Raw genomic sequence first — 72,089 nt, forward strand, 5'->3', positions numbered from 1 at the left:
CTATACCATACCATACACGTGTGGTTTGAAAAACGAAAACTCGACGACGAAATAAGACCATCTTGCAGGCTAGCTGGCTCATATCGAACGGGTGGCGTACTGCGTGAACACGAAGGAAGGAAGCAGAAAACGTTCTGCGCTCTTTTTTAAGTACGGGACACTTTAGGGTCCTGGCTTGTCGTCCATGCATACATCTCACGTGGCGTGATCACGCCCGCAGTAAAGCACTCAATACAGGCCATAACAAAGACAGCAATGCTCAAACTGCGTTAAAATGAACGCAGTGACTATTCTGTGGTCCAGACCACAGAATAGAGTGCAGCTTTATTCTGTGGACCAGGCCACAAAAAAGAGTGCAGCTTTATTCTGTGGACCACACAATAAAATTGCGCGCCGTGAGCTGTGCATACATGTTCTGTAACCCAAGCAGCCCACCTCTCTCGACGACGGTTTTCTGTCACAAATTGCGAGGGTTCATTCTGTGGTCTGGTCCACAGAACAGTCACTGTTAATGCCCTCAGAAGGAACTGAACCCACCCCATGAAGACTTCGATTTGCCAACGCTCGAGCTCCCTTGACGACAGCTTCTCTCGCGAATATCAATATGTGCTCGCCGTTTTGTGAATTGCTATTGAAGACGCGTATACATGAAAGATTCCAATGTTTTGACATATGCCAGTATTGATATCAGCCGCAGATAAACTTGTTATTGTAAACGGAAGCAGCAAAATGAAGGCGTATAATGATAACAAATGACGGCGGTTCTAAAATTTCGTGAACCTGATCTATCGCGTGCGGAACACTAAAGTCACTTTCACCACAGTACGATTGTGTAATGTCAAAAAGTGCACTTATATTTGCACGAGAGACTCGAATTTTGAGCAATACTTCTGAATGGGTGCGGCCATAAATCACCCGTAAAAGAACGCTAACGCCACCGCGAAAAGAAAACAATAATAACAAATGACAGCGTTTATAAAATTTTCTGGCCTTGATCCATCGAGTACGCAACGCTTAAGCTACTTTCGCCGCAGTACACCTGTGTCAAGCAAAAAAAAAGCGCTATAAGTTTGGCGAGAACCTATTAGTTGTCACTGGACACATCATACTTTGTCACTTAATTAGATACACATGCACGCGCCATATAATTACGAGTACTTGTATGACCGTCAACGTCTGAAAACTTTACAGAAACAGCTAAAGTAGCCCCTTGCCAATCTCAGTGCACTTTGTTTGCACGACATTAATGCACTGCGGCGAAAGTGACTGAAGTGTGTCCTGACGCGAGAGATCAGGACCAGAGTATTTTAGTAGTGTCGCCTTTTGTCTTTATGATTCCCTTCTTGCGGTGGCGTTCACGCTGTTCTTAAGGAGATCTGTGGCTGTGTTCACACAATCGGTGGGACCACTCAAAACTTGAGTCTCCCGTGCAGACCTTAGTGCACATTTTCTTTTTGCATGACGCAAATGTACTTTGGTGAAAGTGACTTAAGCGTTCCGCACTCGATAGATCAGGTCCAGAAATTTTTAGAACCGCTGTCATTTGTTATTATACGCCTTCTTTTTGCTGCTTCAATTCACGAGAAGTTTACCTGCTTTGGCATGTCAGACCAGCAAGCATGCCAAAGGTGGGCTTCGCCTTCGTATTTCGAACCTTTCACGCATAGGCGTCTTCCATGTCGCGTACTATGCCCGGAAATGGCCTCCTTGGTCCAGACTTATTCACAAAGCTGCGAGCGAATATTGCGATTCGCGAGAGAAGCTGTCGTCAAGAGAGGGGGGCGCAGTGCTTTTTCTGTGAATTAGACCACAGAATAAACCCTACCGATTGGGACTCTATTCTGTGGTCTGGTGCGCAGAAACCGTCGTCAAGAGAGGCGGACTGCTTGCGCTACAGTACATTTCTGCACAGCCCACAGCACGCACGTTTATTGTGTGGTCCATTATTGCGTGGTCCATTATTGTGTGGTCCAAACCACGATTGCAGCGATTTTTTTCGCTGCAATCGTGGCATGTTAGACAACCTTAGGGCAGTTTTAGACGCCAAGCGTTGCGTTGGCATTTGTCACCACTGCATAGCGTATTTTACCCAATGAACGCCATCCCTGCGTACCTTATTCTAAAAAATGCCTAAAATTTTGAGGACGCTTGAGCTTCGCCTGCAAGAGTAGAACGCGATAGCGTACTCATGCCCCTTACGCGTCGCCTTTTCAACTGCTAGCCTGACTTCGGTTCTCGGTGCATGCCTCAACCGTGCCGTAATGAAACGAACGAATGTGCGCGTAACATCGGCCGTTTCAAACTATCCTAGAATGCCTACTGCAAGTACCGTTGTTAAGTGCCCACTACGCCATAAATCTTCCTTTTGTGAACCAACGAAGACCCACTACGTGTGCGTAAGGCAATACGGCTTTGTAATGGGTGGCCATTTAAAACACCCTCTCGTTGAGCAAATTAATATGTTTTGCCGCCTGGCGGGATTCTACGCTTCTGCCACCCAATAATAAATGCATTAATTCTCTATACCATTACATGACATTCATATAGTGTTTTTTTTTTTCCAAAGCAGTTTCAAGCAATATCCTAGGTCTGTGGTATACCACCTGCTTGCCACGCAGACGGCCTGCGTTCGATGCTCACTCGAACCGAAGTTTTTTTTATTATTTTATTTGCATCTTGCTAAGTTTTTCGGTCACGTACAAGATTTTTCGCTCATAACCAACGACGCCGACACCGGAATTTCAGCAAAACGAGCTCATTAACGCTATCGCAATAATAGTGTATCGGACCCAACGAACACCATCTCTGCACACTCTATTCTAAAACTGCCTATACTGGCGGACAACTTTTCTTGACAATGAAGCGAAGGCTACGGAGCCAAATCACGCGAACCCTACCACTAATGAATGTAGTCCCACAATTGTGTCCGTATATTCTGTGTGAGATCTAAAAAGTACTCCTTTAAAGTCTACGTCTAGCTGTTTGAGAAAGGACGCAGCTCACACTGTAGCGAGATATTTGTGCTTGTTTTACTTGATACGTTGGCACTTAGCGATTTTGCACGCTTGAGAAAGTCGCTCCTTTCAAGTGTACCTCGAACGCTAAGCGACGTCTGCGTCGATGTGAAACGCTGATTGCGCGTAGCTGTCACTTTCCGCAGCGGTGCGTAACGCGTGCCAAACCGGACTACTTGGAGTAGGAGTACATGTGCAGAAGCTCCGCTCCCTTCATTACCAAACAAAATTATCCGCGAGTACAATAACGTATTGTACCCGACGATACGAACCCTACCTCTGCGTATCCTATCTTAGAACTGGCTAAGGCAGTTTTGAAATAGGGCACGTAAAGCGATGCCTTAGCGTTTGTCGCCACTAGATAGCGTATCGTACCCAACAAACACCACCTATGCGTACCGTATTCTAAAACAGCTCAATAGCGTATTGTACCCAACGAACGCTATCTCTGTGTAGAATGTATCTGAACTAAGGCAGTTTCATAATAGCGCGCGCAAAGCTTTGCGTTAGCGTTTGTTGCCACTGCATAGCGTATCGTACGCAACGAAAGCTATTTGTATACCCTATTTTAAAGCTGCCTAATAAGGAGGTTTAGAATAGGGTGCGCAACGCTCTGCGTCAGCGTTTCTCGCCACTACGCATGCGTCATGTCCACTTGCAGTCCCCCGTTAAGTGACAGAAGTAGCGTGTGTGCGCAAAGCTTTGCGTTAACAGGGAGTCTTAGAATAGCGCACGCAAAGCTTTCTTTAACGTTTATCACCACTGAGCAAGCGTCGTACGCTATCCTCTCGCGGACCTCGGAATATAGCGGGCAACCGCACCGAAAGTTACCTTTGCGTACGCTATTCTAAAAAGCCTAACGACGCGCCGGTGTCATTCGCCAGGTCACTTGGGCTAAGGCACAGGCATGGCGTGAGTGAGAATTACGTTGGAGTGGGAATTACCAATGGATCGCCATTGGTCAACGATCGTTCAGCAAATTCGTCAGTAACGCGTCGATATTTCCAGCAGACGGCCATAACAGCGGTCGTCTCTAAGTTTCCGGCAAGTTATCTTTGGCGTCAAGGTGACGGAACGGGACACAAGCGGCCGTACATCTTGGGCCTATCACCGACCAAGTCAGCGGCCACAACGCATGTAGCTTAAGGCGGTACAAAATTAACGAAGGAAATTCCAGAAACGCGCACGCCTTCCCCACGCAACTTACCTAACCTGCCAGCGCGATGCCGCAAGGCTGCGGGGAGCTAGGCCCACCTTCGAATCGTTCAGCACCGGGCCTAACTCACGCAAGAGCATAAAATAGCCTTGAGTTATACTAATAACCACAGATATCCATCGGAACAATAGCGCGGCGCCTGTTTTCTGACATGGGATGCCATGGCTCGCAGCTAATTGCCCGTCAAAGAAGCGTAAATTGCTAGGAGGGAAGCGGAGAACAGAAAAAGACGTCTATCGCTCACCCAGACCGGCCAGGAAGAAAGCTCACGCGCAGCGCCTGCTAGCGTGCGGGGTGCCGCCATGGGTGCCGCTGCTGATGCTGCTTGCGATCATGTCTTACTATCACGGAGGAAAGAGTCCAAAACTCACCGCTTGCCTATCACGTGGGGGGGGGGGGGGGCTAATTTCCTAGCATGACCCTGTTTTATTTTTATATGCGAAGCATTTCTTAGCGAACCTCAGGCATTTTGGCCGTTCCTATCTACGTATCTATCTATCTACCTATCTATCTAGCCGCCTACGTCTGGGCGCTCTCCTGGTCGTCTCCATAACTTGTAACGTCCAAAATTGGCATAGCAGGGGATCAGTGTATGACGAACACGATTCACTGGTCATGAAATGAGTAACGCCAAACACCTGTCGCGTACGTCAGGAAACCCTTTCTCTCAGTCACGTGTGGCACATACCCGCATACCAGAGATCACGATATACGGGTATGTGCCACAGAGTATAAACCAACACAGTAACAACGAGCATACATATTGACACGCAAGGAAAGTAATAATAATAATAATTGTTGGGGTTTATGTCCCGAAATTGCAATATGATTATGAGAGACGCCATAGCGAAGGGCTCTGGAAGTTTTGACCATCTGGTATTTTTTAACATGCACCGAGATCGCACAGTACACGGGCATCTGGCATTTTGCCTCCATCGAAACGCGACCGCCGTGGCCGGGATCGAACCCGCGACCTTCGGGTCAGCAGCCGAGCGCCGTAACCGCTGCACCACCGCGGCGGACGCAAGGGAAGTGTGAGAGCTGAAGACAGAACACTCCTGGAAGACGTTCAACTACCATCCCCTCGTCCACGTTGTCCGCAGCGTGGACCACGTGGATTACAAAAAAACAGGGTCAGTGCTTCGCTACAATAAATCTGCCGAGAGAACCAGGCCTCATCATTACCGGTAACTTCAACATTGGACAGATTTAGTTGAGCGCACGCAACATCCTTACGGACGCAGCCTGCCATAGGAAATGGCTGGCAGGCTGCGTCTGTAGAGCTGCTGCGGACGCCCAACTAAATCTGTCTATTGACTTATCAAGACCCAAAACGCCTGGTCCTTATACTGGGTGAAAGACGACTTGGATGTGGAGAGGGCATCAAAAGACCTCGCTGCCACGTCCAGGACAGGAGGCATCATAGATCATTTCATCGTAAGAAGTATCCAGAATTTCCACCATCTGCACATACCATCTGCACAAAACCAGAAAAGGTCCTTGTAATTCTTAATGTCCACTCTGTGTAACACAACCTACGGAAACTTGGCCGAAAGGTTGGTTTGGACGTGGTATTCTCTGCGCCTGTGCGACTGTCAGCCCTTTGCAAAAAAGCCAATTCGCAGAGCAAACAGAGCGAAGGATGCTCGATAAAGCATAGGAACCCTTACGTTACCTGCACCAAATGTGTCGCATATTCTGTACCGCTGACGTGTAATAAGGTGTACGTTGGGCAAACGGTAGATGCCTCAACACGAGGCTCACAGAGCACAATTATCACTGCTCCAAGAAATATGCAGGCCACCTTGCCATATGCTGCAGAGACTGCGGCTGCGCACCCATGTTGGGCAACACGAGGGTGGTGTGTAAGGAAAAAGGCAAAATTGCTCGTGAAATTTTAGAAGCGACAGGAATTTTGGAAAGGAGGGAAGACTGCATTAGCTGCCCATCGGCTGCTCTATCTTCAAAAGAGAGGAAGTTTTTAGGTATTAACACGTGATGTGGTTTGGTTTTTTGCTGTTGGTTTTTCGGTTTTCCTACCTTGTATCCTTTCGCTCTTGCTTTGTGATTTGATTGCGGCTTCTGGGTTTTGTTGCTCTTGGGATTGTCTATTGAACTTGCTCTGCCATAAGCTACATGCATGCACAAAAAGATGCTATTTAAAGGGCCCCTCACCAGGTTTGACAATTTTGAGCTAACGAGCGCAATGCATACACTGGGCGTCCACGATCACGTCTGTCAAAATTTGCGACGCTACGCGCCGCGGAAATGGGTCAAATTTCAAGGTGAACGCTGCTTGCCCTTCCTCTCGCGGGCGCGCGCTTTAGAGAATGAGGGGATGACGTGCATGAGAAAATGGCCCTACGTAGATGGTAGTGCTGTGACGTCGCTCCTCTACGTAGACGACTGTGCTCTGACGTCGCCAACAGTAGCACGTGACGCTGCGATAATTATTTGACACGACATGTGTAGTTTGTATAATTTGTTGCTTGAATAGATTAATAAAACTTGAGAGAAATACCGAGACACACAAAGGGAATGCGTGCGTCTTTTTTCATTTTTTTTCGTGAATTGCAGCGACATGCGGGGCAAATGTGCCTCCCTTTCCCGTGCGTTCGTGTCCCCGCGGTTAGCGCATCGAGCAGACGCCAGCCCTGGAAACGAAAGTAATGTTCTAGCGCGTTCGAGCACTCATTATGCTCGTTTATTCTACGGCGTCCAAGGAAACGTTAATGCGGCACTGGCTCATGATACCGCCACTCTCGTGCCCGTACAAATGTCTCAACTTTCATGCCCGTCCCGCAGAGACAGGCAGTACACCACAGAGAACGCCGACATAACGCCCATGCCCCGCCACGGTGGTCTAGTGGTTATGGCGCTCGACTGCTAACCCGCAGGTCGCGGGATCGAATCCCGGCCGCGGCGGCTGCATTTTCGATGGAGGCGAAAATGTTTGAGGCCCGTGTACTTAGCTTTAGGTGCACGTTAAAGAACCCCAGGTGGTCGAAATTTCCGGAGCCCTCCACTACGGCGTCTCTCATAATCATATCGTGGTTTTGGGACGTTAAACCCCATATATTATTATTATTACATAACGCCCATGGCCGCTACATAAAAAAAAGGTAGCGGCCGTGCAACGCCGCTCGCGTTCTCCGGCTGGCTCGGGCACGTCATGCGCACGTGACCATGCATGCGCATGACGTGTTCATGCGTATGTGTCAAGTGAAGAGGGCAGGGAAGGGATTTGGCTTGCGAAGGCTACACGGGGCGAGTGGCAAGGGTTCGAAACCCGCCTCCTCGCATCATGGTTTCGCGCCGCTACAAATTATTGTTTTTCTCAGCTCGTAATGAACCGATTTGAAAAATTCTTGCGGCATACTGCTCTTCATTCGGCACACAACAACTTCCAGCGTCTGACTAAAATTTGCTTTGTGGCCTGGTGAGGGGCCCTTTAAGCAAACGTGGTGGTCAATAATGATCAGTTGAAGTTCAGCGCTAGTGTCGTCCTTTTTTCGTGTTTCGTGTATGTGTCTTAACCCGGTGTGCGCTTCCGTTTATCGTGAATATTACCAACCAACTAGCCCACAAGTACATTTTAAGCAAGTTTATTTCTAGTTACTCGGGCCTCCTTCCACCGCATACCTTGGACAATCCCATCCGCATCGTGACCCTCATAGCAGCTGCTTCCTGCAAGGAAAGAGCCCTAGGTTTTTCCTTAAGAAATAGAATTCTACCGCCGGAGGCTTCAGCATTGTTTGGCGGGTTCCCTTTTTCCTTCAGCCATGGGAAACGAATGTGCAAGATTCTTCGTGCTGAATGGCAGCACCAAGCGCGAACTTTAAGACAACACCTGTTCCTTCTCACCCTTGTCAAGCCGGGACTTCTAGAGTGGCGTGAGTGTACCAGACTTATTGACCGGAGCACTGATGTGTTGGGGAACTGCGTGTTACCTCAGCTGCGTACACAAGTTCCCAAGAGGTGAACGGCGGCAAGAAACCCCGTTCACTGCGTGGGAAACGCCGAGCTGTCCGAGGCCGCGCAACAAGTCGAGTTGTGGTCCAAAGTTCGCCATGGCACCGCGGCAAACCAGGCACGAGCAACTTGCGATGGTCAGGCAAGTTGCCGGAAAAGCTCCTGAGTCCTAGTTTGACCGTTGCATTTCTGAGGGGTTTACTTATCGGTAATGGTTAGCCGCCCAAGTGTTGATCTACGGGTTGAGAAGGCATTGTCATTTCTAAAAAGCAGATATTTTTTTCTGTTGACTGCACACAAAAGAGGAGGCTTCGCGGTACTTCCTAAGCAACTATTCGACACAAAGGCATCAGCAGCGGTTTCCACGGTTTTTTCCAAATTCCCTGAGGTTGATCTGAAGACGGTAAAATCAAGGGCGATTAAGTTATGCAGCCAGTTCAAACTGGAAGCCCTTAAAAAAGTGTTAGCGAAGGCTCAAAGTTAAGCTTAGACCTATTCTTCTCTGCAAAAACTCACAAACCTGATTGTTCGTTGAGGGTCATTGTTTCTGTGAGCAATGCCTGGCACAAGCAGTTAGCCAGCTTCTTACAAGAAAAACTAAGGATTTTACCAATTAATGATTCCTTCAGAGTTAAGGACTCCGGAGAAGTGATTCATTTTTCAACTGAGCACTCACATCAAGGTCACCTAGCATTCTCTGTTGACATAAAAGACGTATATTACAGCATCCCGCATGATGATCTAAGGACAAGTGTCAGAGAATGCTTAGACAGGCACGGTGCTACAAAGTTTCAGAACGAATTCGGGATCCATTGCAGTCAATTTTTAGAATTATTTCTATGTACTTCAAATCCACTTTTGCAGAATTCAATGGTGACATATACCTACAGAAAAACGGAATTTGTATAGGATCATGCATAGCCCCAATCCTGAGTGACCTGTACCTTGCTGTACGCGACAAGAAACTTAAAGAGCGCCTTGACAATCAAAATGTTGTCCGTGTTTTTAGGTATGTCGACGATTTTTTAGTTCTGTTATGTTATGACGAAGAAGGTTTTTACAATGCCATGTGCAGCACTATTGAAGTGTTTACAGAATGACTTAAGCCCTTGGTGATCACTCACGAGGTCCCTAGGAATAATTTTATAAGGATTTTAAATCTTGGTCTGTACTGCTATGCCGATCATGTGTGTTGGAGCTATGAACTGAGAGGCAGCAAAGCAGTTCCATATCATTCGGCCCATTCGAAGCTAGTAAAAAGAGCAATTGCGCGGTCATGTTTTCATCACGCCCTAGTAAAATCGTGCATCCACAGATGTGAGACGAGTTTTCTTATCCAGATTCACCGCCTTCGTGAGTCAGGGTACCCGATTTCCCTTCTGGCGTTGGTCCCTAGTCGCCCTATGTGTGGACATAGGGCGATGGCCCCTATGTCCACACTGTGTCACACAACCTACGGAAACTTCGCCGAAAGGTTGGTTTGGACGTGGTGTTCTCTGCGCCTGTGCGGCTGTCAGCCCTTAGCAAAAGAAGCCAATTCGCAGAGCAAACAGTGGGAAGCATGCTCGATAAAGCATAGGAACCCTTACGTCACCTGCACCAAATGTGTCGTATGTTCTATACCGCTAACGTGTAATGAGGTGTACGTCGGGCAAACGGGTAGATGCATCAACACGAGGCTCACAGACCACAATTATCACTGCTCCAAGAAAGATGCAGGCCACCTTGCCATATGCTGCAGAGACTGCGGCTGCCCACCCATGTTAAGCAACACGAGGGTGGTGTGTAGGGAAAAAGGCAAAATTACACGTGAAATTTTAGAAGCGGCATCAATTTTGGAAAGGAGGGAAGACTGCATCAGCTGCCCATCGGTTGCTCTATCTTCAAGAGAGAGGAAGTTTTTAGGTATTAACAAGTGTTGTGGTTTGGTTTTTTGGTGTTCGTTTTTCGGTTTTCCTATATTGTATCCTTTCGCTCTTGTATTGTGATTTGATTGCGGCTTCTGAGTTTTGTTGTTTTGAGATTGTCTATTGAACCTATTCTGCCATAAGCTACACGCATGCGTTCATAGTTGTGAACATTGTCGATCGAAAAGCAAATAATACGCATATCGGAGGCGCAACATCAATACGTAAGTACTAGGTGGTGTGTTCCTTTACTAGAAAATACATAGCTACGTAATTCTAAAAACCCTCGTGTGCCTTAGACTGCGCTGAAAATGCGACGCTATGCAGGAAAAAGCCCTCTGCCGACGAACGCCCCCTGCCCAAGCTCATGTTTCCCGACGTATTGCCAGATAGCGTCCATATCTCACGCAGCGCCTCCTCTATCAACTTTCGACGACATTTCCAGCGAAGCACGCAGGTACGCGACAAGTTTTTTCCTCTTAAATAAAAAGAAAGCCATAAAAACGGTTTTCGTTTCAGCTTCCTCTTTGTGCAGTGACATCTCTTGGGGGCCGTGGATAGCAGGGGCGTAGCCAAGGGGGGGGGGGGGTTGGGGGGGTTCAAACCCCCCGAAATTTTTCAGTTTTGCTTGCGCATATATACACGCACACATACAAACGCACGCACGAACATACATAAAGTATGGTTGAACCCCCCCCCCCCCCCGAAAAATATTTCTGGCTCACTGTTATATCACCGAATATACCCCGAGATCTATAACACCAGCATATGTAAGGTCTGCCAGACAGACACAGCTACGCTTAAGCATATGCTCTGGGAATGCGAGGCTAAAGCCAAACGTATTAATCCCGATGCTCTCTCGGCGAGGTGGGAAGCCGCTCTGCGCAGCTCCAAGCTCGCCGACCAACTCTGGGCAGTCCAGCAGGCCCGTGAAGCGGCGGAGAGGCAAGGCCTTCACGTCCCGACATGGGAGACCTGAGCCCGGGTCGTTAATCTGCCGGACAAACAATAAAGTTCTTTCATCCATACGCCCCTGTTGGATAGTTCCTTGCGCTACCGCTGCGCATCTTTCAAACGGTTGTCAAAGCCACCGTTTTCCTTCCCTAAACATGTTCTTTATTCTATGGTCAAATTTTACGTTGTTTCCATAGACTACTACTGTACAATATTTACCTGCTCTGGGAACAAAATTGAAACTTACTACAACATGGTTCCCGACGTCACCTAGTGCGTTGCGGTTCCTAGAAGCGCTCTGTGGTCTGCGTTTTCCACGATGAGCTCAGTACGCCTAATTATTCGTGAAAATTGGCTTGTTTAATTCAGCGTCGCGCCGCCGCCGCAAGGGGCACTGGTTGTTGTGTGTCCAGAAAAGTTGCATATGTGTGCAGGTATAAGCCCGTCAAAAGCAAGCTTGTAGTGGTGCCGAGGTGTAATTAGTGTAATTGTTATGGTCTTGGCTTTCGGTGCGTGTGGTCAGGAGTTCGATTTCTCTGTCGTGCGTACCTGAATGATAATTTCACGTTTGCGTATAAATACTTTGATGTCTATTTTCTTATATCTCCCAGTGATGACTAGCACAAGCAATTCTCCGTGAAACGTAATATAGCGCCAGAAATGCATAAAACTTTTATTTCGCAGCCGCTCGAGGGCCCTGCATAAAAGCGGCTTAAAAAAGCTCTCATAAGAAGGTGCAAGATTCCCAATGTACTCCGTTTAGGCTCTGAAATGTGTTAAATAAAAATTAACCGATGTTTACGATACTGCTAATGCGAATTCTGAGAGCAGCTGTTTGGGTGTTTTCATTTTGCGATAAGTTGAGGTGCGACTGCCTCGCTTGCCGGGAGACCGCGGAAGGCAGCGCGTGGGTGCGTTTCACAACAGCCGTCGCAGACAGGCCTCTCCGTTCATCATTGTGATGAACAGGCGCTGTGCCAGACACGACACGGACACAGACACGATACTGTCACGTGGTCGTGACGTCGACGAACACAGCAGTCGGCGTTTGTAGGATGAAACTGTTTATGTGGCCAAACTTGTGGCCGGAAAATGAGAACTAGAACTACAGCAATGCACGCTGTACAATGATAGCGGCGAACAGGGCGTCGTCCGTCGATCAACTGACAAGCGATCAAGCGCGTCGGCTTTTATACAGGCGCTATCGAACTTTCCAGCAATATCGCTGGTGGCGGCGTTATCTCTAGACAAAACTGGAACATTCGCGTGTGGGGCGCAATCTTAACAAACCGATCTACTACAATCGCGACGCATCTAGAACACTACTTCGCGGACAGCGTCGAGCGTTGATAACCGTCCCTGCCGGTCAAACCCGAATACATCAAAACAAGACAAGAAGTGGGCGTGGCACTGCCCCCCTCTGAAAAAGCATCGTCCCGATGCTTATGAAAGAACATAGAAGAGAAAAAAAACAAAACAAAACAAGTGCATACACAAATAAATTACAATAACGAAGGAAAAGATAGAGTCCCCAGGCTCGCTAACGCGCAAAAAACGGCTTAAGGCGCACGACATGGACGACTTCAGGTCGCGCACGGCGCCGCTGAGAGTTCGTAATGCCGTCAGGGGCAACCTCATAGTCGTGTGCGCCGAGGCGTCGAAGTACCCTGTACGGTCCGAAGTATCGTCGAAGAAGCTTCTCACTAAGTCCTCGTCGGCGTATTGGCGTCCATACCCATACACGGTCACCGGGTTGGTATTCCATGTGGCGTCGTCGAAGGTTGTAGTGGCGGCTGTCAGTCGTCTGCTGGTTCTTTATCCGTAGGCGGGTGAGCTGTCGTGCTTCTTCGGCGCGCTATAGGTAGGTGGTCACGTCGATGTTTTCCTCGTCGGTCACGTTTGGTAGCATGGCGTCGAGCGTCGTTGCCGGGCTCCGTCCGTAGACCAACTTGTATGGCGTCATCTCCGTCGTTTCCTGTACGGCCGTGTTGTACGCGAAAGTCACGTACGGAAGGATGGCGTCCCACGTCTTGTGTTCGACGTCGACGTACATGGCCAGCATGTCGGCGATGGTCTTATTTAGACGCTCGGTGAGGCCGTTGGTCTGTGGGTGGTACGCGGTGGTGCGGCGATGGCTTGTGTGGCTGTATTCCAAGATCGCCTGAGTTAGGTCAGCCGTGAACGCCGTACCTCTGTCGGTGATGAGAACCTCTGGGGCGCCGTGTCGAAGGACGATGCTCTCAATGAAGAACTTGGCTACCTCAGCGGCACTGCCTTTGGGCAGGGCTTTTGTTTCGGCGTAGCGGGTGAGGTAGTCGGTAGCCACGACGATCCATTTATTTCCGCAAGTCGACGTTGGGAACGGCCCCAGGAGGTCCATCCCGATCTGCTGGAATGGTCGCCGAGGAGGCTCGATCGGCTGAAGGAAGCCTGCTGGTCTTGTGGGCGGTGTCTTCCGTCGCTGACAGTCTCGGCACGTCCTTACGTAGCGAGTGACGTCGGCGGCAAGGCGCGGCCAGTAGTACTATTCGTGTACTCGTGCGAGCGTTCGGGAAAGTCCGAGGTGTCCAGCCGTCGGGTCGTCGTGCAGGGCATGCAAAATTTCTGGTCGCAGTCCCGAAGGTACAACGATAAGGTAGCTGGCTCGGGCCCGAGAGAAGTTCTTCTTTACGAGGACGTTGTTTTTCAAAGAAAATGATGCCAATCCTCGCCTTAATACTTTTGGGACAACGATGGTCCTGCCCTCCAGGTATTCCACTAGACCCTTCAGTTCAGGGTCGGCTCGCTGTCGTTCGGCGAAGTCTTCGGTACTTATGGCTCCCAAGAAGCTGTCGTCATCCTGGTCGTCGGGCGTTGGTGGGTCGACGGGGGCACGAGACAAGCAGTCGGCGTCGGAGTGTTTCCTTCCGGACTTGTACACGACAGTAATGCCAAATTCTTGAAGTCTCAGGCTGCACCGTGCGAGGCGACCTGAAGGGTCCTTCAAGTTAGCTAGCCAACACAAGGCGTGATGGTCGCTCGCAACTTTGAAGGGCCTACCGTAGAAATAGGGGCGAAACTTTGACGTAGCCCAGATGATGGCGAGGCACTCCTTTTCTGTTGTGGAATAGTTGACCTCTGCTTTAGACAGCGACCGGCTAGCATAACTGATAACCCTTTCCAGTCCGCCCGCCCGCTGCACAAGGACGCCGCCGAGTCCTATGCTGCTTGCATCGGTGTGAATCTCCGTATCGGCGTATTCGTCGAAATGCGCAAGTATCGGAGGTGTGTGCAGGCATCGTTTCAGTTCATGAAATGCTTCGACTTGCGCTGTTTGCCACCTGAATTCGACGTCGGTCTTCGTGAGCTGCGTTAGTGGCTCGGCGATCCGTGAAAAGTCTTTGACAAAGCGTCTGTAATAGGCGCACAAGCCGAGAAATCGGCGCACGGCCTTCTTGTCGGTGGGTGGCGGGAAAGCGGCGATGGCAGCTGTTTTCTGCGGGTCTGGGAGCACTCCAGTCTTGCTGATCACGTGACCCAGAAACAAGAGCTCCTCGTACGCGAAGCGGCACTTTTCTGGCTTCAGGGTGAGCCCGGAGTTCTTGATTGCTTGAAGTACGGATTGAAGTCACTGGAGGTGTTCGTCGAAGTTTGAGGAATACACAACGACGTCGACCAAGTAAACAAGGCAAGTCTGCCACTTCAAGCCAGCTAATACAGTATCCATGACTCGTTGGAAAGTCGCAGGTGCCGAGCAAAGACCGAAGGGCATGACCTTGAACTCGAACAGGCCGTCCGGCGTTATAAAGGCGGTCTTTTCTCGGTCTCTCTCGTCGACTTCAATTTGCCAGTAGCCGGTCTTGAGGTCCATCGACGAAAAGTAATTCGAGTTGTGGAGTCGATCCAGGGTGTCGTCTATCCGTGGGAGAGGGTATACGTCCTTTGTGATTATGTTCAGGCGACGATAATCGACGCAGAAACGTAGGGTCCCATCCTTCTTCTTCCCTAACACCACGGGAGACGCCCACGGGCTGTTGGACGGCTGGATGATGTCGTCGCGTAGCATTTCATCGACTTGTTTCTTAACGGCCTCCCGTTCCCGCGTCGAAACCCGGTAGGGACTCTGACGGAGTGGTCGAGCATTTTCATCTGTTATGATGCGGTGCTTAGCAAGGGGCGTTTGTCGGACCCGCGACGACGACGAGAAACAGTCCCTGTATTCCTGCAGAAGGCGTCGAAGCTGTTGCTGTTGGCGAGCGGGAAGTCTTGGGTTTACGTCGAAGGGTGGCTCAGGGATCATTGTCGTAGCTTCGTCAGAATCTGAAAAGGAAAGCGCATCGCTGACGGCCAAGATTTCTTCGATGTATGCAATCGTCGTGCCCCTGCTCAGGTGTCTGTATTCCTGGCTGAAATTCGTTAGCATCACGCTTCCTTTCCCTTAATACAGCCGAGCAATGCCTCTTGCGACGCAAATGTCACGGTCTAGCAGCAAACCCTGATCGCTCTCGATGACACCTTCGATGCATTCAGCCGTTTCGGTGCCGACGGGAATTATGACGCTGGATCTAGGAGGAATGGTGACTTGATCCTCGAGCACGTTGAGGGCATGTTGACATGGGTTCGTATCCGGTGGTGTCGCTTTCTCCGACGATAGGGTTATCGACTTGGTTCTTAAGTCGATGACGGCGCCGTGGTCACTTAGGAAGTCCATTCCAAGTATCACATCCCTGGAGCAGTTTTGTAGGATTACAAAGCTCGCAGGATAAGTCCGGTTGTTGATAGTGACTCTCGCCGTGCAGACACCAATCGGCGTTATTAGATGGCCTCCAGCGGTACGGATCTCGGGGCCTTCCCAAGCAGTCCTAACTTTCTTCAACTTTGCTGCGAACGGCCCACTGATGACGGAATAGTCGGCTCCAGTATCGACGAGAGCGGTGACGTTGTGGCCGTCGATCAGAACGTCGAGGTCACTAGTCCGCCGTCTTGCGTTGCGGTTACGTCGCGGTGTCGGGTCACGGCTACGTCGGATTGCACCGCTGCTTCCGCGTTGCGTCGTCAGGTCTGCTTCCGGTCGCAAAGTTTCGTCTTCGGGACGTCGACGTCGTTCGGCGTTCGGCGGGGGCTCGGAACTTCGTCGCGGTGTCGTCGTCGACGGCGGAGGATCTTCAGCATTTCGTCGCGGTGTCGTCGTCGACGGCGGAGGATCTTCAGCATTTCGTCGTTCAGCAACCGCACCTCCATCGGTTGCTGCCCTTAGTATTCCGGATACGGGCTAGGCGACCGGCCCCGGTTTGGGCCAGTGTACTGCCGGCGGTGCGGTGACATGTAGCGGCCGGGCGACGGTGAGCGGGAAGGTCGTCGTTCTTGCCACTGTGTGCCTGTGAGGTAGTCGTCGATGTCGCGAGGCCGTTCGCCTGGCCGCGGGCGCGGCGCGTTGACGGGGAATCCGCGTAGCCCCATCTGACGGTACTGGCAGCGGCGGTACGTGTGGCCGGCCTCCCCGCAATGGTAGCAGAGCGGGCGGTTGTCAGGGGCACGCCAGACATCGGTCTTCCTCTAGGTGTAGCGCTCCCCGACAGGTGGGCGGTAGGGCGTCGGTGGCGGCGGCGGCGTCTGGCCGACAGGTGGACGGTAGGGCGTCGCTGGCGGCGTCTGGCGACGGTACTGCGGCGGTGTGTCGTCTTGGCGTGGGCGTGGAGGAGGAGCATCACGGCGGGCTGCAGCAGCATAGCTCATAGCTTGCGGCTGCGGCTCTGCTAGCTGAGGCGCACCGAGTGAATGCTGGATCTCCTGGCGCACGACGTCGGCGATGGAATCCACTTGAGGTTGCGACGAAGGTAGAATTTTTCGCAGCTCCTCTTGCACGATTGCTCGAATCAACTCACGCAGGTCGGCGGATCCTAGTGCTTGAACGTCGGCGTAGCTTGTGGTCGAGAAGCTGCGGTTGTATTGCCGTGTTCGCATCTCAAGCGTTTTCTCGATTGTTGTTGCTTCGGAGAGAAATTCTTCGACGGTATTCGGCGGATTCCTCATAAGTCCAGCGAAGAGCTGTTCCTTTACTCCTCGCATGAGGAAGCGGACTTGCTTGTCCTCGGGCATGGCAGGGTCAGCGTGGCGAAATAGCCGGGTCATTTCCTCTGCAATGATAGCCACGCTTTCATTTGGAAGTTGGACCCGTGTCTCCAGCAAGGCTGCGGCCCTTTCCTTTCGGACGACGCTTGTGAACGTCTCCAGGAAAGCGCTGCGAAAGGCGTCCCAGGTTCGAAGAGTGGACTCCCAATTCTCGAACCAGGTCCTTGCTGCATCTTCCAGGTAAAAGTAGACGTGGCGCAGCTTGTCGTCGGAGTCCCAGTTGTTGAACGCTAGACCCTTTCGAAGTTCTCGAGCCAGGTTTCCGGGTCTTCGAATGACGACACGCGGAAAGTTGGCGGCTCCTTGGGCTGCCGGAGAAGTATCGGCGCAGGCTGCACGGGGTCGGTCATCGTCGCTGCGGTCGGTGTTGGGACCTGGGGCTGCCTGGTGTTTTCGGGAAGGAGCCCGTACTCTGGCTGCAGTCCCTTCTGCCTGCGGCTTGTTCGACGATCCGGGTTTTCTTTGCCGTCGTCCTCCTCGCGGCTTGGGCTTGGGTCAGCGCTTCGCGGGGGTGTCCGGATCATGGAAGAAGCAGCACCTCCACCAGATGTCACGTGGTCGTGACGTCGACGAACACAGCAGTCGGCGTTTGTAGGATGAAACTGTTTATTTGGCCGAACTTGTGGCCGGAAAATCAGAACTAGAACTACATCAATGCACGCTGTACAATGATAGCGGCGAACAGGGCGTCGTCCGTCGATCAACTGACAAGCGATCAAGCGCGTCGGCTTTTATACAGGCGCTATCGAACTTTCCAGCAATATCGCTGGTGGCGGCGTTATCTCTAGACAAAACTGGAACATTCGCGTGCGGGGCGCAATCTTAACAAACCGATCTCCTACAATCGCGACGCTTCTAAAACACTACTTCGCGGACAGCGTCGAGCGTTGATAACCGTCCCTGCCGGTCAAACCCGAATACATCAAAACAAGACAAGAAGTGGGCGTGGCAATACACACAGACACGACACAGGCTCAGCGCCTGCGTCGTGTCTTCCTTAGTCCTCGTCCGTTTATATCGCTGTTTTTCCTTCACAAGGATGAACCACCAACTAGCCTAAGTTTCTCTTCTCTCCATTCATGCAGCGCTATATTTCCATATATTGTATCGGTGGACGCCCTCGTCACATGCCTTACTGATGACGTCATTGGCGACCGCACTACGGCGCACACTACTGTGGCGCCGCGGGTGGCCGCTGCGGAAGCTGTCGCCTCGCCGCGGTCGTTTCCTCCTCCTCGCTCTCTCCTCGCTATCGGCGTTTTGCATCCTCCACTGCACTCCGCGTTCGCTCTCTTTTGTCCTTGTTCGCTCTGCCGTCTACGATGAGGACGACGGCGCTCAACACAGGAACGGGCGCCTAAGAGCTGCGCTCTAAAACTTGTTTATTATGTGCGAACTTGTGCCCGGAAAGAGCAAAACTTATGGTTCGCGAAAAGTTTACTTATGAATGTACGAGGAAAGTTTGGAGAAACTACACATAAGGCTCACTTATAAGTAAGTGTAAGTAAGGCTCCGGGGAACGAGGCTATGCATGTTTTCCTACTTGTTTCATTACCTAAAGCAAAAATAAATTACTGTAATTTTTGCGGAACAGTGGCCTTAAATGTTCTAGTCTTTGTCAAGGTACATTTCGTAAAAGGGGAAATAAATAGTTCATGCTTTTGTTGGTTTTCCTGCCTACAATGACTGCTGCAGTGCCGATCCTTCAATTATGTTAGAATGCAATAAAAACGATGTCAAAGCGTGAATAGGCTTTACAAATTACTTTTATAGCAAATAGGCGTAGCGGATTGCGGTGGTGAAGAAGGAGTACGTAGTGAAAGCCACAAATCGTTCCGAGATCGCACGCTGGCGCCACATCTGTAGTTTCTATGAAAGCGCCAAATTACCCGAGAAGGTTGAAATGAATGATGCGCGTCATTCGCAAACCTTACGCTTCGCTGATAAAAAGCGGTCGCGCCAAGACGATCAGCGAGCACACAATAAACGACCGTCAGTAATATATATTTCTCAAGTTAACGAATCGCGTTATTTATCAAGACTTTAGAAAATGCGTAAAACAGGATTGACATGCATATCGCATACATATATGACCTCGTGATCAGCATCGAGCCAATGATGACTGGTGCCGCTTCGAGGTCCTTATATATGGTATCGTAAAGTGCTCACACTACCTTCACTCCGTCCGCCAACGTGCTTGCCACTTGAGCAAAATGCGCAATCGCCGCCATAATAGTGGCGCGCACACGTTACACGTCAAAGAGGAACCCGACTGCAGCAAGTGCTGCAGTGCACGCCCTGGACTAAGCTGCGTGGGCACCTCCCCCCCCGTCAGGCGCATTTGTCCAACCAGCGTTCTACAATCCTGCCGGCATACTGTTCTTGGCCAGGCATCAAAGCCATGGGTAATCGATTACGGTTGAAATGCCTTCCGGTTCCAAGAAAGTCCTGCGACGTTCGCCACGGCTCCGGTAATGTTTAGTGTTATATAAGGGCGCTTTATAGGGGTCGCATGTGAGACTGTTGATTGGCTAGCAGTCATGCTCTGCATTTTAGACCAATCACTTCCCCTTGTATAGTTTGATAGCTTTCGCGGAGCGTTTGTAGCCCACGTGGTGGCGCTGTACACTTGCTCGCGTCCTTGCGTTAGGGTGCCTATAGTCGGATACAACTTTACAAGGCAGCGGCGTTTGCTCCTCAAAGGCGGATAAACACAAGCCTGCACCAATGGGCACGCACTCGGGACTGACGTCATGAGCAGGACGGTCGGTGGCTCCGCCTTCGGAGAACATCAGTGCGTGCATGAGCGGCGCTATTTCGTTAGTCGCGGAGGTGATCGGCTGCCGCGCTTCGGTCGTCTGGCCGGGGCCTCTCCTGTCTTCTTAAGTTGTATCCCACTCTAGATTTACTATAGTGGGATTTACTATAGGAAGAACGGACACGTCCTATGCTATCGTGGCTTAGCTGACAGAAGAGAACTAGGAGAGGAGTTCCTTATTCATAAAAATATAGCTGTTAATATAGAGGAATACTATAGCATTAATGAGAGGGTGATATGTATCGTGATTAAGTTTAATAAAAGGTACAGGATGAAGGTGGTACAGGCCTATGCGCCTACATCCAGCCATGATGATCAACTCGTTGAACGCTTCTACGAAGACGTAGAATCAGCAATGAGTAAGAAACACTCAGTATATTGTACTGATGGGCGCCTTTAATGCAAAGGTAGGCAAGAAGCAGCCTGGGGATCATGCAGTTGGGGAATATGGCATCGGCTCAATAAACGCCAGAGGGGATTTACTAGTAGAGTTCGCAGAAAGCAATAATTAACGGATCTTGAATACCTTCTACAGCAGACGGGCTACTCGTAAGTGGACGTGGAGGAGTCCTAATGGCGAAACTAAAAAATTCGGCAGATCCCACGTACCATGGGAATCGATGTTATGCGAAGCATGCGCGGGATGGTGACACTGGCGTAATTTTTCACACTGAGCGAAACGTTACGGAATGACGCTAGAGAAATGTGGAAGTGGTATACGCGCACTCGCATGTTGAAGAGTCGCATATTTATTATATAAGCAGTTGTTTACAGTTGCGTAACGATGCCAACAGCAACATGGGTGTTACCAACACCAGACGCGGTAAGCTGATATGTGGTGCTTATATTCTTCAATACTGGATAGAGCGAATCCGAACAGGACAGAGGGGACACAGACGCACAGGACAGGCGTTACTCGCAACTAAGCTTCATTTAGGAAAGTTTCCCTAGATATGTGGTACGCATGCAGCCGAGTGGCACGCGCAGGCGCACTGCACGTACGCTGCAGTTGTTACAGTTGCGTTACGGTTGTTATGCTTGTACTAGTCTGTTATGAATGACGGAGAACGCACGCACGTTTCACGAACCTGTGTGTATGTGTAGGAGGGGTTCTTGACAGTTCTTGAACAAGGTCATCATCACCGTGATCATTGAGCACCAGAGGCTGGACCGGACTTGTTATCGCATCCGTTCGTGATCGCAGCTGTGAGGGGTCTAAGTGTAGTGAAGTGCGAGGTATAGTGCAGCTGGTGGAAATCCTGGATGCCTCTTACGATGAAATGATCTATGACGCCTGCTGTCCTGGACGTGGCAGCGAGGTCTTTCGATGCCCTGTCCACATTCGAGCCGTCTTTCACGTATTATAAAGACCAGGCGTTGTTGGGTCTTCATAACTCCATGTTCAAGTGACCGGTAATGATGAGAGGCCTGGTTCCCTCCTCAGATTTATTGTAGGAAGCATTGACCCCGATTTTTGCGTAATCGACGAGTGCATGGGTAGTTGAGCGTCTTCCAGGGGCGTTCTGTCTCCAGCTTCTTGACTGTGCGTTCTGTCTCCAGCTTCTTGGTGGTGTAGCGGTTACGGTGCTCGGCTGCTGACGTGAAGGTCGCGGGTTTGATCCCGGCCGCGGCGGTCGCATTTCAATGGAAACAAAATGCTAGATGCCCGTGTGCTGTACAATCTCGGATCATGTTAAAGAATACCAGATGGTCAAAATTCTGGAACCCTTCGCTACGGCGTCTCACATAATCACATCGTGGTTTTCAGACATAAGACCCCAACAATTATTATTATCACTTTCCTTGCGTGTCAATGTGTGTGTTCGCGGTTAATGTGTTGGTTGAGACTTTGTATCAGCTGTGGCGCATACCCGCATAACATGAACTCTGGTTAGCGGGTATGTGCCTCACGTGACTGAGAGAAAGGGTTTCATGACGTACGCGACAGGTATTTTGCGTTATTCATGTCATGACCAGTGAATCGTGTTCGTCATACACTGATCCCCTGCTATGCCAATTTTGGTACATTAAAAGTTATGGAGACGACCAGGAGAGCGCCCAGACGTAGGCGGCTAGATAGATAGATAGATAGATAGATAGATAGATAGATAGATAGATAGATAGATAGATAGATAGATAGATAGATAGATAGATAGATAGATAGATAGATAGATAGATAGATAGATAGATAGATAGATAGATAGATAGATAGATAGATAGATAGATAGATAGATAGATAGATAGATAGATAGATAGATAGATAGATAGATAGATAGATAGATAGATAGATAGATAGATAGATAGATAGATAGATAGATAGATAGATAGATAGATAGATAGATAGATAGATAGATAGATAGATAGATAGATAGATAGATAGATAGATAGATATAGATAGATAGATAGATAGATAGATAGATAGATAGATAGATAGATAGATAGATAGATAGATAGATAGATAGATAGATAGATAGATAGATAGATAGATAGATAGATAGATAGATAGATAGATAGATAGATAGATAGATAGATAGATAGATAGATAGATAGATAGATAGATAGATAGATAGATAGATAGATAGATAGATAGATAGATAGATAGATAGATAGATAGATAGATAGATAGATAGATAGATAGATAGATAGATAGATAGATAGATAGAAACGCCCAAAGTGCCTGAGGTTCGCTAAGAAATGCTTCGCATTTAAAAATGAAATAGACTTCATAATGTGTGTCCACCCGGTCATTGTACAGGATGTGGAAGTAGTTAACAAGATCCGATGCAGTGACCATAGAATGGTGAGCTCTAGAATTCGACTAGACTTGAGGAAGGAACGGCAGAAACTGACACGCAAGAAGCCGAATAATGAACTAGCTCTGAGAGGGAAAGTACAGGAATTCAGAGTTTCACTTCAGAATAGGTACGCGGCTTTAACCGAGGAAACTGACCTTAGCTTTGACGCAATGAATAATAATGTGACTAGTATCATTAAGGAGTGTGCAGTGGAAGTCGGGGGTACAGTCGTTAGACAGGACACTGGTAAGCTATCCCAAGAGGCGAAAAACCTCATTAAGAAACGTCAAGCCATGAAAGCCTCAAATGCAACAGACAAAATAGACGGAGCTTTCGAAGTTAATCAATAGGCGTAAAGTAGACGACATAAGAAAGTATAATATGGAGAGAATTGAGCATGCTCTAAAGAATGGAAGAAGCCTCAAAACTATGAAGAAAGAACTGTGCATAGGCAAAAATCAGATGCATGCATTAAGGGACAAGGAAGGCAAGGTCACAACCAATATGGATAGAATTGTTGAGGGAGCGGAAGAGTTCTACAGAGATCTGTACAGCAGCCGAGACAGTCAGGATGATAACGTAAGAAGCTCTAATAGCCCAGAGGAATCTCACATCCCACCAGTATTGACAGGAGAAGTAAAGAAAGCCCTAAAGGGAATGCAAAGAGGCAAAGCCGCTGGTGAGGATCAGGTAACATCAGACCTGTTGAAAGACGGTGGAGAGATTATGTTAGAAAAACTGGCCACCCTGTATACGAAGTGTCTCTCGACGGGGAAGATACCAGAATCTTGGAAGAATTCCACCATCATCTTGATCCATAAGAAAAGGGACGTCAATGACCTGAAAAATTACAGGCCCATCAGCTTACTGTCCGTTGTCTACAAGCTATTTACAAAAGTAATTGCTAACAGTATTAATACGACATTAGAGTTCAATCAGCCAAAGGACCAGGCAGGATTTCGTACAGGCTTCTCAACAATGGACCATATTCATACTGTCAATCAGGTGACAGAGAAATGCACGGAATACAACCAACCCCTATACATAGCCTTCATAGATTACGAGAAGGCATTTGATTCGGTGGAGACATCAGCAGTCATGCAGGCACTACGGAATCAGGGCATCGACGAAGCCTATATAAACATAATGGCAGAAATCTATAGCGGATCCACAACCACTATAGTCCTCCATAAAGAAGGCGACAGAATCCTAATAAAGAAGGGCGTACGGCCGGGAGACACGATCTCTCCAATACTATTCACCGCGTGTTTACAGGAGGTTTTCAGGGCCCTGGATTGGGAAGAATTAGGGATAAGTGTTAATGGAGAGTATCTCAGTAACCTGCGATTCGCTGATGACATTGTATTGATGAGTAACGCGGGAGACGAATTACAGTTCATGACTACTGAACTGGATACGAAAAGTAGAAGAGTACGTCTGAAAATTAATATGCATAAAACTGAAGCAATGTGGAACAATCTTGGCAGAGAACAGCGCTTTGCGATAGATGGTGAGACACTGGAAGTTGTAAAGGAGTACGTCTACTTAGGACGGGTAGTAACCGCGGAGCCGAACCATGAGAGTGAAATAACCAGAATAAGAATGCGATGGGGCTCATTCGGCAAGCATTATCAAATCATGAATTTTAGTCTACCACTATCCCTCAAGAGGAAGGTATATAACAGCTGCATCTTACCGGTACTTACCTACGAAGCAGAAACCTGAAGACTTACAAAGAGGGTTCAACTTAAACTGAGGAGGACGCAGCGAGCGATGGAAAGGAAAATGATAGGTGTAACCTTAAGAGACAGGAAGAGAGCAGAGTGGGTGAGGGAACAAACGGGGGTAAAGGATATCATAGTTGAAATCAAGAAGAAGAAATGGATATGGGCCGGGCACGTAGCACGTCGGCAGGATAACCAGTGGTCATTAAGGGTAACTGACTGGATTCCAAGAGATGGCAAACGCGTGAGGGGGAGACAGAAAATTAAGTGGGTATATGAGATAAAGAAGTTGGTAGGTATAACGTGGCAGCGGAAAGCACAGGACCGGGTTGATTGGCGGAGCATGGGAGAGGCCTTTGCCCTGCAGTGGGCGTAGAAAGGCTGATAATGATGATGATGATGATGATGATGATGATGATGATGATGATAGATTTAATACTCGTCTGCAGCTCCATAAGGGGCGAAGACAACCGCGTCGTTTGCTGCCGCGTGCGCCTTTGCCGCGCATGCTCCGATCGAGGGACCCGTTGGGCGCGTGCATGTGGACAGTTTATAGGCCGCTTCATGAGAACGAAAACACTGCGGAAAGGCATTAATGCATCATCATAGTTATAGATATAACAGTTTTCTGGTTTACAGGCTGTAGCGCTATGAAAGTATCCGCTTCACGTGGTCATGTAATGCTGCTGTCTAAAATAGGAGGAAATGCGTTGCGATCGCTTATTGGTGGGATAGCTCATTTACTGTCAATCGGAAACAATTTGGGAAAATGGGGGTGCAATAAAATCTACATTTTGAAGGGGGATGTACTAGACGCTCGTCGACATGCATGTTAATAAATCCCCTAAAACTACCCCAGTGGGGACTGCTCCTGCAGTTGTATGGTGAGCGGCGTCAACACGAAGCCGAGCAAATGGGTGGGTGGGGGCAGGGGGCTGCTGTTTCAGTTCCCTTACAGGCATTTCCGTGCGCGGCTGTGTGTTCTTTCGTCCCTCTCCTCTGAAGATTGCGCTATAGTAGCATCTTATGGCAAATGTAAGGAGGATGTGGAGACTAATATATCATCATCATCATCGTCGTCGTCATCATTAGCCTGTCTACGCCCACTGCAGGGCAAAGGCCGCTCCCATGTTCCGCCAATCAACCCGGTCCTGTGCTTTCTGCTGCCACATTATACCTACAAACTTCTTATCTCATCTACCCACCTAATTTTCTGCCTCCCCCTCACGCGTTTGCCATCTCTTGGAATCCAGTCAGTTACCCTAATGACCACCGGTTATCCTGCCCACGTGCTACGTGCCCGGCCCATATCCATTTCTTCTTCTTGATTTCAACTACGATGTCCTTAACCCCCGTTTGTTCCCTGACCCACTCTGCTCTCTTCCTGTCTGTTATGGTTACACCTATCATTTTCCTTTCCATCGCTTGCTGCGTCGTCCTCAATTTAAGTTGAACCCTCTTTGTAAGTCTCCAGGTTTCTGCTCCATAGGTAACACTAAAATATGGTGCATAATGAATGCCGTATGAGCGTACGGCTTTAGTCGTAAGGAACGAACGGAGTCCGCATCTATTATATGGAAAGACCCATACAGCTGTAAGGAATATATCAAAGCGTGATACATACGGACAGATCTGTCCGTACATCCGTATCACACCTACGGATTCCGTTTGTTCAAACGAACGGAATCCGTAAGCGTGATCCGGATGTACGGAAGACATTCATACGTCACACGTGAAAATTTCTTTGCCGCACAAGCAGATATGTAAGATATGTAAGGTAACAACGTTGTCGTCAGCTAGGTAATAATTAAAGTGCGTATTTAGACCACATTTATCCATTAACCGTGCAGCATTTATTTGGAATTATTTATTTACAAATTCTCCTACATTCAGGAGTCCCTCAAATTGAATGTCAAGCGTACATAGGCATGCAAGGAGTATGCGAGGACTGACCTACACTCAGGTGTCCCACAATCTGTATGTCAAGCGAAAATAGGCATTAAGACGGAAAGGCGGGCTAATTTGTTTGACTGCATTTGTGGAAAATTTGCGCACACCACACAAAGACACAAACGACTGCGCTGGTCCTTGTGAACGTTTCCTTTGTGTCTTCGTGTGGTGGGTGCAAATTTTCCACACACGTACATAGGCATGCAAGGAGCTCGCATGCAAGGACTGCCCTACATGCCGGTGTGCCTCAATCTGAATGTACAGCGTACAAGGCCTGCAAGGAGCACTAATTTTTGCACTTCCTAGTTCTCGCTAAATACAGCGACGTAGTGCAATATAGCTCAGTATACGTACGTAATAGTATGTCAGGTGAATTGCAACGAAAGGAATGCCTAAACAATAGCAGTAAACAAAATAAATGCCTGTGTGAAATAGCAGTTAATGCATGACAATAACAACACAAAGCCAAGAAATCACATTCCAAACCTTTAATTCATGGGCGTCGCCAGCAGCCCCCCCCCCCCCCTCAAGATTACCGCCTGCCCCCAATCCCCCTGCTCCCCCCACGAGCAAACATATTCAAAACACGCTGCCTAAGTTCCCAACCTTCCTGTCCCCCTGAAGGAACTCATTTGTGAGTACCTACCCCCCCCTACCCCAGTCAAAAAATCCTGGCACCGTCCCTACTTTAAAACGGTGTCACCCGGGCACTTTCGATCACGGTCAGAGTTCATCCGGGTGAGGTGCTACGGTGCTGCAACACGGTCACTTTAACCGCGATCCCGCCCGATCAGGATCAAGACGATCGCGATCAGCGCATTGCAGTATTACTCCGTGATCGCGATTTGACTGACGTCAGAACCAAGTGCGACACGGATTAGTTTGGACCTTGTAGTAGCGACCATTCTTGATCGCGATCAATTAATCTGATCCAGATTAGCGCTGATCGCGATCAAATGCGCCCGTGTGGCACTGCTGTTAATTAGAGGTGCATAATGGTCAATGCATATAAAATATAGTTTTGTTGGAACTGCGATGCATGATATGATGTTATCTACACGGTAAAAGCAGCGCAATAACACGTTGCCACAAGAAGAACGACGCAAGACAACTTGTCCTGCGTCGTTCTTCTTGTTGTGGTACCGTCTTCTTGCGCTGCTTTTACCATCAAGATAAACCAACTTGCCCAGTTTTGTGCGATATTATCTAATGTGGTTGATCTCTTCCCTTGCTCAATCTGTACAAAAATGTTGCAGAAATGGTCAGGAAATTTTCAATGCAGGAAGAACATGTCAGCCAGAGTTTCATAGCCTCTGCACTTTGAACTTTTGGAGTTCAGTTAGGTCCTTTGTACTGTGCGTCAACATTTCGATACACTACACACCTGGAATGTTCGGAGTAAAAGTGCCTGAATACGCAGGTGTCAAGGCTTCGATAGACTACATGCTCAGAAGATAGACAACTGGAGTTCTAACACACTTGTTATAATCAGTTATGATATATACTCCAGAGGTCAACAGTTTGACCTGCATGCTTGAAAGGTTCTGAGGTGGAATGTTTGATACAATACACACTGTAAAGTTCAGTGTTGGAGTGCCGACATACTTTAGAACTCAAGGATATGATTGGCTACATGAAGAGATGGCTGACTGTTCAATACACAAACATGTTTGTAAGGTTCGGAGGTTCCAGTCTCTATAATTCGGAGGTCGAGTGATCGATACCCTACGCACTGGAAGGTTCACTGTTCAGGTTTCTGCATACTTTAGAGGCCGAGGGTCGATTGGTTCAGCTCCAGGGGATCAACACCCTACATGCTTTGAAGGATAGTGTTCGCGTTTCTACATACGTCGGATGTCGAGGATTCGATACACTGCACATTCGGAAGCTTTCCGGTTGAAGTTTCTTTATACCTTGCAGGTCAAGCTTTTGGCTCCCTAAATGCTTGGAAGGTTTTGCGTTGAATTCCCAGCACATTTACTACAAGTCGCAGGTATTAATTAGAAGGTCGAGGGTTCAATACCCTATGCATATACCCTATGCATATGAAGTTCTACGTCATGGCTCGATTTGGAAAGCGGCAGAGTAGGCCCGATTTGTAAGGGGCGAGCACGTTTGGGTACGTCAAGCTCAAAAGAGGAGCAAAGGAATGTAGATGTATCACAGCCACATTGCATCAAACCACAGTCAGGTGCCTCAATTCTAGATTATCTAAGCACATGCTCAATGTAGAAAAATATAAACACGGCAACTTAGCTCATCATTGTTCTCGTTACGGGTGCGTTCCGTTGTATGTGAAGTCGAGTGTCCTCGCTAAAACCGGGAACAGATCATGCGTGAAATTATAGAAGCTGGCTTGATCGATAAGATTCGTGATAAGTGCGTTAGCACTCCTTTTATAGCTCTTCTTCATAAACAAAAGGGTTTTCTGCGCATGGTGTGATTATATGTTTCTTGTGGCATGTCAGTGCCATAAAATATGTTTCTGCATAAATAAACCAGTTGGAAGTCTGCGCTCGTTTGTCTCTATGTGTCCGTCTGTCGTTTTTGCGCTGCTGTTGTACGATCATGAACAACCAATTAACCCGATTTAAAGCCACCGAATACAGGAATGCCTGGAAGCTCATGCATGTAGCAGCAAAATAAATTCTCGCCCAAATCAAGTTTAAGAACCAAGTAGCGGAAACACTAATTCGCACACACGTAAAGGAAATGCAAGAAGTTCAAAATGCAGTAGAGCTGGATGTTCAAAATGACGAGTCTCTTGTAGTCCCTAAATGTAGCAAGGTCAATTCAATACCACCAAGCGAGATCCGATTTGACATGCTTGCACGTTTTCCAGAGAATGCGCCCCTAAAGCTTCAGATAACATGCCGCAATCCGCGTTACATGCATTTAATGTGAACCGTTTCTCTGCCTTCTAACCAAAACTGGTTTTCTTCATTTTTACTCATATTAGGCCTGATGTACGAAAATGGGTACCGCCATTTTCTCCTCCGAAATTTCAGTTTGTTTTCGTTTTTTCTTCTTCCGAGAAATGTTTCGTGGCCCCAGTATGCTTAAAATAAAGAAGCGCTAGGTGCCGAAACATGTAGATTGCGCAACGAGTGGGTGTATTAAAGGCCAACCAATTATAAAGCGCTCATAAATATTTAATCATCATCAGCAGCAAAATCATCAACAAAGGGAACAGCTGCGTAGTTTCCCGTGTTGCCTTACGGATGCGTAGTGGGCCCTTCGCTTATTCGCAACGGGAATTATGGCGTAGTGGGCACTTAACAATTGTACTTGCAATAGGCATTCTGGGATAATTTTAAACGGTCGATCTTACGCGCACCGTCGTTCGTCTCCTTGCGGCACCGGCTGAGGCATGCAGCGAGAACCGAAGATAGGATAGCATTTGAGAAGGCGATGTGCACGGGTACCGATTACGCTTTCGTGTTCTACTCTTGAAGGTGAAGCTCAACCGTCCTCCACGTATTTTGTGACACATGCGTTAGTTTTTTTTTTTGTACCAGCCACGTGGCCCCTCCCATGAGAACTTTAAGCGTTTCGCCTTAATAATTAAAAAACAAAATAAATAGGGTGAGGACTTCAGCATTGTTCACAATATGAAGCCTAAGAAGACAACGTGGGCATAGAGATTAAGCTTGATCCCTTTAGTACACGAGGTGTGAAAAAAGGTTGCGGGCAGTTTGCACTACGTCGCGCAAAACTTCGCACAGCGAAGCATGCACCTGTCACCGCTCGTACTCCCCGTCGACCCACACGTTTAATGTCGAGATGCGCGGATTCCTCCTCGGGAGTACGCAGCCAGGCTGTGCACTACAGAGCGGAGGTTGCACGCGATGTCTCCCTCGGAGGGCGTGGCTTAGCTACTGCGCATGCGTGGCTTGGCCAGGTGGCGTGGTATCAGGTCGCTAGACGACGCGATGCTTGCTTCCTCCTTCTTTCTATTTTTTTTCTCTCTCTACTTCTTTTTCTCTCTTTCGTTGATGTTCTGTCCCTCCTTTTCTTTCTGTGTTATGCTTCACTCTCTCCTTTCCTCCTTTCCCTCCTACTCTCCATCACATCTCTCCTTCTCACGCTCACTTCCCTTTCTCAACCCCTTGCTACACTATACTATACAAGGCTATGCTATGCTCTGCTAGCGGGCCTGGTTAGTCGAGTGGTTAGGACGCTCGCCTCGTATCAACGGTATTCGGGTTCGAATCCCGGCTCGTGAAGAACTTTTTTCGGCAAGAATTTTTCTTGTTTTCTTTCTTAATAGTTTTCTTTCCGTCTCTCTGTTTGTTTTTCTCTTTCTTTCCTTTTCTCTCTCTCCCTCTCTGCACTCATTCTCAGGTAGGGGCACATACCCATTAAGGTGACGATATTTTTCTGCGATTGACTCACAAGGAATTATTTGCTAAACAACTTCGCTGTTAAAAAAATTGCGTGTAGTTTGCACTAAGTCGCGCAAAGCTTGGCGCAGCGAAGCACGAGCCCGTCGCCTCTAGTATGCGCGGTTTCCCCCTAGGGAGTACGCAGCCAGGCTATGCACGTTAGAGTGGAGGATGCGCGCGATGTCTCCGTCGATGGACGCGGCTTAGCTACTGTGCAAGCGCGACTTAGACAGGTGGTGTCGTATCTGGTCGCTCGACGATCGATGCTTGCTTCCGCTTTCTTTGTATCTTTTTCTCTCTTTTGTTGATGTTCTCTCTGTCTCTTTTTTTCTGTACTTCTTTCGCTCTATTTCTCTCTTTCTCATTCTTTCTGTGCTACGCTTTACTCTCTCCCCTCCTCCTTCCCTCCTCACATCTCTCGTCCTCATGCTCACTTCCCTTTCCCACCCACTTCCTACACCATACTATGCAAGGCTATGCTATAAGAAGAAGAAGAAGAAGAAAGAAAACTTTATTTTCATGAATAGATATATGCGATTACAGGGATTATTTGGACCGATAGCCTAAAGTGGCTAGTGGCCGGTCCAATACAATGTGCAACATAAAAAAAAATGTACAGGTCAGCTTTGAAAAACCAAACAAAAGCAATCATATAAATACAGACAACCAAACAAAAGCAATCATATAAATACAGACAACAAAGTAATACATTTTTTCCTGCAGACATGCATACTTATTAGCTTGCAACTAGCTTGCTATACATAGGCACTTATTAAAAAAGAACAATACAATGAAAATCGAATCAAACACACACATGCTTACATGTCTTGACTCCACAGAAAAAATGATTTACATGCCATGCTGAAATTACGTGCCGTTTTAATCTCTAGGGGGACCGTGTTCCATATTTTTGTTCCATTAAATTGTATTAGTCTTTCTCCGTAAACATTAAAACATTTGGGCAGATTGAAATTACCATTCGAAGCATGTCGCGTATTGCGTTTAGGAATTGAAAAAAGATCAGCAGGCAAAGGTGAATTTCTATTAATTATGTTATTTACTGAAACGGCAATTTTGTAGTCGCGCAACATCGGAACCGAGAGAATGCGTTGTGATTGGAAAATACTACCTACTGATTCACCTTGGCTTATGATTTTCAGTGTACGCTTTTGAAGTCGTTCAAGAGTTTTTAGATAAGTGTTGTACGTCACACCCCACGATTCCAGACAGTAACCTATGTGACAGTGACACAATGAAAAGTAAAGTGTGCGAAGTATAGCTTGTGGAAAATATTGGCGAGCTTTTATTAGCGAATAGCAGCCATAGGCTACCTTTGCGCACACACTCTTTACTTGCTCATGCCAGTGTAAATGTTCATCAAAAGTGACGCCTAAATATTTAAAACAAGGAACTTGTTGAATAGGAGCGTTGTTTATTGTTAGGTTAAGAGATTCAGCGTCAATATGTTTCCTACGAGAGTGAAACACCATGTACTTTGTTTTAGTACAGTTAACAGTCAGCTGATTCCTGGCAAACCATTCCGAAATGTTCGATAAATCGGTCATCGCGTCATTTTGTAGATCTGCTAAGGAGTGTCCTGTGAAAACTAAAACAGTGTCGTCCGCGTACATCAGTGCCCTTGACCTCTGTAGGAATCGCGGGACATCATTGATATAAAGGGAGAACAATATAGGGCCCAAAACTGAACCCTGTGGCACCCCGCATTTAATATAACCGTAAGATGACTTGATGTCACCAATGACTACCTTTTGTTTGCGTGCCGATAAGTAACTAGAAAAGAAATCAAGCGAGTTACCTTTTATCCCATAGGAATGCATTTTTTCCAGTAAAATGGAATGACTAATAGCATCAAATGCCTTTCGTATGTCTAAAAATACTGCTATTGCTATGTTGTTTTCATGAAGCGCGGAATTAATATATTGCGTAAGCATCGAAACAGCAGTTGAAGTGGACCTGTTAGCAACAAAGCCGTGTTGCTGAGGACAAAGTACTTTCTGTTCACCCAGGAAGCGCCTTAATTGCGACGAAATTAGTTTTTCAAGCGTAGTGTTAATACTACTCAGGACAGATATTGGTCTGTAGCTGTCCGGAAGATTCCGATCACCAGATTTGTACACTGGTATTACTTTGGCGGTCTTAAGTATACTAGGATAAGTTTTAGAGGAAAATGCATGATTAAATATATGGCATAAGGGACCACACAAAACATCGATATTCTCCTTTAAAATCCTCGATGATATGGCGTCATGGCCAGCTGCCTTGTTCCCTGGTAACTTCTTAATAACTTGTCGGATGTCATCCTCAGTCACATCACATAGATGGAAATTATTGGTAACAGTACAGGGTGCATTTAAATTCGGCATATGAGCAGGGAACTTCGTCGCAAGGCTGAGACCAATATTAGTAAAGTAATCGTTAAAGTTGTCGGCCACATCGCGAGTTGGATTATCAGGTATAATGCGTTGTTTGCTACCCATGCCAGTGACGTCTTTAACAACCTGCCATATCTTCTTCGTGTTACCATCATTTTTTTTCACTAGGTTGGTATAGTAGCACTTCTTGGATTTTCTTATCATTGCTACTGACTTATTTCTGTAAAACTTAAAATTTTGATGGTAGTATTCATTGCTCCTGTTATTCTTCCATTTGTCGTAGTAAAAATCTTTCAGCTTCAAAACCTCAAGTATATTTCTATTCATCCATGGACATATGGCATGGTCGTAATTTCGGCGCGAACAGTTACGCGTTGATCGTTCAATGGCATCCACAATGCATTGTACAATGTTATCACACTCCACGTCCACGTCTTCATCATAGAGGGCATCAAAATTCGTAGCTTGCAGTAGTCTTTGCACAGAATTATAGTCGACACGTGTTGTTCGTTTAATGGCAGGTATGTCAGGAGCACAAATGTGTTTCTGGGGTAAAAATAGAAAGGTGGGATTGTGATCCGCAATAGCAACAGCGTATACGCCTGCCGATACATCCAAGTCAGCGTTACACAACACGTGATCAATAATCGACTCCGAGTGGTCTGTTATGCGAGTAGGGGATGAAATAACATTTCTCAGATTAACTGATTGTAGCAAAAACACGTAATCGTCACATGTATCTCCAGACAAGTCTATGTTAATATCACCGCAAACAATAACATGCGCTTTAGAGGCCACAATGGGAATCATGGTACTTTCCATCACAGTAATGAAGTCAGCCACACTGGAATTTGGTGGACGATATATTACACCGATGGTAACACCATTCTGAAGATGAATAAAAAGAGTCTCTACCGATGAACTGCAGCATGAGCTATTGCTAAGGTGAACGAAACTAAAACAGTCTTTGATAAATAGCGCCACGCCCCCTCCTCGTGTAGCACTGTTTCTAGGTTGCGACAGCATGACGTAGCCGGGTAGATGAACTGATTCGCTTTCTCGAAGCCAAGTTTCAGTTATAGCGATGACATCATATTTAAACGAGTGCTGTGATAAGTACGAAAGCAGATGATCGAAGTTCTTCTTTATGCTGCGAATATTACAATGTAATACTGCGAAATGATCCTGCTGCAGCCATATGTTTTCAACCTCAGAAAAAGAAAACGCCATTTAAAGATATAGGAAACTCCAGGTTTACAGAAACAAGCAGGGAATCCTCAAACAACTTTGGAAAGATCCTCAGCACATGTGACGTGAAGCACACGTGAATTATCCGCCTTCCGCATCAAAATCTTGCCACCAGTTACCCAGGTGTATTTCCAGTTTTTTTCCCGCTTTGTCTTTAGAGCGGCTGTTAGCAATTCCTTGTTTGCCGGACACAAGTGCTCATTTATGTATACTGGAGATGCGATGCCCTGAAAACCTAAAGCTGTCGTGTTAAGTCGTTGCTTCTTAGCAGTCCTCAGAACATTATCTTTCACAGCTCTCGAGAGAAACCTAACTATGATGTTAGGTGTTGACGCGTTCCTTGATGGCACTCGGTGCACAACGTCTATATCTGTTTCTTTGACTTCAACTTTCAGGCAGGTGGCAAGCTGTTGCATTGTGGAAACCAAGTTTTCTCCCTCCATTACAGGAACTCCCTTTATTTCTAGGTTATTCTGTCTGCTGTATTGTTGAAGAGCAGTGAGTTCCTGTTTTATTTCCTTAATATCCTTGGCGAGGCGACTGTTTTCACTTTTAATCGCGTGGTTTTCTGCTCGCACCGCAGCAAGCTCTTTCCTTGTTTCGCCAAGTTCCTCCTTAAATTGCTCAAAGTGCTCATTCATGAAGTTGATCGACTGTCTAAGAGTTTGTAGTTCGCCTTCAATAACCTTTGTGATGTCTTTCTTTAGCTCATCATGTTTGGCATCAATTCTAGCAGAAAAATCTGACAAGGCCTTAGCTAGTTCCTTCACAGTAGTGGGCGGCTTATCACCCATAACACCTGTCATTCACTGAGCAGTCCAGGAACTAAGAAGTTAAAGTAGAAATCGTTCACGTACCTGCATAAAGCAAGGTAAATTATTAGCTGTCGTTCAGCCTCGTTGCTGCCTGGACTGCTCGTGAAATGACGGCTGATCCTCGATGGAGCGGTGGTTTTATAGCAGAGCTGTGACGTCACGGTATTTCAGGGGGCGTTGTTCCCGGTTCCGCCCACTTGATTCCTAGTCGCGCTGACCGCTTCCGAAGACACGTGCTGAAACCCAACGAGCGACGGTAGGCCAGAGACGTGGCAACGAAGTGTCGCGGCTTAAGACGTGATCCCGCAGACCTTGCCTGCTTCCACCACCAGCGTTCTGCATAAAGCAAGGTAAATTATTAGCTGTCGTTCAGCCTCGTTGCTGCCTGGACTGCTCGTGAAATGACGGCTGATCCTCGATGGAGCGGTGGTTTTATAGCAGAGCTGTGACGTCACGGTATTTCAGGGGGCGTTGTTCCCGGTTCCGCCCACTTGATTCCTAGTCGCGCTGACCGCTTCCGAAGACACGTGCTGAAACCCAACGAGCGACGGTAGGCCAGAGACGTGGCAACGAAGTGTCGCGGCTTAAGACGTGATCCCGCAGACCTTGCCTGCTTCCACCACCAGCGTTCTGCATAAAGCAAGGTAAATTATTAGCTGTCGTTCAGCCTCGTTGCTGCCTGGACTGCTCGTGAAATGACGGCTGATCCTCGATGGAGCGGTGGTTTTATAGCAGAGCTGTGACGTCACGGTATTTCAGGGGGCGTTGTTCCCGGTTCCGCCCACTTGATTCCTAGTCGCGCTGACCGCTTCCGAAGACACGTGCTGAAACCCAACGAGCGACGGTAGGCCAGAGACGTGGCAACGAAGTGTCGCGGCTTAAGACGTGATCCCGCAGACCTTGCCTGCTTCCACCACCAGCGTTCTGCATAAAGCAAGGTAAATTATTAGCTGTCGTTCAGCCTCGTTGCTGCCTGGACTGCTCGTGAAATGCTATGCTAGCGTGCCTGGATAGCCGAGTGGTTAGAACGCTCGCCTTCGCATCGAGGATACGCGGGTTCTAATCTCGCCTCATGAGAAATTTTTTTCGGCAATAATCTTTCTCTTTCTTTATATCTTTCCGTCTCTCTGTTTGCTTCTCTCCTTCTTTCTCTCTCTCTCTCTCTGTACTCTTTCTCAGGTAGGTGCACAGCGGCACATGCCCGTTAAGATTATGGTAGTTCTCTGCGATCGACTCATAAGGAACGATTTGCTAAACAGTGCCGCTGTTTAAAAAGTCACACGGTTCCTTATGTAGTTGCCTCTGGCACTTGAGGCAATGGAAGCTACCACGTGTTCCTGCAGTGCTTCGACGATCGGACCACCTTTGACCATGTGAAGATGCCATCTGATGACGTCATCATGTGACGGCATAGTCACGTTGATGACGCCCAGATCTTGGTGACCTATGATGTCATATAGGGACATCTTCACATGACTTTTGATTCAATCGTGTGGACATCGACGGTCTCTTGTCGCCTTTGATGATGCATCTAAGGCTTTCTCCTTAATTATTTGCAAGGATGAATCAATTAGCGAGCGCCAGTGGTTCACGAAATTGTTTTATTCCGCCGAGAATTTTGTCACCGACGACTGCACTGTTCACTTCCAGTGGGGTGCCGAACAGTTCACTGAGCTCTCGAACACAGCTTCAAAAGACGGCCCCTAGATCATTGGACTGTATCCTCGTCTCTACATTTGTCTTGAGATTCCTCAGTCGGCCTGCGAGTGCTTCATGGTCGTACATTCCAAGACCACCGCTAAAGGGATTCTTTATTGGGGTGCCGGAGAGGTTGTTGTCCTGGTTCACACACCGTTCGTAATTGGCATAGTTTTCCAAGAAGAGCTTCAACACTTTGCGCTGAAGAGCCGGCGGGTACGAGTAATTGCCCTGAAGGCGGCGTTCCACAGTGCCGCAAACTGATTCTTTGATAACCTCATACCTGACGAACGTGTTGTAGTCCTCTGCTTCCTTTCGGTCATCTTGCTTGTTGGTGTGCCTCTTGAATGGCTGTTCATAACAGGGCCGTTCCGTCAACAGTGACTGAATGGACAGTAGCAGGCTGCTCAAACTCTGAGTAGATGACCACTGGGGACCAGCGTACGTTCCTGAAATGCTCAAGGACACGGTCCCGTTCGTGTAGAAGAACGGATGAAGAGAGGCGCCTCCGCCCGACGTTGTAAAACGAACCTTCGGAGGTGCCATTGGGTACTCCTGGGGACAAAGCAGGTGAAACATTAGCAGGCCGTGCTCGTATGGCGTCCCTCACGGTCCCACAATCAGTGCGTATATGCGTGTGATATCATCTTCTTCTGGGACAGCGTACAGTCCTTCGGGTGGATCGATCGCGAGATCAGCGATGTCTTTCTTGATCCTTAGGAGAGAAGCAGGTGGCTTGTCGTCTTCGCGCTTGAACGGCCCTACAGTTCTGGACCTCCTTCCAGGTGCCGATGCGTTGCTTGCTTGCGTGTTCCTTGTGTTGGCTCTTACCCACTACGGGGGATCAGCCATGAAACCGGCAATTATTTTTAGGGGCGAAGCTCCTTAAGGCGGCACCCGTTCGTCCCTCGTAGTCGTAGTCGTAGTAGTCGTAGTGCGTAACCAGTGTTACGCTTTGACCTCCAAGGTGGTGCCGGTGGGAGATTTTTCCTGTGCGTTGTTGAACAATAAAAAATTCGCAGCGTGCGCGTTAACTAAAAGCCGAATTCTTCTGTCTCTCATTCCCCATTAGCAGCCATTGGCATGTTCCAGTAGGAAACGTTAGTAGAAGTAGAAGTGTAAGTGTTAGCTAAAAGCCGACTACTTCTGTCTCTCATTCCCATTAGCAGCCATTGTTTACCTCCAAGGTAGTGCCTGGTGATATTTCTCCTGTGCGTGATTAAACAATAAAAATTTTGTTCAAAACGCCGTTGATTGATGAAATAAACCAACGAAAGACGCCAGATGTTTTGTAAAAGCAAAACGAAAGAACGCCAGATGTTTCTAAAGCAAAACGAAAAGACGCCAGCTGCTTAACGAAAGACGCCAGATGTTTTATAAAGCAATGGTTTTCTAAACAATGAAACTTCACAGCGTACATGTAAAATTAAAGTGAGCTGCAAGTCGTCATAACTCATCGAACCTTTAGTATAAACGCGCCCGATCTCACGTCGGTGATGATGTACTGGGCAGAATTCACGGAAGATTCACGGTTTACCGATGAACCTCCGCAGCTTCGCCCACTCATCATCATTCACTCCGTGGATATGCTGTGATTTTTTTTAGCTTAAGAATGAGGAATAAATCAATTGCCGAAAAAATAGGCGTAAAATTTACGAATGACTTGTCGATATGTAATAATGAGCAGAATAATACAACAATATGAGAAACAATAAACGGTGCCGTTCAGGAGTAATCTTGGGCGGCTTTTCTTCGATCTTGACAACTCGAAGCGCTCGCTCAATTTCCTTGTTTGGCTGTGTAATCACCACTATGGCACATACCCACTTGGTGGATTAAACATTTCGATGATAACCTCGAGAACCCTTATTGATTTAAAATAATTAAAACATAAAAATGAGATAAGAGCAAATATATTAACGAAATTCTGCAGTTTTTAGCTGTCCAGGGAGCCGTATTCGTCTGAGCAGAACAAATTGGAATGCATATGTGATATTTACGACATTTTTAACTATAGTACGAATATTTAACCCATATATGCCCAGTGTCCTACATTAAGGACGCTTCTTTGATGCACTCTAACATGGCTATTTCTTTAGCTGATGACTAGCGCCACCTACAGCACATCAAGCAGGTCTCATTCTTAACGTGTGCAAGCCTAGACATTGCTTGCTTTTCATGGTGCCACGTGCCTACCGCTTTCTCCGGCAAAATGCGTGCTTTGTGTGAAATGCGTCATGGAGAGGAAGAAGTCCAACGTCGGCGTGCACGTGAAATCTTTCAAGGCTTACCACACCCGCACATAGCACCCCTAATTCCCAGTGTCCTGTATGTATATGACGGCCTGAAGAACAGTGTTGCATTTACCTGGCAGTAAATAAAGAACTTGTGCTTTCTTTTGAGCGTAGAAGTACACTTTTTGTGAAAAAAAAAAATATCTGTTTTGTCATTTTTTCTGAGTTTGGGCATATATAGGTTAATAAAGCAGAGAGTATAATTGGATATGTTTAGTAGCTTGAATAAAATCGCACAACGCATTAAATACATCCCTGTGGCAATGTTCCAAAGCGGAGGCATCGAAGTGTGGTACAATTTCTTCAGCTAAACTTAAAAATACCTTCGTAAACAGAATAAGTAGAAGCCTTTTCCTAAGCAATGAATATCTTCGACATTATAAAAATAATGTTGAATACTTTCTATTCGCAGAATCGACAGAGAGGCGATATCGCCAGGAGAGCCCTGTGTAAACATAAGTTTACTGGCGAGACACGGCCACGAAATCTCGTTATCATAACTTGAGATTGTCTAGATTGTCTGCACTGAGGCTTCCATCGACATTTTAAGTGCTGATATCTCGTTCATTTCGTTATTGTTTCCATCATATCTGTATAAGTTCGTAATGTGCCATATCTGATCGCTATTATAAATTCAACTACTAGAAGTACTGAAATTACTGAGCCATCCAGCTATGCTCGCGCTCATGAATCAGCCATTCCATTTTTTGTAACCCCTAGTGACCTGGAATGAATGAATGAATTTAATAAAAGTCCGGCAGTTTCCTTCGGGCGAGGCGGGGAAAGAGGGGATTAACCCCTGTCCCGTCCCACTCTCCGTCGATGATGATGGCGTCAGGTGACGGCTCAGAGTCCTTGGACACAGGCGGCATAGCATCTTCGGCTCCCATAATAATTCTAGGAGCTTCAGCTGGAGTGGTTCTAATGTGCGGAATGCCATTTGGGTCATCAAATTAAATAGAACTAACAAGAAAGCCAAGGAAAGTATACAGGATATTATTCGTAATAACTACGATGTAAAATGTCAAGAAAGCAAAGCGGACGAAAATACGACTAGCCGCCGGCAGGGGCCAAACCTGCGACCTTGGAATAACGCGTCTGATGCTCTACCATTGAGCTACGGTGTCGGTCGTTCTCCCGCCCACTTTCTGTGGTATATATGTGTATTTAAAACTTAGGAGTATAAGTCAGCGCCGCTAGTAGCCATGGCGGCGAGTTTGGAGCGCTCTTTTTGTGCCTGCTGGCGTCACGAAGCACGGGATCGTTTTACGAGCTGGCAGCTGACCAATGGTGTCGTGAGCTATCTGAAGCTGTAAGCGCTTAGCTTACCAAAAGAGAAAATGTAATTATAGCCTCCTGAGGCCCACAGTAAATTTAGGGTCACTCATTTTTTTAAGGTTGCAGAAATGCTTTTTCCGAGTGCAAAGGTGAACTGTGTCACGTAGTTTTTTTGCATGTGATGTTGCTTGGCCGCAGCACAGAGGGTAAGGCGTAGTTGAACCCAGTGACCGGTGTAAGACGTCTCGCAACACAAATATACTGTGATTATTCGCTGATTCACATCCGAGAGGACAAATCTGAATGGTCGTCAGTATTCCAGGCAAAGACGAGTGGGCATTTTCAAAACACCATCGTTCCTTCGTAATGCAATAAAACAACACGTCATGCCCAAAAACGTCGTTTTCATTCCTCAGCCGTCCATTCCGCAGCGAGCAGCATCGTCACTGTCAGTTGGTATCTACAGCGCTTCTTTTACTACAGCCTCCACCACAGAGATAGGGAAGTCAAAAATTTTGAGCACCTCCCTGGGTCTTTTCTGCTGGTCGCGCTTTTAATATTTGTGTAGTTTTAACAATAATACTAATAATATATTATTATTAACCGTAATGTTATTATTATTATTATTATCACTATTAACTTTCATTATAATAAGAAGATAACTACAGCGAACAACGTCTTGTTTTCTGCATAGCGACAATACAGCACACGTGCGTACTGTTGTGTTTCTGCTGTCACTGAGGCGCAATATCCAATATATTGGAAGTACGCAATGCATACAATAACACTACCACGTTTGTTGATCAAACATGCATTTTTCAACATGAAAGTGTTGTACGTCGGGGTCCACAAAATTTGAGTAAGGTTTTTCCGTCACGGATATGACGTTAGTAAAATGGACGCTAGCGGACGAGAAAGAAAAAACTATAAGAAAAAGTTCCGCCGCCGATAATCGAACCTACCACCTCTCAGTACGCGATGGTAAGCGCCCGGCTCACTATCGACTAAGCTACCGAGGCAGATGCACGTCACTCCACAAACGTGCCTTAGCGCTCTCGCAGATTCTCTCTCGCACGGTGCTCTCTGCTGGCGGGGTCCTGTGTGTCTTGTGTGGACAGTTGCTCATTGTCCTCTATGTAATTTGTCAGGCGAGTTAGAGTGACACGCTCTAATAATTTTCCTATACATGACGTCAGGGAAATAGGTCTAAGGTTATGAAGATTTAATTTCTTGCCTGGCTTGGAGTCATTATGATTTTTGCCGTTTTCCATTGTTTTGGTATCTGATCTTTTTCGCAGCACTCGTGCATATATTCGGTGAGGGCCTTGACTGACTTATCATCTAAATTCCTAAGCGTTTTCTTCGTGATTCCACCGGGAACCGGGCCAGATGTTGTATTCAGTTTCATAAGTTCCGATCGTACCTCGGCCTCCATTATGGGTCGGTCTAGAGAATCCTTTTCTTTGCCTTTGTACGAACTTAATTGTTCTTTGTTTGTATCCCCGATGTATCTCTGCTTGATTTCTTGTACTATTTCTTCTTCCGTACCTTTGTATTTGTGTAGAAGTATACTTAAGTTTTGTCGTTGTGCTGTTTTGCTCGCTTCCGAGTCTATCAGACATCTTAGGAGGTTCCATGTTTTGGAGAAACCTATTGTTGTCTGCACAGTTGCTCGGCGTATTTCTCAATATCTTTACTGAGGGTGACAATTTTTTTTCTATGTTTTTGTTGTGCTTTTCTTTTTTTCCACCTTTTTTTCTAGGCTCTTTGCTTCCCACATATGTAGGAGCTTACTCTCCTCTGTGCTCTCTAGTCCTTCTGTCTTTGATATGATGTTAGTTGCCATTTGAATATTTTGCTTAAGCTCTCCTAGCCATTCATCTAAATCTTCGATAGCACCACTTGCTTCCCTCTCCCTGATTTTTCTGAAACTATCCCATGCAATCATATTTAATGCCTTGCCCCCCCCCCCCCCTTTTACGTGGGCCCGCTTTAAAGGTGGTCGCAATAATATAATGATCGCTGACCATATTTTCGTGTGTGTTGAGCTAATATGTTTTGATTATATTCTTAGTAAATGTGAGGTCAGGAGAGGTGTCCTTGGACACGCTGTTTCCGATCCTAGTTGGGAAGAGGGGCCCGCTAACGTAAGTCCCTCCTGTTGGGCGTCAATCCAGAGATTTTTACCTTTGATATGTTCCTTATCATAACTCCAGGCCGCATACGAAGCATTGAACTCCTACTATAACGAGTGCTCGGTTGTTTGTAATGTTTATCGTTTTGCTGAAAAGCGACCTAAATTTGGTATTTTGTCAAGGGCTGCTACATACGTTTAATATAAATAGACTTTCGCCACTCTTCTGCGATGGAACTAACTCAACTAGAACATGATCGACGTCGCAAATTTCCGTATCATGTTCTATCACCGTGACTTTTCTTCGCACGAGCGTTGTTACGGATGTGTTTTAGTCACGGGTTCCATTAGAATTGTAATTCGATAATTTAGCCGTTCCTCCAGTTTTCTCTAAGGCGATGACGTCCGGCGCCTCCTTTCCGTTTATGAACTGTTGTAAGTTTTCCCGTTTCCCGCGATACCCACGACAATTCCACTGCCAAATTGTATACTGATAACGTCGAGCCCTGTTTGGTAACTGGCCCTTCCCCTGTGACTTTGATTACTTCAGTCGCAGTCGGCCGGTTGTATGGTTTAGTATTAGTTTTAACCGGACCTGCTCCTATATGCCTGAAACCTGTTTGCGTGTTCTCCACCGCCGTTAGTCGATTTTTTTATGCTATCTATTCTTTGTTTTATTTCTCCAAGTTGCAACTGCAACCGCGCGAATTGCTGTTGCGTTGCCTTGGTTAGTTCTCCTAACATATTCTCTACTTTCTTTTCTAGGAGCTTTGATATGTCTTCGCTTCCTACGTGAGATATTTCCTCTGCTCGTCGTTTTGCTGCATGCGCTCCTGACGCTTGTGCAGACACATGAGTAAAATTTGAGTGGACGATTGTATGAGGCTAGTTGACTCGCATAGCTGATTTCGCCTGACCTTAGCGTTTTCTTCATTTAGCTGTTTTATTTTGTCCCATTGTTTGCGTTTTCACGATGAGTTGCTCTACCATTTTCTTAACTTGGTTTAGCTCTTGCCCTAGGGCGGACCCTTCTACCACTGCCTCAGACAAACTCCCAGACGGGAGAGATTCCCCGGACACCTTGCCCGCCCATGTGACCGCTGTGCGGCTGCCCCGACCGCCGTCAGGACCCATTCCGGACTCTGCCTGAGGTGACGTCCTTGTGCTTGACTAGGATCTGGGCCGTGACCTGGATCTGTGAGGTGCGGACCTTGATCTAGATCTTGATCTGGGTCCGCGTTGGGTATTTTCTCGTTCCGCTTAGGCGAGTCGCTGGAATGAGCTGAAACGATCCCTGTGTCGTCCTCTTTTGTCTTGGGTGACATAGCCATTTTCTTCCGCTGGATTTTCTGCTTTGTGGGTTTCTCTCCAATTTTGTGTTGTACTGGCGTTCGTCGAAATGTTCATTTCTTGTCGTTTGTCGCGTTGTCGTTGTTGTTGTTTCTCCCACCTTCTCTTCTTGAAAAGATATGGTGTCTTGAATCATTCTTTGCCTTTCTTAGCTGCTGTAAGGTGATCTTTCTCGCAGAGGTAGCACTGTGGGTCACACTGGTGGTTGTCAGTTGGATCGAAAACTCCACCACCGCGACATTTCTTGCTGTCGGGCTGTGGGCAAACGTCCGCCCGATGCCCAACTTTTCCGCATGTAGTGCATGTTTCGTACTGTTTCTTCTAGAGGAAGCACCTATATTCGGCACCACGGTAATAGACAAAGTACGGCACAAAAGACCCTTCAAAAACAATAACAACAGAGTCCGTGAGCCTCATACGTCCTGCATGTAGAATAGTCGGGTTTCTCTTGTTGACCAAGCTCTCCTCTATGTCTTCTTGATTGTCATACATCAGTATTCCGTGTATAACCCCTTCAGATGTATTTTCTGACGCTGTTATATAAGCAGCTGTGGCGTAGCTCGTTTCATTGACTTGGATTTCCTTGATATTGCTGTAGATCTTCGCATTTGCCGGACTGGGCGTGCTCATGTTTATGGTATTCTGTCGCATGTTGATTCTCAGAGTATCTTCTCCAGCAACGCCCGGTTGTATTTTTGTCGCTCGTAGAACGCCGTCTCCGATGAGCGCTACACGCTGTCGCGTCAACTCCAAACCAGCTCCTGGACGTATTACTACCTTGTAATCGTCTTCCGGCAGTTACGGTTCTTTCGGCGCCGGCCGCCGCTGTAGAAAATTCTTGAGCTTTCGAGGCGTCTCCTTGGACACCTCGCCCGCGTTCGTGGCATGTTCCGCGTTTGCCATGCATTTCGCCTTTCTGCGTCATTCATGGGCCACAACCCATCCTTGAGTGTTGTTGTACTGTTCGAGAGATAGCGTCTCCGCGGGCCTGACTTTTCGCCTGGTTGCCGGCGCCTCGATAGCCGAGCGATGGCATAGCTAGGCCTGCGTCGTTATGGGAACTTGAAAGCAGTGTCACGCCTCAAAAAGCTAGGCCCACCTGGTATATCCGGGCGTCCGACGAATCGGCTGATCGTATGGCGACAGCTGTGGTGGTCTTGAATTCTGCGATTGTCTCTATTCCGCCGCAAGAATGAGAAGTTGTCAGAACCCATACGAGAAGCGTCCGATATAAAGTAAACAAAGCTGTCGGAAAAGCACCAAGACAGTGGCGTGTAAATCATGCGGTTCATGAAATGCACCCTACGATTGTCATGCTATGATCTGTCATTCATATTCGTCATACAGTCATGTTTTGTCATATCAATTTTGATATACATCCCATTAACGAAACGGGCAGGAGAGCACAAAGTCGTAGGTAGGTAGGTAGGTAGGTAGGTAGGTAGGTAGGTAGGTAGGTAGGTAGGTAGGTAGGTAGGTAGGTAGGTAGGTAGGTAGGTAGGTAGGTAGGTAGGTAGGTAGGTAAGGTAGGTAGGTAGGTAGGTAGGTAGGTAGGTAGGTAGGTAGGTAGGTAGGTAGGTAGGGTAGGCAGGCAGGCAGGCAGGCAGGCAGGCAGGCAGGCAGGCAGGCAGGACAGGAAGGCAGGCAGGCAGGCAGGCAGGCAGGCAGACAGACAGACAGACAGACAGACAGGTAGGTAGGTAGGTAGGTAGGTAGGTAGGTAGGTAGGTAGGTAGGTAGGCAGGCAGGTAGGTAGGTAGGTAGGTAGGTAGGTAGGCAGGTAGGTAGGTAGGTAGGTAGGTAGGTAGGTAGGTAGGTAGGTAGGTAGGTAGGTAGGTAGAGATAGATAGATAGATAGATAGATAGATAGATAGATAGATAGATAGATAGATAGATAGATAGATAGATAGATAGATAGATAGATAGATAGATAGATAGATAGATAGATAGATAGATAGATAGATAGATAGATAGATAGATAGATAGATAGATAGATAGATAGATAGATAGATAGATAGATAGATAGATAGATAGATAGATAGATAGATAGATAGATAGATAGATAGATAGATAGATAGATAGATACGTTTATAGTCGCAGAAGTTCGCTAAGAAATGCTTCGCATTTAATTCCCGCTGTGGACAGCAAAGAGATCTTTGCCCGATTCCCGCCGGTCGGTGCATCCAAAAGCACAACAACCAGGCATTCTTCGACGTCTGTACAGGCTTGTAATTTAGGTCAAAACGATACTGGGTGTCCTATAAAGTTCCTGCACGCTTTTCAAAGGCTATAAAAACAAGCGCCCTTCAAAGCGCCGCGCGTCGGCGGCCAGGAGACACTAGCGAGGCGTGCGAGCTGGACATTTGTGTGGCGAAGCCGACCAGAGCGCGCGGCAGCGAAGAGAAACGGAATGCGGTACTTTTCCCGCTCTAGTGACTTTACCGAGAAGCGCTCGCGTGCGCCTTCATGAGGCGAGGAATGCCGTGTGATATGGCTGATGTGTTACACACGGCTGGAACTATCGAGCGCGTCCGCTCTGCCTTACGCGCGATACACGATTTATCGACGCCGCGCAACTTGCCAGCCGAATTTAAAATTTGCACAACAATGTCTCTTGTTGAAGGTTAAACATCCTCTCTTAAAGCATGTATCTCAGTGCAAAATTTACGTTTTAGTTTTGTATCGAAACGTTTACTGTTATCGCGCTGTCATGTACAGCGCCTCCTGGGTCTAGTCTTAACCACGTCCATCGAGCTTGGATTCACGACGAGGAACTTACGTGTTTTTGTGCTGCCAGTCCTATGTTTTAAATGCGAAGCATTTCTTAGTGAAGCCAAGGCACCTTGAGCGTATCTATCTATCTATCTATCTATCTATCTATCTATCTATCTATCTATCTATCTATCTATCTATCTATCTATCTATCTATCTATCTATCTATCTGTCTGTCTATCTATCTATCTATCTATCTATCTATCTATCTATCTATCTATCTATCTATCTATCTATCTATCTATCTATCTATCTATCTATCTATCTATGTAGCCGCCTACGTGTGGGTGCTCTCGCGATCGCCTCCTTAACTTGGTGTTTCAGAAGGACGTTTTGCTGGGCGAGTTGGTAATATTCCATTATTAAACTTAGCGCAAAATAACACGGACAGGGTGAAGTGGTAACATACACAGCGCGCTGTGTATGTTACCACTTCACTCTGTCCGTGTTATTTTGCGCTAAGTTTAATAATGGAATATTAACTTGGTGTAGATCAAAATTTGCATGGGAACGTAAGAGGATTTGACGAATATGACTGTCGCGTCATGACATGAATGACGTGAAAATCCTATCACGTACATCGTCCAACCCTTTCCTCCAGACACGTGTGACACATACCCGTTTACCAAGGGCCGCTGTGTACCGGTATGCGCCACAGGGGAGTGAAAGTTTATATCTGCCCATGAACAGCGAGAACTGACATTGGTAATTTATATGCGAGAGCGTTAAGAAAAACCGACATCGGCAGCGCTGACCTGACGAATTCAAACAATAAAAATTGGAGTCCCAGCATGAATCGAACAAACAGTCTGCTAGCAGAAAAGTATTTTACCATAGAGCAACGCCAGATGTAGAAACTGCTTCGGAAAAACAGCCTATGCAAGCGTAATGTCGGTGCAACGTCAATTGCGATTGTAGTTCTCGCTAATTCTATAAGAAAGCTATAAACACTACATATATACTCCTACGATAAAGGCGTCGTGTCAGGTTAACGTCTGTGGTTCCAGCGTTGGCTCCACTTCTGTAGCAGTCTAAAAAACAATACATATTATTTTTATTTATTTATTAGTGCGACCTACATCGCCCAAGTGGGCATTATTGTAGGGGGGTGATTTCTGTGATTCGGAAAGGTATATTCAAGTGTTGCTCGACCCCTGAGGAATATGCTAACGAAAATTACGCATGATATTAACATCATCGCACCGTAAAGTGCACTTCGTTTCGATAATCCTTACGTATGTGCGCTAAGGTGTGTTGACATTACGTCAGACCATAAGTTACCCTTTAAACACCAGTGTTGTCGACGTGCCCGGTAAGCCCACGAAGTGCGCACAACTACTACACTTACAAAAACACGTCGATCCACCTCGTAACGCTTGGCTCAAAGCAAAAAAATGCAGGATAGAACTACTCGCTGACTGCTTCGCATGAAACCGATCCCCACAAGGCGTGGGATCTGCCGAACTCTTTTTGTCCTTCCTGGCCTCTCCTCCTTCAGTCGTCTCCTCTATCTTTGTCCCCCTCCCCCCCCCCCCAAGTTGTGGAGTCCTCGCCCTGAGAGACAGTTACTGTGTCCCTCCCCCAACCTTTCCCCACAAAAATCTCTTCCCTCCTCCTTTCCCTCCTCTCCCTCACTTCACTTTCCTACACCCTCTATTCTAGCCGCTTGCCTTCGGATGGTGTGTACGCGGGCTGGAATGTCGCCTCGCGAAGAATTTTTTCCCTTAGGATATCTCGCTTTCTATATCTTTCGTTCTCTTTCTGTCTTTCTCTGTACTTGTCTCGCTCATAAGTTGTTGCATCCCGGGCCGAATAAATCGGCGCTTATGTTTTAGGGGCGAAGCAGATGACGACGCCAACGATGAAGAGGAAGAGAACGAAGAGAGCGCGTGCGGGTTCATGATATTTTTCTGGTGACACCGAACAAACTACGACGAGCTACACAACAGCTTGGCTGTTAAAAAATAGTTAGTGTTGTTAGCATTAAAATGCGGGGAGTGTAAAGGAGCGAAAATAAACAATTAATCTTATCCAAGAAGTCGAGAAGCGATAATACCGCAAAGGCGAAGCGACTACGAAGCAGCCAAGAGGCGCGATGCTTGCGTTTGTGACACGTGTTTTAGATGTGAAACATATTATAGCGGAGTTCAATCCGGTGGTGGTGGTGTGCGGCGTGACCATCCTACTGCGCATGCGCAAACCCTCTCCACCGGCCCTCTCCCATCTCCCTCTCCACTTACCCTCTCCACATCCCCTTTCCCCTCCCCTCCCCCTCTCCTCTGCCCCTCTCCACTTCCCCTCTCCTCTGCCCTTCTCCCCTCCCCCTCACCACTCCCCCTCTGAAACGCGGGCTCTACATGCCGAAACACTGCTTCGCATCGCCTCATGGTCCCCTTTAGCGGGAGATGGTATGATTTCTTTTTTAGTACTACACCAAGTTTCTGTCACGTGGCCCCTCCGCATGAGACCTTAATCCTTAATAAATAAAAAGCAAAATAAATAGGGCGGCGCCATGCCCAGTGTTCGCAAAATGAACCCTAAGAGGGCAACTTGTGCATACATTAGTAAGAAATTTTACGAAGAGTCAGTTCGAGCCACTTTAATACACAAAGTGCGCAAAAAAGAACGCACGCTTCCTCATGTGTTTGCCTCCGGGATCTGAGGCGTTCGAAACTTTCTGTACACGTGTTTTTGCAATGCCTCCAGCATCGGGCCACCTTTGACCATGTGACAATGTCGTTCGATGACCTCATCATGTCACGTCATAGTTGCGTCACGATGACGCCACAGCTTTTAGCGACCTGTGACGTTATATAATGACCTCATCACATAATTTTTCAATCACTCGTGTTGACGCCGACGGTCCCTTTTCGCGTTTGATGAGCCATCTAAGGATTTCGTCTTAATTATTTGCGAGAGTGAATCAGCAAGCGTCAGTAGTGCCTCAAATCGTTTTATTGCGCTGAGATAAATCTTGTGCCCCGGACAAGTCCACCGTTTACTTCTTGCGTGTCAGAAGCGCGGAGCGCAACACAGTGGGCGGGATCTTTACTGTAGCTCTAGTTGAGTGCATGTGGCACGGTCGCCTCGTGTCTTTTCTCCATCTTAGCCTTCATGCCTTGCAGTCGGGTTAGAAGCACTTCGTGCTGGTAGGATCCAAGGCCCGAACTAAATGGGTTGACGATAGCTGTTCCGGATAGGTGCATGTCGTTCTTCACGGTTAGTTTATAGTGGTCGTACTTTTGAATGAACAGGTCCAGCACCTTAGCTCGCAGTTCTGCCGGGTATGTTGAAGTGTTGCTCAGGCAACTTTCCACAATGTCGCAGACAGATACACGAATCACTTCGTGACGCACGTAGGCTGCGTAGTCATCTGCTGCATTCTTCTCCTGCTGCCTGTTAGCATGGACTTTGAATGGATGGTCGAAGTACGGACTGGGGCTTAGCAGTGACCGAAGTGACAGCAGCAGGCTGCTCAATGTTTGAGATGAACTCCATTCCGGGCCTGCATACGTCCCGAGTATACCGAGTGAGACGTTTCCATTTCTGTAGAGAAATGGATGGAGAGCTATACTCGGCCTGCATCAGTCGTCAAAACACGAACCTTGGGCGGTTCAAAAGGATATTTGGTGTACATATGATATGAAAAAAAAATTGACCGCGTATCTGCGTGCTTCGCTGCAAATGTCGTCTAAAGACGATAGAAGATGCGCTGCATGAGATATGGACGCCATCTGGCAATACGTCGGGAAACATGAGTGCTGTGTTGCGGGCTGCTAGTCCCGGCGCAGCAGCAGGCTAAAACCGGCGGTGACCAACGCGACCGGCGGGGGCGCCAGGCAGCCCGAACACGTGGTTTGGCGCGAAGCGCTGAAGCAGAAGAAACGTCCTTACTCAACGAGTACTCTCCACACACTCTTTTATTTAAACGTCGCCTGAGTAAAACAGGAATGCCAGAGCGGCGCCCCATGGCATTCCTACAGTGCAATACAGAACCGAAACCGAAACACAAAAATGAGCTCGTGCAGAGGGCACGGAGGAAGGCAAGATTCAGCGCAGTCGCATTTTCAGCGTAGCTTAAGAAACTAGGGTCTTTAGAATTACGTATGTATGCATTTTCTATTAAAGGAACACACCACCTAATATTTACCTAGTGATGCTGCGCCTCAGATATGCGTAATGTTTGCTTTTTGATCGACAATGTACACAAGTATGAACCTAGTCGGCCGTTCAAGACGGCTGGCCCTTGGGCAAGTGGTTCAACTTTGGCCGAGTGGCTGAATCGAGGGACGTGCCGACAAGAAAGACAGACAGACAGAAAGACAGACCAAAATTTCTCCGTTTAAGTGTGCCAAGAAAGACTGTCGTCTTTAAAATAGAAACCCACCTTCGTACGGTGTGTCAGGAGGTTTCACTACGAGTGCGTAGATGCGAGTCACGTCGATCTCCTCAGGTGCAGCGTATATCCCAGGTGGGGGGTCTCTAGCGAGCTCCGCTATGTCCCGCTGGACCCGGAGGACAAATGGGGAGGGAGACTCCTCATCACGTTTGAATAGCCCTGGTCCTCTGGATCTCCCCGAAGCCATCGCTGATGGTGTGGCATGGCCGGCCGTTCTGCGAATGCGACCACTCCAAATGCTTGCTTGCTCTTACCCACTACGGGGGATTGGCCAAGAAGCCGCCGGTTACTGCAAATGTAAAATTGAGGCCTAAGTAGGGTAAAAGGAAACGTGATTTTTTAAAAATAAAATATGGAAATTTTTGATACGCAGTAAAATTTAAAAAGAAAAAGGCAAAAAAATTCTGTGTGGTTTTTTTTTTGTATACTCAACATTATGGCACATACCCAGTCTGGGAGTTTGGCCGAGACTGCGTATAGTAACATTTCGATGATAACGTCAAAAATGCTTATCAATAAAAATATTAATTAAAAATAGAAAAAGGACATAAAGCAATTATATTAAAGGAATTCTGCTTTTTGCAGCAGACCAGACCGCTGTGTTCATCTAATCAGAACAAATTTGAATGAATATGTTAGATTTAACACGTTTTTAATTACTGACGAATATTTATTAAAGTAAGGCTACGAATAAAATTACAAAACGCATCCAATACATTCTTATGGCGACGTCCCAAACGGAGGCATATCTCGATCAAGTCTCCGTCATAGCATGGTCCCTCAATACTTTTTACTGGTCATCAAACTCCCGCGAAAGTTTCATATAGGGACAAAAGTGGCCACCAGAGGCGCCATCGTAAGCAGAAGGACATTGATTTACCGTGCTTGGTAGGGCAGTTCCGCGTTCGCAGAAGCGTTTGCCGTCAAATACACTTCTTCAGACATTTTCCTTCTCCGTGTTCTCGCTTACAAATCATAGCAATGATTAGTACTTTCAATATGGTACATGATGCGCGTTGTCAAATTGCCCAAGTAATTGATTGCTGGCAATATTTTTACTGAGGGAGTCCGTCAATTTACGCGTGTGTTTATGACGTTCCTACATTTCTAGACTCCTGCATAGTCGCTATCGGACTTGCACCGAACACTGAGACTGGTTCTAGATGACTGACAGGTTAACACATTTTGCGCTAGAAGTTGCGGAGTAGCCGAGTTCTGGCTGCACGTAACGCTCATTTTCAGACTAATTGTCACTTTATTCTATAGGGCATCACGAAGCTGCACAGAGAAGTTCGCGTACCAATAAACAAGCCTGTATATCAGGCTAACTTGGCATTAATAGCTTTGAAGTACCTCTTGAGGGATATCGTTAGTGAAACAAAGCTGTAAAAATCAAAAGCGCAGATTGAGATACCACAAAACGGAGAGGGATGCTCGTGTTGTTTTCCTTTTTTTTCGCTGGTGTCATAATTTGCGCTTTTGACCTTGAAGATTAAAAAAAATAATGAGGTGGAACTGCTGTGAACCGCTTTTGCTAGATATAGGCACTACGTGCGATTTTCAAGCGAAAGGATTTGATTTTGCGCATGAAGATTTCATAACATTGCCGAGTTTTTATACTCGGCTCTTTTTTTTTATCCATTCCCATATACTATCGCAATGACCACGAGTTCTAAGTTGGCGTTCCAGTTACCCACTCTGTTCCCTCTATGTAAACACCAGCGCAAATCGAAATCAAGCTGGAGCTTCCATCAGCTCAGTTATTCAGCTTATACTGATCAAATACTGATCATAAAACTGCATTACTGATTATACTGATCATAAAACTGCATTACTCTTTTTGAAGCTTGCTAGAAATTTCCTCCATTCAGCGGCAGCACTAGCAAAGAGCATTATCAAAGTAAACCAATATATTGCATTTTGGCTCACTTTCCATTTGGCCCACTTTCCATCGTTCACTTTTTCCTTATTTTTTTTTACTGAAGGCACAATTGGCTGAGGGCTTTTCCAAATGCGAGAGAGTTGAACAGCTTTACAAATATCTTAATGGGAAGACTGGACAAGGATTCGAAGCAGCTTCCAGACATTGCCATCTCAACTTAGGTGACCGACCAAGGCACGCCAGTTTTAACTCGCGGCTCGCGTGCGCAGTTGCCGCACAGTTTTCAATCGACGCTCATGCATGGCGTGCGCACGGCAGGGGGGGGAGGGGGGGCAGTGTGCCCCATACATTAATTTAATAGGGAGAGGGGGGGGGGCGCTGCGACGCACCTTCGCTCTGCCCTGAAGGGGATCTGGTTATCGTAAGCACAATTTGTACTTCGCTCTGCCCTGAAGGGGATCTGGTTATCGTAAGCACAAGTTGTACTTATATCCTCAACACAGTCTGTCCAATTTTGTTTTTGCGGCTTTAATCATCAGCAGACATTATGTATTTTGCAAACTGCACTAAAATATGTTGATAGGCAAGTTGGTACATCTTTCGAAGCAAGTAAACAGCACAGACTCTATATCATTATTCTTTCTTGTTTGAGCTGTCTTACGCACATATGACCTATCGTGGAAAGAGACGGCCGGGTGAGGCATGCGCCATGCAGACGTTCATCAATTGCTGACTCTACTTGCAGCGATCCTTTATATGAGGAATAGATCTATTGAATACCTATTGATTCACGTTCTCTCGGTCTGATGAACGCACGCATACGAGTTAACACGAAGAGGCGGCCGCACGGGCCCGTCTCATAGCGGGAGTCACTTGTACAACGCTCGCTCGGTCGCCGTTTGCCACGTTGTCGGTGTCGGAGAACTATGCAGTGGAATATGTTTTCGGCGCAAACAGCGACGTTATCGGTGTCGGTCGTGCGCAGACGAGAATCTTATCGTACCGACAGCTCTTTGTCGGTCTCGGAGGTCGGGAAAGAACACCCTTGTCGTACCGACAGGTACCTTGTTGGTCTCGAAGGTCGGCAAACGAGACCTCTGTCGTACCCACAGGTGCCTTTGTCGGACCGACAGTTACCTTTGACGGGCCGACAGTTACCTCTGACGGGCCGACAGCTACCATTGTCGGGCCGACAGCTATCTTTGTCGGACCGACAGGGGCGCTTTGTCGGATTGTTCGACTGGGTGCGACTGCAATGATATCTAAATCATGAAGTATTGGATAGAAGAGGAAATTCCTGCATTTCCGCAATAATCCGCTGACCCTATGTCATTCCAGCTAACTTTTCTGAAATTAAGGAAAAAACTCAGGGCTTACTGGAAGCGTTTATGGGACCGACAAGTAGAAAATAAAGTTATACGTGATCAAGCCACACCTCGGTAACTGGCCACCCACAACAAACATACGTCGTACAGATATAACACACTGTCGACTTCGAATAGGACACACACACACAGCACACATGCACACCTCTTGCCTGGTGCTGACGCACCCAGCTGTGACAGATGTGAGCCACTTACGGTTCTTCACGTCCTGCTACAATGTCCACGACTGGAAGACAGTAGGAAGCAACACATTTACTACCTGCCGACAGCAGCTTTCACTACATCCTTCAATGTTCTTAGGTAGGGAGCCACTTTTTGAGCACGGATCATTGTTTGCATTTTAACACAAAAGTGTTTAACGCCCGGGTTCCACAAATTACATTCGTTACGGATATGACGTTGATAAAATGGACGCCAACGGGTGAGGAAGAAAAAAATCAAGAAAAAGGTCCGCCGCTCGGAAGCGAACCCACACCCTCGCTGCCACGACGGTAAGCGCGCGACGCTAAATCAACTAAGCTACCTTGGGAGATGCTGGACACTTCACGAACGCGCCTTATATCTTTCAGACATTCTCTCTGGCACGGTGCTCTCCGTTGGCGGTGTAGGTAGGCGGGGCGGTGCCACAGTTTGTGAGAGGTGACAAGAAGTAATGCGTCACGATCGACACTTACTAGCGCTTACCCCGAGATCGCGCTCGATATCAGAGGTCATGGTTAAAGCGTCTCGACACCAGCGAGGGACACTGGCCGCGCTGGCGTTGCCGAGGCACCTTAAACGCAGTTACATTCTTTGCCTTTCGCTTCGTGTTAGCGTGCGCCGGCTCATCGGAGTAGAGCAGCTTCCACATGCACCAACGGGATTTTTCCACCGCTGAATGCTTATATTGCGAGAGCACCGACTGACAAAACTGCTGCAATACGCGTTGCAGAAAGGACACGATTTCAACAGGCGAATGTCGTGCCTTGGTGGAGCGAGACAGAGGCCAGTTGGACGCGCACGTTTGCTGCTCAAGCTATGAACCTCTGCCTCCCGTGTTGCTGAAGCGCAGTGTGGTAGTGTATGCATGAGCAAAGGCGTCGGTTACCCATTGCTAGAAAGCGCACACCGTGCCGTTTCTCTCTTTAATTGACGACGTTTTGAAGAAATGCATATCGTGTACCAGTGTTGATTATTAGCTTGTTGATGTCATCTTTACGCGGGAATAACGATTCGCTGTGTCCAAATGTATGTTCACAACTTCAGCTACCACAATGGTTTAATCATAATCATGAGCGTTAGTCGTCGCGATGGAGACATGCCACTAGGCGTCAACGTGGGTGCACCCACGTCAAACGGTGCTATAGCTGCCAAACACGAATAGACAATGTACAAGCTCTCATATATCACTACACAATAAGCACTACTTCTGTGAAGACACGTTTCACTTTCGTGTTATACCGATTCCTATGACGGAGGGATCAGCCATGTTTTTTTAAGAGACGTCCGTACTTTACGTGTTCTGTTCCCAGGCAATCCGTAGCACGGCCTCCTCACAGAGGCTGACGCTGCGATTTTCTATATTAGAAAGCACTTGCCTCCCGGATTTCGGGGCCAAAAACTTAGAGGAGGCATTCGTGCTTTCTTCATGCCCAAAATTTTAATAACATTTTCACATATATTTCATTCAACACTCATAAACCACTTCCGATATCACTCTCATTATTTTATACCACCTATATCTTTTGCGCTTCTGTATAGCGCGTGTTTTAGGCCACATTACAGCCACACTACATCCTATCATAGTAAATCATTGGTCACAGCTAACACTCTATCATTTGTCATGGCGCTCTTTGGCCAAGTTTGGCCCTCGCGCCATTAAAACACACAGATCATCATCACTTTTCTGAAACTGGAAATTAAAGGTCATCATCAGCACCATACAGTGACTCATGGCAGTTTATTTGATGTCAGGGTTCTATGTCCCTGTTTGAACACTGCTAACGCACTGCAGCTGCAGCATGACAGCACATAGCTGCAATGGTCCCTCAATGACGAAGTATTGGACAGAAAAGAAAGTTCCTGCATGTTGACAATGATTCACTCACCCTACAATATTTCAGGTAAATTTGGTCATAGCGCAGGGATCATACTCATAGCGAAAGGAAGCAACAAACTCAAGCGGGAGAAAAAAAGAAGCCCTAGAGATCGAGAAGGAAGGTAGCACGTGCGTAAGTGGAGCGTCAGTGGTTCTAAGAAGAAAAGTACTTTCATTTCTCTCTGGCTTGTGAAAATACTAGTTCGTGTAAACGACACCAGGCGCCAATCACCGTTAGATACTTGTTGGTGACGTTGCGTGTTTCGGTTATTTATTTTAGCCGCGCGCATAGAAATAAAAATGTCAGTTAATACAGCGACGTCCTTGTCTGTCTTCTTTTTTGTCCCTCGTTTTGAGTTCCGCTGCTCAAACCAGTGTTTCCCAAACGGAGACGCCGAAGGTTAGTACAATTTCAACAGTTAAACCTATCTTGGAAAAACGGAATAACTAGATATTTTCTAAGTAATGAATATCTGCGACATGACCAAAAAATAAGGTTCAATTGTTTCTATTGCTTCGCAGAATTGACAGAAAGGCGATTTTTCCAGACGAGCCGTGTGTAAATGAAACTTTATCGGGCGCATGACATCGAAATCTGGTTATTATGACATAACATTGTCTACCTTACCTCGACAGAGTTATCTATGGTCAATGCAGGCGCTGATATTCCATCCATTTTGCTATTGTTTCCATCATATGTGTACAAATTGCTGAATTTCTATATCTTATCGCTGTTATATATTCCATTACTCAAATTACCAAAATTATATCGGCCCGTCAAGCGATGCTCGAGCTAAGGAATCGGTCATATCGTTTAAATGTGACCAACAGTGACCTTGAACCCGCAATAAGGAGCTTCAGCTGTGGCGGTACTAATTTGCGGAATTTTATTAGGGCTCGTGAATTATTTGAAGCTGTAAAGGCTGTACATACCCCAACAAAATCGTTTTTCTTGTCCCGTGATTGTGACGTTGACGAAGGCAGCAGTCGCCGTATTGAAGAATAAACTTTTAAATGCGAAGCGAACTTTTGTGACTCTGAGCGCATCTATCTATCTATCTATCTATCTATCTATCTATCTATCTATCTATCTATCTATCTATCTATCTATCTATCTATCTATCTATCTATCTATCTATCTATCTATCTATCTATCTATCTATCTATCTATCTATCTATCTATCTATCTATCTATCTATCTATCTATCTATCTATCTATCTATCTATCTATCTATCTATCTATCTATCTATCTATCTATCTATCTATCTATCTATCTATCTATCTATCTATCTATCTATCTATCTATCTATCTAGCTAGCTAGCTAGCTAGCTAGCCACCTGGTATGGAATAACATGACTGTATGACGAGCATAACTGACAGTTTAAAACTTGAAAGTGATTATATGCATGTCATGAACTGCATGACTTACATGCAACGGCCTTGGTTCTCCTACGGATGTTTCGTTAACTGGATATACACAAAAATTGGTATGGCGTGACAAGAGTGTCTGACGAACATAAGTGACACGTCCTAACGTGCAAATAACAACACGCATGTCATGCACAGCATGATTTACATGACATGTTCTCGGGGTGCTCGCGGCCGTTTCTACAAATGGATATATACCAAAATTCGTATGACGAGACATTTCCCTGTGTTCAACATAAATGACAGGTGGTAACACAAAAAAATGACATCCATGTCATGTCTGGCATAATTTTAAGCTAATAATTGCATTGCGTGAAGAGCGAAATCATTTCATTCGAGACAGTCAAGATTTCAGTTATGAACATGCCACGAGCATAGTGGGCTCGCGGCCGTTTCACTAGATTTATATACCCCAACATTGGTACTGCGCGACGTGACTGTATGACACACGCAAATGACAGGGGGTAGCATGAAAATCGTGCATGTCATGTGTCAGCTCTCGCTTGGTCGTGCAGTTCTTTTAGGAGCTTGCTGCTTATGCTCGCGCCTTATCCGTTGTCGGCGGCGTGTACACTAGTTCTCATTTGTCCCGCAATAGGCGTAGCTGGGCTCTACATGACACATGCTCACTAGATGGCGCGCCGCCGCTCAAGGCGGTGGACACCACTCTCGGCGCATGCGCTAGTTCGATAGGTGACTGCTAGAGGGCCGCGCCTCTCGTTGGCGCTCGCGTTTGGCGCGCTGCCTTTCTCTTCGCCGGGAGCTCACTCGATGAACACTCTTCGTTTACGCTGCGCAGCATGAACACCCCAGCCAAGAAAGCAGCGCGGCGGCCTCGCAACGCAGCAGCATCTCGGGCTAGCCGCCAAGACCCTGCGGTGAGAGCCCGGGAGGCCGCAGCGACGAGGGCTAATGTATATATCAATGTTACTAGAACAAACTCAGTTTAAAAGTTCCGCCGGAGAGGCGGTCCGCGTGGCGGTCGTGAGAACTAGTGGCGCTGCAGTCACGTCTAGCTTAGAGTTACTGTATGTGCTACCTTTCGGTAGCAGAGTTGCTCATCTGTCTTCCAAACGCCGCTAGCAACCATGCATTGCGGAGAAGCTGACGCTCGGGCCAATTTTTGTATTTCTCGACGCCGCCGCTGGAGCGAACTGAACTAACACTAGTCATCGACAGCCAATGTTTACCGCCGGTCTTCGACACGCCAGACATGTTAATCGGCGACATGGTAGGCATGTCACCTGCAAAAACGGAGTGCGACTTCACCGTATAGCTGTGGTTGCTAGCCGGACTTACGCGCAAGTCTGCTACTTAAAGGTAGCTATATAGTAACTCTAGTCTAGCTTAAGGTCCCTTAATATACAGAAAGTAGCGACACTCTCCTCCATATCCGCTCCAAAGTGTCCAACCCTCCTCTCCGAAATGTCCAAACCTTATCTATATCCTCTCCCAAATGTCCACCATGCGGGCGCCGGCCCTATAACCCGGCTCGCGCCACTTTCCTATCAAGAATGCTATTTCATGCTGATAACGCGCGCGTTTCCCGGGCGACGGCCTGTGAAGCGGGGAGGTGGAAGGCGGGAGAGGAGGTGCTCGGCGTGGCGGCTCGGTTAAAAGAAAGGGTACTTTCCCAAAAATATCCAGGGACTTTAGTCTAGCTCCCGCGGCTGGCGCGCTGGCGCTTGTTGTGATCGGCGCCGCCGATGTACGAGCGCACGTGGGTTACAGCGACGTCTGCGCTTTGTTCGCTCGTCATTTTTGCGACTGTTCTTGACCAGGCTTAGCGTCTTGTACGAAGACACGTGCATGATGTACGAAGCGTAACGTGGACGAAGAGATTCACAGTGCGGTATGCCGACTTGCTTTGCGCCGGGCTGTAAGAGCGGCTATCTCAACGACGACTCCGCTTCACGACACTTCTTCGGACCTCCAAAAGGCCCTACGCCATTCAAGCTCTGCATCGCAAAGATAGCTTACTGCGAAGTGCAAGGTCTGTGACGTTCATTTTGAGAGTGACGACATTGTAAAGCACTATCGTCGTGTCGTTGCGGGAGAAGGAGTTTTGATCCCACGTGGAAAGTGGGAACTCGCGCCCGGTGCCGTGCCGCGCTTGTTCCCAGCACTTCCACCCTATATTTCAAAGCCAAAATGTTCGGGACCAAGGCGCGAATCCTCCCAAAAACGCACGGCGTCCCGTGAAATCCCAGTGACCAGTTTGGAGGAGCCGCTAGAAATAGAACAGCAAAACGAAAGGCAGGCGATTACCTACATACGCTACCGAGACTGACAGTTGCATCACACTGACATTCGATCAGTTGTCAACTGTCGCTATGCCTTCAAAGCAGTGGATTTTCGAGAGATTTTACAACGAGGTATCGAACAAGATGTGCGGAATATTTTACACTCGCCGGCTCGGGAACGGAGACTTACTTGTGCAAAAGATAATTGTAGTTGATGAGCAGTTTAACTGCGTAGTGAACGGCTACAGCACGCAACGCAAACTGCTGTCGTACAGTGTAAGAAGTGCTGCGGGCATGGAACATCTGCTCGGTGAAGTTGAAAAACTGAAGTTGTTCGAAGGAGTCAATACTGACGATTCTTCTAGCGACCGAGTACGCGCGAATATCAGATCACGGCGGATCTGTTCGAATTGTTTAAGGCACCGTAGAATGATGCGATGCAGAAAGATGGGATACCGAAAATGCAACTATCTGCTGAAAAAATTGCTCAGAGACGACATCCATTCCATGTAATCGCACACTGAGATTTCATTTACAGAGTTCTCGTAAAATGTTCCGATTTTGGGTCAGTATTGCTTTAACCGTCTCAAAAACGTGTCTTGTACACATCGCAAAGCATTGGTGATGTTTTTCGGGAAAATTTTTTACACGATCGTGTTTTATGCCGGGGTCTACCACGGCTCCACTGACGTATTTCCGTCACGGAAATGACGTTGTAAAATATAAAGACTAACAGTGTGCAGAGAAAAAACCAGAGGAAAAAGTTCCGTCACCGGGAATCGAACTTACGACTCCTCGCTCCGCAGCGCGAAACGATTTGGCCACGGACGGTAAGCTCTTCACAATGCTAACGGCGAGCTATTTATAAACACCATTTGCCGGTGGCGGTACTCAGAGATCGGCGTTACAGCGTGTTTTCGTTATCACTAGCGAGATTGCGCGAAGGGCTCGAAGAGCGTAGAAGAGCGCGCTTGAAAGGTCGTCGCCGTTGCGATGACCCGCGTCTACAGGGCGTGCTCTTATCTCGTGGTCGCGGTGGTTTGTACGTCTCGCGTTGAGAGCACGAAGGTCACTTGGCTCACTGCAGCGGCCGCTTTTGCGAAAGGAGCGCAGTGCTCCCGCATAAATAAGTTACAAATGTGACAGTTAGTTCGCTCTCATCCTGTGTATGTTCGTTCCGTGCGTCCTTTCTGCTTAGCAGCGCGTTGCAGGTTTCGAGCTGCTTGCCGTTCTTCGCGTGACATTACAATTTGTTGCTGTAGCATTCATTCCTTCGCCTGTCGCGTTATTGCCACCGAGTCGGGGCAGACGCGCAGAAGAAAAAGACGAGAGACGAGCGTTCAAGCCCCAAACCAAAAAAAATGTCGCCCGCATCCTCCCACGGGGGGAACTCGTGTAAATGCGTCGCAGAGTGGTGGGGGTATCGCGTGAATGTTGCGTAATTTGGGTTTCGCAGAAGCGACGCGCTGCCCGAGTGATGGATCCGCTGCTCGACGTTCACGAACGGTTGCTGCTTCTCGAGAACGACGTTCAGGATCCACAGCCCGTCGTTGCCGTTTCACAGCTGCTTCTCGTTCCCCGAGTGAAAGATCTGCAGCCCGTCGTTGCCGTCTTGCAGCAGCTTCTCGTGCACGAAGTTCCGGGCCCGCAGCTCGATTCAAACGCTTGCGTTCAACGTCGTATGCTCGTCTCTTCGCAGCCTTGTCTTCTTGTCTGAGAACACCATTTCGCCTTGTCTGAGAACACCATTTCAGGAATACCACGCCGTGCAAAGATGCTTTTAAGATGACTGACAACGTGATAGCTAGTAGTTGATGCCAGACGGGCCACTTCTGGATATCGAGACAGGTAATCGACAACGACCAGATAATCCGCACCCTTGATTTGGCAAAGATCAATGCCAACTTTCTGCCAAGGCAGCATCGGGGTATCGGACATAATCATTGGTCGCGCTGCCTGTTCGCGCGACATACCGCACTCTCGGCAGTTGGTTACGAGCTTTACTAGTTCTGAGCTCAGTCCCGGCCACCACACCGACTCGCGCGCAACCGCCCGACGTTTAGTGATGCCCTGGTGAACATCATGTAGGTGACTCAAGACTTCGGCCCCTTGACGCTGCGGTATGACGAGGCGCATGCCTTTCGTTAAAACTCCATTAAAAACTGAGATTGCCGCCCTGGATTACCAGTATGGCTGCATGCAGACTTCAACAGAACGATATCGTGGCCACCCGTTTCGACCGAAACTAACCAAGGTTTGGCACACGGTATCTTCAGCCTGACCCTGCTTAACTTTCTCAAAGCCGCTAACTTCAGCCACGATATCAATGCAACCTTGTGGAAAGCGCTCAATCTCAGACTATAGTGAACTAGAACATGTATATCCTAGTGGTGCGAACGCGTTCGATTTCAGCCGCTGGCAATGCAGCGGCTGAAACCGAACGCGTCTCCTCGCCGCAAGGATCGCGGCTGCACTTTTTTCTAGCGCTCCGATGCGTTCGCCTATAGTGTATGCGTTGCTCTTCCCCGCAGTTATTTTTTTTTTGACAAGCGTCCAGAGCCAATGCCAGAGCTGACTGCACTGTTCGGCGCCGATTTGAAGAACGGTTAGACGCCGTGAGCTGGTGTATCACTGGCGTCTGAAATATGGTAGCTGCGTCTTAGTCGAAGCAGCTGTAGTGAAATATGAAGAAAAAAATCACATATCCACGGAGTGAATGATGATGAGTGGGCGAAGCTGCGGAGGTTCATCGGTAAATCCGTGAATATTCCGTGGATTCTGCCCAGTACATCATCACCGACGTGAGATCAGGCGCGTTTATACTAAAGGTTCGATGAGAGTTATGACGACTTGCAGCTCACTTTAATGTTATATGTACGCTGTGAATTTTCATTGTTTAGAAAACCATTGCTTTAGAAAACGTCTGGCGTCTTTCGTTAAGCAGCTGGCGTCTTTTCGTTTTGCTTTAGAAAGATCTGGCGTTCTTTCGTTTTGCTTTTACAAAACATCTGGCGTCTTTCGTTGGTTTATTTCATCAATCAACGGCGTTTTGAACAAAATTTTTATTGTTTTATCACGCACAGGAGAAATCTCACAGGCACTACCTTGGAGGTAAACAATAGCTGCTAATGGGAATGAGAGACAGAAGAAGTCGGCTTTTAGCTAACACTTACACTTCTACTTCTACTAACGTTTCCTACTGAAACATGCCAATGGCTGCTAATGGGGAATGAGAGACAGAAGACTTCGGCTTTTAGTTAACGCGCACGCTGCGAATTTTTTATTGTTCAACAACGCACAGGAAAAATCTCCCACCGGCACCACCTTGGAGGTCAAGATCTGGTACTAGCGTTACGACTGGTTACGCACTACGACTACGAGGGACGAACGGGTGCCGCTTTAAGGAGCTTCGCCCCTAATATAAGAGCATGATAATAAATTATAACGATTCCAGCTCACTACAGACGCCGCTTAGACACCGCAGTTATACGTCCTCACCCGAAAGCGGAGAAAGCGCGCATCAAGGCACCTTAATGTGCCCGCTGCCGTGACATCGTGTAGTTGTAAAGGCTTTCCAGATGTTAACTAACGTGTTTTGGCGTGGTGCCTCAAGAAACTGCTTAGAAAATCATCTCGCTTTCTTCTAATGTATTGACTTGCAAATAATAAAGACGAAAATTATCATCCCCAGCGTAATGTCCACTTTTCGATCCCACGCACCCGCTGCGTGTGAGTTGCCTAAAATTAGAACGACGTCATTTTCTCACTCGCGGGTACAATTACGTATATACGTTGTTTCAGCCTCCTGAAACAGCTGAGTACGATATTTCTTGGAAGTTAGTCGATGCGAATGGCATAAACGGTGTCTGTTAAACGCGTTATACAGCTTTATTTGGGCATCTGCAGCTGCTCTGCGTTCGCAGCCTGCCAGCCATTCCCAATGACAGGCTGCGTCCACATATATGTAGCGGGCGCTCAACTAAAACTGTCTATTAATGCACGGAACCGCTACAACGACGCAGAACGCGGAGAAATGCATGCAAGAAACGCGCGCAAGCGTCTACAGCAGAAGGGGCGGTGCGAATAGAAAATGTTGCACTGGCGCCACCTGGATTTTTCTTCGCCAAGAGGAACGCCTGAACCCTCCCGTTCGCGCCACTAGGAAGTTGGTTCTAGTTCACTATATCTCAGACATAGAGCTTGAGGATCTTTCTGAGTCGATTGCAGAGGAGCCCTTGACAAAGTATCTGCTAAGACCAGATTTTTCCCGGGCACGTACTCCACCTTGAACGTGAAGCGCATTAACCTCATTCTGAAGCGGTGAATTCGAGGAGGGAGCAAATCAAGTGGCGCTTTGCCCAGCAGCGTTACGAGTGGTTTGTGATAAGTCTCGAACTTTACTTCGAGTCCTCTGATGTACCCTTGAAATCTCTCCGCGGCCCATGTTAAGGCTAACGCTTCCTTCTCGATCTGTGCGTACCGAGACTCCGTTGGCGACAATGACCTGGACGCAAACGCCACTGTACGGCGTTCTCCATCACCTTGCTCTTGTAATAATACTGCGCGGAGCCCAAATGAAGAGGCATCAGCGGAAACTACTGACGGATGCTTTGGGTCATATTTTGCCATGCAACGATCAGAACATATCTGTTCTTCGATGCTACTCAGAGCAATTTCTTGAGGTTTACCCCATGTCCACTCGCGACCCTTTTGCAAAAGTTCACGCAGTGATGCGCTTATCTGTGACAAATTTGGAATAAACTTGGCGAGGTGATTAGCCATTCCAAGAAATCTACGCACACCGCTTACGTCACGAGGTGGACCTAAATTTTTGAGAGCATCCACTTTCTTCGGGTCCGCTTTTATGCCTTCTTCATTGATAAAGCATCCTAGAAACGCCACTTCTGTGACCCCGAAGCAACACTTCGCTTTGTTAATCGTTATGCCTTCTATTTCCAGCTTTTCCAATGTTTTCTCGAGACGCCGATCATGCTCTGCCTTCGTGCTCCTAAACATTAATATATCATCGATCAAACTGACAACGCCTGGCATGCCAGTCAAGATTTCTGACATCCTTTTCTGAAACTACTCTGGCGCCGATGCGATACCAAAGGGCAGCCTTTGAAAGCAGTACCTTCCGTACGGCGTTATAAAAGTGGTCAAAAGCTGACTCTCTCTTGAGAACTTAATCTGGTAAAAACCAGAATTCGCGTCTAACTTTGAAAATACTGTTGCTCCACCCAATAACCCTAGCGTCTCATCCACGGTGGGCAGGACATAACGTTATCTAAGTATATTTTTGTTTAGGTGCGTTAAATCCACACAAATTCGTATTGCTCCTGATGGTTTCTACACAGGAACCATTCCAGCGCACCACTCTGAAGGCCCCTCTACTTTCCTTATTACGCCCTGTCTTTCCATGTCGTCCAGCTCGTGCTTTACAGCGTCTCTCATGGGAAGGGGAACGCGGCGCGCCACGTGAACTGCATCGGGCACATTTCTTTCTCTATGGTTCGGCTTCAAGCGGATCGTATACTCTCCCGATAGCGTACCTATTCCCTGAAACAGCTGGGGGTACCGATGGACCCACGATCCTTAAGACGTTACGCCGTCAACAAATTTAACAACCCCTAGCCGTTCTGAGGCCTCTATACCGAGGAGAACTGATCGCAACGAAGCAACGGCAAATACCGTCTGCTTGATAGCTGCCTGCTTCCAACTAATAAACGTAGTGAATTTTCCCAAAACCTTTAGTCGATTACCGCTTGGTCCCGTTAGAACTATACCCGTTCTCTCTCACTTTGATGGGATGCCAGGGAATGTTGAAGGAACTACCGACACCTCAGCGCCCGTGTCTACCTTCGCGGAAGCTGGCGATCCGTTAATACGCACTTCAATAAACTTGGCACTCGCGGCTCAATTACCAACAGTACCGAGAAAGTACAATGCATTGTCTCTCTGAAGGGAAGACAGTCCTACCTTGCTCGTTGTGAAGCCCTTCTTGTGACAGACCGCGCTGAAGTGTCCCTTCACGCTGCAGTGGTAACACTTGGCTGCATTCGCCGAGCACAACGGTCTGGGATGCGACGCTTGTCCGCAGAAAGGACACCGCTGACCTTCAGGTGCCGCTCCCCCGACGCAATGCGTTTGATGCTCCTTTCGAAGAGGGTGCGAAGACGCGCTCTTCTTTTCGACCGCGTCTACGTCGGTTTCCGTTGTAGTAACGGACGAACTGGCGTTGTTTCGCAACAGATGCTGTTGCTCGTGTACTGTTTCCTTGAGACGGGCCTTGGCAACGGCGCTTGCTAGCGTGAGGTCGGCGTCCATTTGCAGCGCTTTGGAGAGCTTCGCGTCCCTGAGGCCAACGACAAAGCGGTCGCGCATCATTCTCTCTTTGAATGTGCCGAAGTCGCACCTGTCTGCAAGCGTGTGCAGAACTGTAACAAAGTTGTCGACGGACTCTCCGGGATTCTGGCTTCTGCAGTGAAAGCAAGCGCTTTCGTAGACGATGTTGCGAGCAGCAACGAAGTGCTTGTCAAACTTGCCCTTTACGCCATCGTATTTCTTGGCGTCGTCGTCCGACAAGTTCAAGGTTTGGAATATTGTCCTCGCTTGCCTTCCATTTGACTTGAGCGTCCTCGGTGCGCTCATTCAACCCCGAAGCAAACCGGTAGTCATCAAATTCTTGCGACCATGCCGCCCATTCGGACGTTCTTTCGAAGTTGAAGTTTGATGGCAGCTGGATGGCGAACATTCCGGAGCAAGTCCCTGTTGACTCGTCAGCAGGCATGTCCTGGTCTTCGTCCTCTGTGCATATGATCCTCAGAGACGAAGAAATACTGCGTGATGTTACTTTCTTGACGTCAGCCGGAAACTACTGACACCATGTCGCGTTACTGCCACCGAGTCGGGGCAGACGCGCAGAAGAAAAAGACGAGAGACGAGCGTTCGAGCCCCAAACCAAAAAAAGCCCCCGTTTATTTTCTGTCCTGCATTTATAGCCTCAGTGGGCGGAGCAGTCACCGGTGAGTTCAGACGCCGCAGCCGTCCAGGAACGCCGGCGTCGCTTGGTCGTGTGGCGGAGTACGTCGATGCGTTCTAAACGCGTTCCTCGAAGCGCTGGTCGCGTTCGATGCAACGCCACACGCCCTTGAGGCGAAAGAATGCGCAACAAACGCTCAACTACATCTGTGAAGACACGTTTCACTTTCGTGTTATACTGATTCCTATGGCAGAGGGATCAGCCATGTTTTTTTCAATAAGTTGTAGACAACGTGCGTACCGTTCTTCTAGAACGTTTTTGTATCTCGAGTAAGTACCCTTCTTTGTACACTATAAAGGCTTTTACAAACGTGTTGGGTTGTTCTTGGTCTAGATAAGACGGCAGCGGCTACAATTGGGCTGAAAACCCTCATTCGCTTAGAAACTCGTATGCTTGGAAGTTAAGCCCAATGTAGACAGCTCAAATATAGACCGAACATCGATTCTTAGCCAATCAATGAACAACGCACGCGGGTCAATGCATACAGACGACCTTATGCATATCCACCAAAGTACTCCGCAAATGAGATGCGCGAACGTCGAATGGAAAAATGATAAATGTTTGAGTTTGCCACTGGTACAATAAGAAAGTTGCCGCGCATTTGCCACGAGCAACTGCGCGGTGGACCGCAGCGTTATGTCGTGGCAGCAGACGACGCGCGGATAGCGGCGCAACACTAGGGAGCCTACATGACCGGCCGTTCAAAATGGCCATTCATGTAGGCTCCCTACGCAACACGGGACTGCAGAGCCGCTAGCTCTCGCGACCGCTGTTCGCACCACCCTCCTCCGCTAGCGGAGATACGGAGCTTTGAAACTGAGTTTATTATAGTAACGTTCGTATATATAACAACGTTGTCACGTCTATATAAGATGGCAGAGGAATGTGTACGGAGAATTCGCCGGTTACCAGATCTTCTCCGAGCAAGCTCCTCAAACATCATTCACTTCGTGGATATGGCGGTGATTTTTTGAACTTGCTTCAACACAGCGTATGAAGCAGGTCTAGCCTTACACAAAAAGGATGACACATTCTCTTTCAGAACAATGCTCCGACTGAAGCCCCTGATTGTACCATGTCCTTTTGCGAACACTTCATGGTACTATTTTAAAAGACAATTTGCTGTCGGAATATTTTACACAGGTACGACTTCTGACCAATCCAACCTTATTTTCGGCAACCGGTTACGCCCAAAAAGTGTGGCATCCACAAGCCCGATTCACGCTTGATTATTACAAACGGCAGCTCATGGCGCTGTGTGCCATAGCTCACAGCAACTTGCGCGTAACCCTTAATTTTAACAGGCGTTCCGTTGTACGTGGCCAAGCGCACATCATTTGCGGACCACTCAGCATCCGGACAACATTTTCCGAATTCGGTTTCTGACATTACAGACACTGCTGATCCTGTATCAAGTTCCATTGGAACCTCTTTGCCAATTATGCGCAGCTTTACTACGAAGGGAAATGTCTGACCATCCCTCTGGTTAAGCCCTACTGCCAACAGTTTCGCTTCTGCTGTGGTTTGGTCAACGCAATGCGCTAGTTTACTTCGGTACATTTAACAACATGGCACTTTTTTGAACATTTGAAACATTGACTCTGCAAAAATGCACATGCCCTAGTAAAATCCTCATCACCAAACCTGAAACATTTTCCTTACCCCTCGCGAGATCGAACGTCCTCCTTTCTGCAGCTTTCCTGGTTTACAGGTGTAAGTCCCCATTGTAGACGCTGTTTAGCTTTTGCTCGTTGGCTTCCTTTTAGGCGTCGGCTTGTTCTGCGAGTTGACATCCGCGGGAGCTGGGAGAATCTCTTTGGTGTCGTTCTTCGCGGTTTCTATGGCAGTGGCGATGTTTACAACTCGTTCCCATGTCGCCTCCTTGTTCGGTAACGACAGCAGACGGCATCGGATGTCCTCGCTGCGATGACCTGAGATTAGCCGATCTCGAAGACTTTCTTCAAGGAAGCTGCCGAACTCGCATGTTGCCGCTAGCTTCTTTAGCTCGACGACGAATTATCCAGTTGTTTCACTTTGGCTTTGATCTCTGCGATGGAACCTGTACCATTCCGTGACTCTCGATCTCCGTGGTGCGTAGTGCTCCCACAGACCTTTCGGGATATCAGTATACTTATAGTGGGCAAGACTCTTAGGCAGCACAAGGCTTGGTGGTGTCACGTAGGTTTTTTCACTTAGGTCTGTTAAGAACACTTGCGCCTTCCTTGACTCGTCGTTTAGTTAGCGCTTGTGAAGACCTCGAAACTTTCAGTCTAGATTTCGATGCTTCCGTTATCGGGGCTGAACTCAGCAAGCCTTCCATATGGCGTCGTAACCACACTGCGATCTCCTGATGCTGCTATTTGGTCTGCCGATGTTGCCATGATTAACCAGTCCAGTTCACCAAGGCATGATGTCGCGAACACTTGTCTTGTGATTTAATCGGAGATACCATCTTCGATCCCATCGGATATACCATCTGAGATCTCATCCTCGTCGCCAAAACTGATGTTACATGAACGCAGGATCAGAGAGCGGAAGAGAAACTTTATTGAGCTGCTGCGACGAAGGCGGGGTTCTCGGGGAGAAGGAGGGCCGTTACGTCGCTCTCCGTTCACAATACATGGCGAGAGCGCCGTCCCGGGGAAACGTGACTCTGCATGTGTTTTGTTCTCGGCGGCTTCAAATATTCCTTTACAGCCGCGCACAGACGTAAACACAGATAGGCCATGTGGTTTCTCACTACACACTCACATTGTTAAATACGCAGGCTTTGCCTTTGTTTATATGTGTGTAGCTTTTTATTTACCTACACCTAACACCGTTGCCACGTCGTCATGCGGAGACGTCCAGCTCCAGCCGCCGCCCAGTACCGAAAGCTTCCTGCGCCTTGTGCGGCGAGACACCGCGGCAGCATCCCCATCTGCTTCGCAGGCCCGTTCTTACGGGGAGAACCGCCCGACAGTGTCGTCAATTCAGGCCGCCGTGCGCAAAGAACTGGCGAACGCATCAATCCATCCCGTATGTGTTTTAGGTTGTCCCGCGGTCAGCACTGTTCCATTCTGCCGCCCACAACCAACCTATTCCAGATACCCTGATCCGAACCGGTGGCGCACACGTGATGAAAGGGCCATATGCTTCAACTGCAACGGGGCAAGCCACATTTCTCGCTTTCTCGCTGTTGTCTCTATCGTCAGCTATCGTCTCCTCGTGCAACGTATCGTGCAGGGGACACTCTGTCCTCCCCTTCTCACGCCCGCGAAGACCCACCGAACGTTAACGCCCGAACCTCGGCCCCACGTTACGACCGCTCGCCGACCAGGCAGAACCAGCGACGTTCTCGGTCGCCTTTGCCCCGTCGCTCACCCTCGCCGTACTCTAGCCGTTTGGAATCCCACATTTTACTTAAGAGGACCCTGCAACACTTTTCGAAGTGATTGTCGAATGACTTCATTAAAAGAGCTTATTGCCTCGCGAATCGACTGCCGCAAAAATTTTTAGACTTTGTCAAGTACGAGTGGAGTTACATGGATTTGTCGCACGCTTCAAGCGTTTTCTCTCTCCTTTGGTACTAGTGAGCGCGCTGAAAGCTACGCAGGGAGAGGGATGGTAAGGGGGTAAGAAGATACGTCTCTTCGTCAGCGCGCGTCATCACTTTGAGCACTTCCTTTTCTTTTCTTCAACGCGGGGCTATGAGAGTGATCTTCCAGCAAACTGCGCAGCAGACGGGACACAAAGAAGGAACGAAAGGGACAGGCTGGGCTCGTCTGTCCCTTTCTTTCCTTCTTTGTGTCCAGTCTGCGGCGCTGACTGACACTCCTAAGTTTCAATCCACATACATACCCTATAAAGTTGACGGGGAGATGACCGCCGCCGTAGCTCAGTTATAGAGCATCGGACGCGTTATTCGAAGGTCGCAGGTTCGGTCCCTGCCGGCGGCAAGTTATCGTTTCGTCCACTTTACTTTCTTCACATTTATATTCTAATTACCACAAATAACACCCCTATACTTTCCTTGTCATTGCTGTATGTTAGTTCTAATTAATATTACTGTTGCTTACCACTTTATGGTATTACAAACAACAGTAAATATATGGTCGAGTAGAGCAAATCGAAATGCGATAGAGGAAATGAATAAGATGAGCGCTAGATGTGAGTGCTCACATTTATTCTTCGACAGGAGTGTGTTTAACTGGGCTGGTTGGTACATGATTAAGGCGAGAGCAAACAGCGCTAAACACGGGACGGAGAAGAAGAACGACAGACACAAGCGCTGATGTGTCTGTCGTCAGCGCTTGTGTCTGGCGTTCTTCTTCTCCGTCCCGTGTTTAGCGCTGCTTGCTCTCGCCTTATTCTTCGAACTTTTTATTGAGACTCGCGCTAAGGCAAGGGTTGACGCTTGGGCAAGTTGGTGTGGATTCATTTCAAAATGTTAACAGCGCAAGAACGATCGTTTCCCTTTCTAATCCCTTCCCTTTCTAATCCCTTTCTAATCGTTCTTGCGCTGTTAACATGTTGAAATGAATCGCGCTAAGGGCTTCAATGTTTATGGTCTTTAATATAGTATGGACTTATTTGCCCAGCAACACATACGACTGCGAACATACCGCTTTCCCTCCTTGCTGATACATTTGTAAGCGTCCGAGTAGAGCGTTCCGTCATATGCCTAAATTTATAGTCAAGTATTTACAGTTCTTGACGACCAGTATATAGGTTCCTTTTTAACTGGTAACACATGAGCTGAAACGTATGAAAAACAGCTCACAGGATACCTCTTGTATCTGCCTCAGTCGAGTCGAATCTGAC

The 72,089-nt window shown here is 47.5% G+C and overlaps 1 protein-coding gene across 1 annotated transcript; it reads right to left on the minus strand.

The window, feature by feature from the left end:
* Positions 1-36,991: 36,991 nt before the first annotated feature.
* Positions 36,992-37,546, minus strand: LOC119406688 (ubiquitin-conjugating enzyme E2 Z-like). Its single transcript, XM_037673420.1, has one exon. The coding sequence runs from the start codon at positions 37,544-37,546 to the stop codon at positions 36,992-36,994; it is 555 nt and encodes a 184-aa protein (XP_037529348.1).
* Between the last annotated feature and the right edge of the window lie 34,543 nt (positions 37,547-72,089).

Source organism: Rhipicephalus sanguineus, chromosome 10 (genome assembly GCF_013339695.2).
Source record: "Rhipicephalus sanguineus isolate Rsan-2018 chromosome 10, BIME_Rsan_1.4, whole genome shotgun sequence".
Classification (NCBI taxonomy): Eukaryota; Metazoa; Arthropoda; class Arachnida; order Ixodida; family Ixodidae; genus Rhipicephalus; species Rhipicephalus sanguineus.

Coding starts and splice junctions, on each gene's coding strand:
- LOC119406688 (XM_037673420.1), bottom strand. CDS start 37,546: ATGGCACCTCCGAAGGTTCGTTTTACAACGTCGGGCGGAGGCGCCTCT.